The following is a 72089-nucleotide window of genomic DNA, read 5'->3' on the forward strand; positions in this document are numbered from 1 at the left end:
TGAATGCTTATGAGAAGTAAAATCTGAATATTCTGATCGTCCTAGTCATGCATTTGTTTGATGGCTTAATAATGATAAAGTATTATTGTAACTTTTTGAATTCAGGGTCAAGATTAAAATTTTTCTAAGTAGGAAGAATTACCCTTATTCACTGTTTTTGAACACCGAATGGCTTTGGGAATTAGATAAAATTAGATAAATAATGTTTCTTAGTGAATTCAGTTTAAAGTTACAAGTCCAGACAGCACTTATATATGAAAATTATTTTTCAGTAAAGTAATTTTGACCACAACCAAATGAAAAAAAACTTATGTGAAGCTTCTTTACACATTTCCCATGCTGTCACAAGAAGTGATATCTTAATTCCCCACAAATTTGTAGCAAATGTATTTTTTGAGCTCCAAAGATAATTCTTGCAGGACATTTCAGACCTCAATAAAACTGCAACGGAAATTTCCATATTTCAAAGTCTGTCAAATGTACAATTGAAAAGCTTTACCTAACCTTCAATTGGAAGTAATTAATTTTCAATCTAAAAGGAAAATATTAAAGCAAGAATCTAAGTCTATAAATGTCTTCCAAGCAACGAAAATGCTCAATTAAAGTCATATGTTCATGGAGAGATATCGGTATTATGGAATATCATCTGCATAAAAAGACATTTTTAAGGAGGAAATATGTAAAATTTTCTTCTAGATAAGCATTAACCAATAAGAATTTGATAAAATTTGATGAGGAAACTTTCTTTATAAGTAATTATTATTTTATTATGATATATTTATTATTATTATTGTTATTATTTCATCAATAAGAAAATGGAAGAAATTTGCTGTCTCTCCTATTATATAAGTTACTACTTAATATCCTCAATTTTGCCTTTTGGCTGACACAGCCTAAAATATTTATTTTCTGGTCCATGACAGAAAAATTTTGCCAACCCTACTCTATTTTAATGCATCATAAACCACTGCTTAACATATAGCATGACTTTGTTCTGGAACAAGTAGTAAGAGAAATTAAACATTAGGAATAAGATTGTCGAGAAATTGAAGCAAATGATATTCATATTTAACGGTCTTTCAAGAGGTCTAGAATTGTGATCTAAACACTGTCAGGATTACAAGGGTTCATTTTCCATATTTTCTTAATTTTAAGATATAAACAGCCAAATATAAGCAATGAATCCCAGTAAAATATTTTCAGGAAAATAAGTCAAATTATATTAGTATAAAAACCAAACATATTGATCTGCATATTCAATTATACACATTGAATGAAAAAGCATATCCTAGTTTCAAAAACTTTAATATTAAAATATACACATAAACATATACATAAATATATATTAATGTGTATGCATGTATATACACATAAGTAAAAAATTAGGAAATCAGATAATTTTCTGATCATAAATGTGAATAAAAAATTGGGAAATCTAATAATTTTCCACACTTCCCATTAGGTTTGAGTATAATGTTTAAGTCTACATCAACTAACTATGCCCCAGTCATTTAATGACAGGAGACACAGCTCCAGAGATATAAGAGCTTGTCTTGTCTTTTTTCTAAGCCAAGGTTGTATATTTGATGTGATCTGAATCCTTTCTACTTTGCAAAATTTGATGGGAGAGAAAGTGCCTATTAATAAATAATAAATTGTATAGCAGGTTAGAAATGATAATTACCAGGGGGTGGGGGGGAAAGATCAGGGCAGGGGAAAGGAATATAAGGAATGTCAGGAGTCAGAATGGTTTACAATTTTAAATAGTGTGGTTAGGGTAAGTGTCATTGGACTTGAAGGAGAAAAATATAAATGGTCAATGAATATGGGGGAAAAATCTTAAAGATCAATAGTAAAAGAAATCAAAGCTAAGAAGAAAATCTTTATTGATAAATTAGCAAAAGTGATAACTATATAAAAATACCAAATACGTTCTTTCATGGTGTGCTAGCAGAGTGTTAAATCAATTACATTCTTTCTGAGGGTCATTTGAAAACAAAAAATAAAAGCCTTAACAATATGCATATCTCATGAGTCAAGAATTCCAATTTTAGAAAATCATGTGTATCAAGTGTGCATAAATACTTGAAAATCTTGTCTAACTAGGAAAGATTAAACAATTATCAAACATTCAATAGACTACCAAGCAACGAAACAATGATGCAATCTATATGTATTGACCCGAAAGATACCCACTAAAAATCTGTGTGTGTGTGTGTGTGTGTGTGTGTAAAGCAAATGTTAATTAGTGATAGCGTTCAAAAGACCTTGAACTTCCTGCAGGAGAGGAGTGTCCCTACCAGAAGACTCTCCTCCTTGTGTCCATGAACATGAAACCCTGACAATAGGCAGTTTCTGAGGAACTAGCTAATGTCCATGTGGTACGGCCAACTGGGCCTTGTTTCACTGTTTTGGTGACTTTTAAATTCTATGTTAGGTAAATGTCATACTTTCCACACGAACTTTAATTTTAAACACAAGCTGCCATTGGTTTCCCTTGATTATTCTACCAGTTTCAATCACTATGCCATAAATTTGTCTCCCTTATTTTTTTTTTTAATTGGCCAGACATGTTGTGAAGCTGTTCACAGAGAAGTCAGAGGGTGTATCATCAACAGTTTTCAATATAAGTTTTCCATTAGACATAGATCTGAGGAATCCTGGTGACCCAGAAAAAGACCCTGTGCTGTGTAAGGTGTTCTGTTCTCACTCTGCTCAGTGAGCCTCAGATCCATGCCAGGCCATCTATGCATTTAAAAAAATAGATTTTTAGTTATGGATGGATGCAATATTTTATTTATTTTTATGTGGTGCTGAGGATCGAACCCGGTGTCTCACACCTGCGAGGCAAGTGCTCTACCACTGAGCTACAACCTCCAGCCCCCATCTATGCTTTAATTCTGCTGGCCAATGGGGCATGCTTTGGTAGTAAATTTGCCTTTCCCTAAATATAATCCAAGAGACTAAAACATGGTTTAACATAAAATTAATTATGAAAGTAAATATTTTATCAATAAAAACTGAAAAAAAAAAAAAAGGCTGAAACCAACCACTCCCTGAAGAACATCCAGATAACAAGCAGGTCACTCCCACATTTGAAGGGAAAGGCTCATATTTTTTGAGCTTCATCCCCTCTGTTTCAAAAAGAACTTAAAGTGACAAAAGATATGGCTATTAAAATATCTAAATTTTTGGCTCACGAGTTCAAGGCCAGCCTCAGCAACTCAGCAAGGCCCTAAAAGCAACTTAGGGAGACCGGCTCCAAATTAAAAAAAAAAAAATTGTGCAATACTCTAGAGTTGGCATATGAAGTAGGATTGATGGGTATAGTGGACAGACTCCAGACTCCAGGATAGCTGATTGCCACTCCCCTATTAATCCTTTCCCTTCAAATATGGGAGTGACCTGTGATTTGCTTCTGACCAATAGAATGTGGTAAAGGGACCAGAATGTATGCACTTAACATACATGATGATGTGTGATATACACACGTGATTGCATAGATAAGAAAGTCGGGTGTGTTTTGTTTGAGTCTCTTGTCCTGGCTTTGGAAGCAAGGTGCCTGTGTGGGCATGGCAAGAAATTGTGGGTAATCTGCAGGTACTTCCCTGTCCCTTTCCCACCTCACAGCTAGCAAGATACTGGAGCCTTCCATCGTACCACTCCAAAGAACTGAATTCTGCAAACCTGAATGACCATGTGAGAAGGTTCTTCCCATGGAGCCTCTGTGGCTACCTTGGGATACTTTGTGGCCTGACACCTTGGTGGCAGCCTTCTGAGACTCCTTCCTTGTTAATGATTTTATATTGATTGTGGTATGAAATGATTATATTTTGGGTAGATTAAATTATATCAAAACCAACTTCACCTTTTTGATTTTAGCTTTTATAATGTGGTTCATAGAAAACTGAAACTTAAATATGTCAGTACTGTTAAGATTGAGAGCAGGTGATCTAGAAGTCAAGTCTGGACTAAATCACAGCCAGAATCCCTGGGGCATGGTGAACTAGCATTGTCCCTGGCAAGTCCCCCATCTTGCAAGATGAGCCTTATCTAGCCTGGACCTCTCTTTTGAGCTCTAAAACCCTTGTATCCAATTGTCTACTTGACACATTAACTTAGATGACTAGAGTCCCTAAATTCTAAGGGCCCAGAAAAATCTCTGTGCCTGTGTCAGGGGTCTCCAAGATCACCCTTAGATCTGATTATTTATTTGGACTCTCAGGGCTCAGAAAAGCGGCTATGTTCCTGGCTGTGATTCATCATGCCAAAAGGAAACAATCAGCAAAGGGAACAGACATACAGGCAAAGTCTAGGAGAAACCAAGCACAAACTTCCAGCTGTCCTCTCCCAGTGGAGTCACAATAATATGTGACAATACATGCCAAGTGTTGCCAGTTTACCCAGGGCTTGGTGTTTGGAGTTGTTACCAGGAGTACTTTGAGTAGATATGTAGAGCCCATCCATGTGATTGACATTAGCTATTCAGATTCTAGCCCTAACATAGGCATTCACCATTAATCACATTGTTAGGATAATTTTTTTGCTCACGTTGGTACAGCCTGGACCAGGACCAACATCTGAGACATACAAATACTCTCTTAGCAGGCAGAAGATGCCAAGGCTCAGAGGTATTCTCAGGAACCAACAGGGCCAGTCCTACAGACAGACCTGTCTTGATATGTAGCAACCCAGGTCTGCTAACTTCTTCTGCCCTATCCCCTATCCCCCAAGCTGTTCTTCCTCTAATCCCAGCATCTACCATTGCCTAAGCCATGAGCCTGCCTAGATCGTGCCACTTAACCCCAGCACCCAATCTGTGATTCTACCTATAAAATCTCTCCCCTGCCCCAAATCACTTTTCCCTTGAGTTACTACACCCTGGTCTCTTCTCCAGTTTACTTTCCTCCCCACAACTCTTCATGTAATTGACTTACATGGGAAAGATTTAAGCTTTTGCATTAAGCTACACCAGTTGTACCATGACCTATTCTAATATTCTGTGCAAAGACTCAAGTGAGAAAAAGTTGGAAACACAAATCATAAAACAAGATTCCTACTCTCTTGAGAAAGAAGAGTTCTGGGACATGCTTACTGTGTTAAGCATTATACTAGAAACAAATATTTCTGAATTTTAAATATATGAATATTAAGGTATTACTGGCATTACAGTAGTTCCTGAGCCCTCCCCAATCTATTATTTGTAAAGAAGTATTCTTTAAAAACAAACATTAGTCATATGAAAGTTTTTATATCAAATAATTAATCAATCCACTCTAATTTACATCCAGCTTAGGGGAGAGAAAAACACCCAAAACACTATTTAGAAAAAGGACTAGAATAACTGATTTGTTTTCCTTATCTTTGTGGCCCAAATCCTTGCAAATGCTAAATTAGATAACAGGGAGAATACCCTATGCTGCTTTGCATATGAACCATTTGTGAAAAACAATCTATTACATAGTACTTCCTGTGGTTAATAATGCCAAGACAAAATTGAAAGCCTGGTGTGACGATCACAAAATGGATGAGAGGCCCTGGAACAGAACCATCAGTTACATTATTTAAGACTGAAAGTGTGGATAGTTTATTTTACAATTTAGATTTATATGGCCAATCTATCACTTAACTCAGATTCTCCACTGCAGGGAGTGTGTGCTTATCTTTTTATTCCCAAGGACTGGAAAGAAGTGATAAACCCTGACACATAGTAGGTGCTTAATAAATGCTTATCAAAACACTGAAAAAGAGTAAAGACAAACATAAAGAAAAGTGTTTACTAGAGTTCAATAATCCATACTTAAATTCAATCTAGAAATAAGAACATGATTTACATTGGGAAATATATTTCAAAGATTTTACAACAGGACAATCATAGAAGGCCTTGATAATTCATGGCGCTCCAGGCATACACACCGCAAAATCCTCTTCTGGGGTCCCGGGGCTTTCAGATGCTTCCCCAGGGGAAGTCAAGACTGGATTTCAGGGTACTCTTTTCTCAACATGCACCATGGAATGTGTTTTTCCATAGAAATCATGTTATCACAAGCCTATAAATAAATCCTGGCTAGCTAAGGTTAAATACAGCACTCTTTCCAAATAACAAAGAATTTCAATTATACCATGAGACAAACAATTTGCTATGGACTGTCCTGTATCAATTAATATATTCCTCTGTAAGAAAACACCTATTAAATTTAATGATTTTCTGGTATCACTGATTGTTCTATTAAGTTCGTCATCACTGTAAACTGCAAGTGCAAACATTTAAGAGAAACAAATTTTTATCTCCCATTTTCTTTGCCACTTTTACGCTTTGAAAATTCAAAACAGATATGTCATATAGAAAAATGAATGAGGCATAAAATATTTCAGACTTACATATTGATAAAGAAGAAAACAAGATTATCAGGAGGGCTGATAATCCTGAAGTACACTATGGTACCATCATTTAATCATGGCTTAGATGTAAGACTGTAGCACAGCAGTATTAGTATATTGCAAATATCTTTAGAAGAGAAATTCTTGGAAATTTTATGTATGGATTCAGGGGTTTTCCAACATGGAAAATCACACCAACATTCTGGAAACCCTAGGTGATTGGGGATCATTTTAGAACAGGAAAGTACATGCCAGGCCTGGTGTCATACACCTGTAATCCCAGTGACTTGAGAGCCTGAACCAGGAAGACTGCAATTATGCAAGATCCTGTCTCAAAAAAAAAAAAAAAAAAGACAAAAACCCAAAACAAAACAAAAATCTAGAATTGCAAAGTATAGCAAAACAAAAGTGATAGGTAAAAAATACAACTTCTAGCAGATCTATGCAAATACCAAAATCACAATAAATCTGGTTTTCATTTTACTGTTTCTTTCACACCTTACATTTTCAAATAAGTCTCAAGGAAATTTTCTTTCCAATAAGAGAATTCAACACATTTTAAAATGAAAACACAACAAAAAAAGATGCTGCTTTCTAGAAATCCATCCTCATGCAATACAGTATTCTCTAAAGAGGATTAATATAAAAATCAGATTATTTACCTCTGGCAAAGTACAACATGAAAACCCCTGGGGAAAATTTATTTCTAAAATTTCTGATTGCCTTTTTTTCGACCACATTATTGCAAAATAGCAAAAGAATGATTATATCTTAGCTAGGTCCCTTCCCAGAATCTCTCTTGACATTCTGTAAAATTTGTAATATTTTAAAGACTAAAGAAGTGTCCATGCATCAAGCTGAAGGTAGTGAGTGACTAATATTCAAGAGCCATCTCCTTGGAACTATAAATAGGGTTAGTGTTGGTATATTCATTAACGTCTCAAGATACTATCAGCCCTGAAAAAAAATGGCCACTGCTACACAACGCTAAAGAGTCACATATAGTGAATGGATAACATGAAAGCCTTTTTTTGGGGTAGTCTTGGAAATTTAAATGGAATAGTTACAAACAGGGTGAGCATATGTAAGTGGTTAAATTGCTAAAAAACGGGAAGGTAGATGGGACTTAACTACCACACCTAGCAAAGACTGGACCTGTGTAGGCTTTTATATACAGCAAAAAGCAGGGAGGGTTAGGCACTTAAAAGCTTTTTGATGGAAATCCAGGGGAAGAGCTTGGGCCTACAAGTATTATTATTACTATCAATAATAATTTACTGTTCATGAAGAACATGCTATCAGAAACATTACAGAGACAAAAGAGCCTAAGATTGTTCTGAAAATGAAATGACACAAGACTGTCCAGAGTATCATATCTGGATTATAAAATTCAATACTTTTGTACTGCCATATTTACTTATCATTAGTGGTAAATATTTCATTGAAAAATTATTAAAAAATTATTGTCAATGATATAAAGTCCTAGCTGATATAGATTATTACCTTACTGGTACCCATCTAATAAGGAAAATATCACTATCCATCTTAAATATCTTTATCATCCAAATATCTTAAATCAATGCTCTCAAAATTGTTATTCAAAGGTACTTTCGTTGACTTGCCCCATTACTCCCCATTACTCTATAATCAAATCTTTTAAAAATTATAATATCCTATGTATATAAAATAAAAATCTAATGCTGTAAAAAATCTCAAAAATGTAATGTTAGTAATGTTGATTATCTAAAGAACTCAGCTTCATGGAACAGATTTTCGAATATTTATTGCCCATATGGATAAAAAAAAAAAACACAAAACCTTAAATGCAATGTGGCAATGGTCCTAACACACCTGTAAACAGAATACAACTGAAAATTTTACTGTACTCATGGTTGTGTAGAAGTTTTTAAGTCTTAAAGCCTCTTAACATAATCATGTATATCTATGTACAAAACATACATAAATTTCATTTTATTTAAAACATGAAAGAGGTAATTTCAAAATCACACTAAACATAATAAATATAGAACTTGCTTTGTTAAAAATCTACAGTATACATTCAAGTAAAGGTTAAACTTCCAATGCCAACTATATTTGGGACAAAAATTAAACATTTACAATAATCAGTTTCCTAAAAGTGCTATTTTTAATACCTATAAAGAGGAAACTCATTCTAGTGCTTTGTTTCCATCCAAACATCTATACATTCCTTTATTCACAGAACCAGATGTTTCTGTTACTAAAAATACATATCCAAAGCTTTTATATCCTTTTAAAGACATTTAGCATTTCAGCTCTTTGGGGGAAGACAGGGAAATCCAAACAAACAACTCAGACCATCTTGAATTATTAGAGATGACTGACTTTATGGCATACCCTGTTTCAACTTAGATGTGAAATCTGATGAACATGTTAATGAAAAAAAAAAAAAAAATCCCATCCACACATCTAGGGTAAGTCATCTTTTTCCACATGAGAATTTGTATAGGTCAAGGAGCATCCACTGTAGCAACCTTCCTGTGACCCAGGTCTTGATGCTATGCTCCACTTCTGATTTGTACATTCTCTTCCAACCTGATTTGGTGTAGTTTCTTCAGGAGTTATATTCAGTACATTGATTGAACTGTTGGAAAAAGAAAGGTAAATCTTAATAATTATCCCTTCCCTCTTTTATATTATATATGCTTTAGATATCCCTCAATGTCTAAATTCTGGCTGCTCCCACATCCTGTGCTAAGTAAATTTTGAGGACATACTGATCAAGAACATTAAAGAGAAGTGCTTCAAAATGGGTTATCATTTTTACCTATCCATCTCCTTACTATCGGTTTTATCTGTCCCTCTAATCTACTCTGAAGCATGCTGCCCAAGTGAAGCCTAAAGTAGATACAGAACATGTGGATTTTGAAAGCTAATGCTCCATGTCTCCATCTTTCTGCTACTATTTTCTAATCCTATTGTTTTTTTCTTTGCTTGTGTGCTTGTTCATGCTTGCTTTCATGAGTCCATCCACCCGTCCATTCAGATATTTAATGAGGGCCTATAAAAGTAATTAAGAGATCAGACTCCAAAGCCAGATGGTTTAAGTTCAACCAGCCTCAAAACAAAGAAATATGAAACGATTACTTTAAAATCCACAAAGCTGAGTCAATGAATAATATATTTTTATTGCCTGAATATCTTATATAATTTTTTCAGAAAAACTTTTTAAATGTACATTTCCCATAACCTTTATTTACTAACCTGACCTTACAACACGACAATGTTGTTAGTCCTAAAAACTGAAACCAATAACCTAAAAATTTTATTTACACTTTATCTATACTTAAAAAAATTGCTTATACTTAATTCAGTCCTCAAAATCCCTGAACCTCAGAGCTGTCTCAGGTAAGTTCAATGATCAACTTAGTTCTGTAAGTAATACAGCACATGTCACCCTGCACAGATTCAAAGCACAGCCTTTGTATAAAGTTCTACTCTATAGTAAAAGAAGTAAGGAAGGAGCTGTTGTAGAAATTAGTTACAAATACACCTAATTATTTTAATGTAATCTTATTATAAAATAAAAACCAAGTTTCTTCAGGAATAAAACACATGAATTTATAAAATAATATAAAATTCAAGAATTATGTCAAGATGCACAGCTTTATGTAACTCTATTCTGTTCATCTCATTCTCAGAGGTTAGAATAGTTAAACAGAGTTCATTTAAGCACCAAAATTTTGTTTCTTTGCCACTAAAGTTGTTTAGGGTAGCCCTCAAAATACAAAAACAGAAAATCTTTTTAATAATACATTTTTATTTACATATATTTTTGGTGCCACTGAATGTTTACAATGAACCAAACTTAATTTATATTAAAACTTAACTCACATCCTGTCATGTAGGTACTAAATGTTAGACTTTTTAATTAAACCACAAAACAATGCCTTCAAGGAATACTGACCTGTCAAATATTTCATAATAAAAATAATTATGTAAAAAAGTAAAAATTTACAAACTTAAAAATGACTGAGATAACTTAGATATAAAATGATTTCTTTGTATATGATGAGAATTTATATCTATATGTAGATAATTCTGATTGATAAATTTGGGAGTTTCAGTAACATTCCATGTAAGAAAATACTAGGTTTATATTATTGTTAGATTATAAATTAAACTTTCATTTCCCATATTCAACATATCAGTCAATCTACTGGCCTTATCTTTAAATACACCTCAAATCTCTACATTTTTATCTTCACATATGACCTGAGTTCCAATGACCATAATCTCTCATCTCAACTCCAATAATGTACTCCTAACTGGATCCCCTGGCTTAATTACTGACTCTTATACTGTTTTCCACATAACAAAACTGTACACTTTTAAAAACTTGGATTCCCACCCAAATCTTGAATAAAATTCTGAAATGCTTATCCAATGCCCTTAGAACAATATGTGATCTACAAACTATGTACTACATAAAAACTGTGAAAACAATATTGTTATATTAAAATATTAACTATTACAAATAAAATTGTATTTTACATGTGAAGTAAAAAGACACACATTATATAATTTTGAGCTCAAAGAATAGGAACCAGATCTACCTTGCTTGCTGCTGTACTCCTGGCACAATGCCAATATACTGGACACCTAGTAAGTACTTGTAGAATGAATAAACGCATCTACAAAATTTCTATCCCAAACTTCTACTATTGCTAATACTACAGGTATGTCAACTTCTCCTCAGCATTGCAATTTTTGGAAACACGTAAAAAGATCACCCACAAACAAATACCTATATTCAGATACACAGGAAGGTGTTGGGCAAAAGTCTGAAGTAGAAGGTGAAGCAGGAAGAGATTTAGTCAGTTTAGAAATGCAAACTGGAGACCCATTAGACACACTGTGAGGCTTCTTCTGCTGTGTCCTTGAGTGCACTATAAGATTGTCCCGATCAGAACCTGTTAAAAAAAAAGGGGGGGGGGATGCAGTACATGTGGTGAGGTATTAAAAACAGTGAAGACAGCTACTAGGATGATCCATTTGAAAGAGATATGAGAGAACAAATTAAATTAACTTGCCAACTCTGTTGCATATCCTGCAAACAGAACTATCTAGTTATAAAAATGTTACCTCTAGACTGTGATTTTTCAAAAACCTGACATTATTTCATTCACAATGAAAGTTACTTAAGATAGGTATAGTCTTCCTCTCATTCTCATTTTGACTCAGTAAATAAAATCTTAAAGTTGATTTTTAGGTCAAATTAAAAGAACTTTTTCTGGTGATCTACAAAGGTTTATATTAATAATCTGTACATTTCATTTGGATACATATTCAGATTAAAGAGTTTATGAAGTACTCACTTCCTGAGAAGGCACTGAAAAGTTTCACATTTTCTGAGTTCTGGTGGTCAAATGTAGTCATATTTAAAAACTGCTGTTTTAACCAACTGGCTCTTTCTTCTTCAAAAGCCTTTCTCTACCATGACGACAAACCAAAGAAATAATGGTTAATACTTCAATATACACACGGTTGCCATTTCACGACTTCTCCATTGGTGTTTGCTCTCTGGCTTATTTATACATATTCCTTATATCAAATAAATTAACCTAGGAAACTAAGAAAATCATGTTTAAAAAATTCTACCCATTTCACCAAATAAACCAACAATCCCTATTTTCATAGTAATTTTGAATTCAAATGAACAATGCAAAAACATACAGAACACATTATAAACATAAAATCATAAACAGAAAAAGTACTTTATAAATTAATGAGTGGGGGGAAAAACGGACTTCTGGCTTCATCAATCATTTCTTTCATTCTCTAGCCCTTTACCAGCCACCACCACTAAGCCACAAGAGGGCATATACAGGTTATGTCACACCTCACCTTTCTGAACAGCAGTCTCTCGTCCTTCCCTCTCATGTCCCACTGCCACCACTGTCCCCAGTGACCACCAGCAGCTAATATTTTTATGCAAAGAAAGACACCAGGCAAAGTAGCAAGAGCAGTGTCAGACAGGGGCACAGAATGAAGGTGCTCCCACGGGACATGCTGGCACAAACTGCTCTTGCTCCCCGCCCCCAGGAGACAGCTACTGATAAAATAGACTTTCATAGTGGGGGAAATCCATGTCATATCACCTCTTAAAATATAGAGTCCTTTATTCATAAATATTAATACAGAATCATGTATCTTCATCACACATTGCAAGAAAACTAATGACTTGAAAAAAAAGGCCAAGATATTTTATATATATATATATATATATATATATATATATATATATATATATATATATATATATATATATATATATATGATGACCATGGGTAACAGGTAATTCAATAAATGGGAAAAAAACCTTTAAAAAAATTTTAACATATATTATCAGATGAATCATTGACTGTAAAACAAAGCTTTAAAAAGAAAAGCAAAAATTAAGATTTTTTTTAAAAAGCAAAAATTAGAACATTTAAAAGATAAATTCTGAAAACAAACTATGTGGCTAAAGTGAATAATAAAACTAAAATCACCAGTTTGGTGATTCACAAGATAAAGGTAAAAGAATATCTAAAGAAATACTCAGAATGCCAAACATTGTCTGAACATACAGATGTCTAGAATACAGCGAAGTCAAAAAAGAGAAAAATTAAAAAATAGATAAAATTTCCGTAGACACAATCTTCCAGATAAAAAGAACTATTTGGACATATCCTGGTAAATTTTCAGAATAGTAGGAACAGAAAGGTCCAAACACTTCCAGAGAAGGGGATAGAAACTAACGTTATCTACAAAGTAATATAGGTTATAATATAATCTGGCCTTTCTTTAACAAAATCAAACATGAGAAGAAATGGAATAATTCTTCCAACACTATGAGGGGAAAAAAGGTGACAGAACAAATGTGGAATGTATTTTTGGGTACTCCAGGATTCAAAATGTTTATCTCTTATGTACTATTTATGAAAAGTTACTTCAGATGATAACATAGGAAATTCAAAAGAAACCCCTAAGAGAAAAGCATGAGATACATATAAGAAATACAGCAGCTAAATCTGTATTTAGAAAATATAGAAAGTCAGAAAGGAAGCTACAGAGAAATTCAAAGAATTCACTAACTAGTAATACAGCTCTTATGGGTAGCGAAGTTTAATAATACAGAAAATTTTCTATGTGTCTAAACATATTAGTTTATGGAATGAACAATATTTATATAATCATGATGCTATCAGTGTTGTTGCCTGGTTTTAAATTTTCAAGTCTCAACTTTTGACAAAGTACTTATTTCTACCCTGATTATATTACAGGATGGAACACAAATGTGTTAACACCTGACAATGAAAAATAATACCATAAACAAAAATAGCCAAGTAAAGGGGGAAAGAGAGGTGGAAGAGGATAACTATCAGAATTTCTTCATCTTTCTTTGCAGGGATTTGATACTGTCTGAAGATGAACAAATGTGATATGGAAACATCAAATATATTATTTATTTATAGTAAAAAAGGAAACCAAAACAGCAAAAGTTAATATTATGAAGAAATCAGATGTGAATGAGGAAGAGTATAGGTGGAAAATACCATAAGATCACTATATTCTTTTATCTTACACAACAGAGAATTGATAGACTAACATCGAGAAAAAATTATTTAAATACTATATATTTAAGTTAAAAGAATACTTTCAGAAGAATTTACCAACACAAACATTTAATAGTGGTTACCACTAAGGAGTGAAACTAGGAATAAAGGAAGAGGATTTTTTCTCACTTTGTAGTCATATTTTTTTTAAAAAAAACTGTGTTCAGACATTACTTCTATAATTTTTGAATGGAAACATATAGGTAATACATTGCTTTAAAAAGCAAGCTATAGAATTATACATGAATAAACAATCTAAACTATTAATTATTAATGCATACATCCCTGAATGAGAGACTGGAGATAGAAGGAGAATTTTGTTTTTAACTGTATTTTTTTCCCCCCAAACAAAGCACATGTTCTTGCTTGACTGTCTTCTGGCATACCTACTGATAGAGGCTAAGGTGCCTACGACACTGTTGTATGAAACTAAAACTCTTCGCAGAAGAAAGCCAATCTGAAAGGAATAAATAAATGCTTATAGCTTATATTTTAAAAACTGCAATTCCCAATCTGGTAAGGGAAAAAAAGATATCATTCTATAATGTTCATATGCTTAGCCTCCCTTCAGTTTATGAGATGACCAATAAAATCCTTTAGAGAAAAAACTGGATAAGAAAGAAATAAAAGCAAACTAAAAGCACTGTACTGAAGGCTATGCCCCAACCTCCCGAATTTTCAAAAGCACAACTATTTAAAATACCTCCAATCCTAGGCGAATAGCAGCTTCTGTAAAGTTTCGTCTTTCTTTCTCAAAATTCTTTTTTTGCTCTTTAAAAAGGGACCATTCTTCTTTGAGGCGTTCCTTTTCTTCCAACAAATAACAGTCTCGTAATAGTGAAGTGGTATCATCGTCACATGCAGTAGCGAGCTGCTGCTATTAATTTTAAAACATAGTAAGTTCCAGGGGATCCCTGCAACACTCCGAGTTGAAATGAAAGCAAGGGAAGACAGGTTAAACTTTAGCGAAAGGGCAGACATTTATGAAGAATCAGAAAGTCACATGACAATTCTCCTTTCTCAAATACTACTACCTCAACTATATAAGAAAGGGTATAGGACATCACCTGTTAGCAGACAACTTGGTTTAGACTGGGAAAAGTGATAAATATAAAGATCTTAAGAAATACAGGAATAAAATCTAGTAAGATTCTGTAAAATTCTGGCCTTTTATAGGGGAGAACAGCTTTGAAAGGTAATTCACATTTACCTGTAAAAGTTGCTGCTGTGTTTTAATCATTTCTTTACATTGCTGAATTTCTAACTCCAGTTTCTCAGTTTCTTGTTCATGGTCTTGTCGTGATATCACATCTTCATCATTAAAACCTTCTAAATGTACCTTTGAAACTAACAGAAATCCAGTAAGATGACAAAGATTAATACCACCATTAGTTTTGGGATGTTTTGAGCATGTATTTAAAAATCAAGGGTCTCAGAACTTTTTGTAGAATCTCATAGTTTTCAAAAAAGATAGGTTTTTTTTTGGTACCAGGATTGAACTCAGGGGCACTCGACCACTGAGCCACATCCCCAGCTCTTATTTTATTTAGAGACAGGGTCTCACTGAGTTGCTTTAGTGCCTTGACATTCCTTAGGCTGGCTTTGAACTCATGATCCTCCTGTCTCAGCCTCCCAAGCCGCTAGGATTACAGGCGTGAGCCACTGCACCCGGCTAGTGCTTTCCTTTTAATAAACAAAATAAAGTTAAATTTGTTATTTTAACATTATAAAGCTTTTTAAAAGCAAAGCAACTAGAAGTTCATAACAACTCTAAATTTGTATGACTTTTTGCAAAGCTCTGTTGTCAACCTTTAATTTGTAATCCATATATATTCAAGACTATGTCCTGATTAGAAATAGACAAATTAGCTACATTAACAGAATGTTAACAAAAATAATAAATTCATAACTATGTTCTTGCTGATAGTGTTTCAGAGATCAATGCAGTCTTCAAATCTTGTTCTCTCATACGACATTCAACAAATAGGAAGTCCAGACATACTTACTATGTACTAAAAGACAATGACTAACATGAATAACATGTACATTAATACTGAGACTAATAATTTTGCTCATTATTCTTTACTACTTAAAACAATGATGTTGAATAAATTTTTGGTAATTTAAAATAAATTTTCTTTCATGAACTTCTTTTAAACCATGGAGACTTTATTTAACAAATACAAAATATTAGGGATATATTCATCAACATAGATTTAAGTGTAAGCCAGGGAATAATGTCTAAAATAATACTGTTAAATGAAAGAAGCACACTGAATTAAATATATATAATATTGAAATTTTATTTTTATATTTTTAAATAAATAAATATTTTGTAAATCCATACAGAAGTCTACAAAGATATTCACCTGTTAAGTATTATATAAAAGGAACTGAACCAGGATATTCTACTTTATATTCTTCTTAATTGATATTTTGCATTGAACATCTATTATTTTGAAAATAATTTTTAATTATTTAGAACCTAGTGACATGCAAGTATCTTGGAGTGAGCAAAAGATTCATCTTTTTCTGTATTAATGAATGTCTTCATTTTCAAGATATAGAAAAAAACAAACAGTTTGCTCAACTGTATAACTGCATTCAGAGCAGATGGATACATGAAATCCTCTTTTCAAAGATTTACTTTGAGAGCAAAGTTTATTTTTCTTACTGAAGTTAAAATTTCATGGCAAAAAGTAGGCAAAATCTTGCTTTAAAACCACCAAATTGAGCTACCAGCTTCATGGCAGAGCCCATACTGTGGCTTTCCAAGTGACTGGAAATAAATGGCTTATCACAAATCATTTTGCATGCAGGAAATAAGTAGTTACCTTGATTATCAAGTTTTTCTACATGACTTTTCAAAATTCTCCACTGTTTTCTGATGCTGTTTGTAAGCTGCTCTCTCACAGTTTCACAAGATAGGTCCCACATACTCTCTCTGGTTAGTTCTCCAGCATCTTCTTCAACATCAGAGATAACCTACAAATGATGACAGTGAAAAAAGAAAGACCAGTATTTTAAAATGGTTTTACAACCAGGCAGTAATGATCAGATTGATTACAAGAAAGAGACCTACCTAAATAATTTCTGCGTTGTATTTTAGGCATACATGACCCAGTACTTCTATTTTGAGAAAAAACAATGTTGAAGATAATAACTCCCCAACTTAGATCTCCTTAAATCTGAATTTGAATCTAAGCAGTGACAAAAGTCATGGAGCTGTTTGAGGAAGAGATGCTCACTACCTGTCTAAACTCATATAGAGAAGTATTACATTATATATATATATATATATATATATATATGTATATATATATATATATATATATATATATATATCATAAACTAATAAACCTTTGAAATAACCTCTGAAGTAAAAGCAACTATTAATCCTACTTTCCTCATACAATTTTTATACAACTAGAGATCTTTTAATTATGCCAAGACATGAAATTATAGAAGAATGTAGCAAATTTTAGTGATAAATTATTATAAAGAATTACAGTAGGACAAAGGACATGGGAAAATAATATTAAAAGGCAAATGTCATAATGACCTGCCATCTACATAAAATAGTTCTAATTTGTTATTATCATCCAGGAAGGTAGATATACTTTATTAATTTGAACAATAAAAAGAGAAAAAAATAAGATACAAGATGGAAAGAAAGAGTTGATTAGACTGTTCCCACAGCAGATACAACAGCACTGGGCTAAAAGAGGTCAAGGTCCCCAAGGCAGAACATGTACAGGAAAGGCCCAGGATGTGGCTCTTGTGATTCTGATTGTTGACAATTTATCTTCAGGAGTTACTTGTCAGTAACTTCCAAGGAGTCACATCTTTTCTTCTGTCCATTATGTACAAGTCTATCAGAATACAGATTGAATATCCCTTTTCTATAATGCTTGGGACTAGAAGTGTTTCAGATGTTTTTGGATTTTGCAATATTTGCAATATATACGTATACATAATCTCAGGGATGGGACTTAAATCTAAACCCAAAATTCATTTATATTTCATATATACCGTATACACACAGGCTGAAAGTAATTTATATATATTTTAGTAAGCTTTTGTTTTGACTGCAACCTACCACAGGAGGTTATCTGTGGCATTTCCTACTTGTAGTATCATGTTGGTACTCAAAAGTTTCAGATTTCAGACCTATACTACAAATTAGTTGTTTAAAAAAACTAGTAAGATTTCTTACTGGGTGTTTCCCAAACAGTATAACAAGATGAAAATTAAAAATTTACCTAACTTGAATTTTAGGTATCAAACAGCCAATGTAATAGGTATTTCATTTAGCAAGCCAGCTAAATAATAAATGAAATATGGATGTTACTTAGGCATTCCAAGGTTACATCTTGCTAAAATGCTCCAAAATCTTTCCTTTAAAGAAGGGAATGGTTGATTACTTAAATTTTAAGATTAAAGGAAGCTAGAAAAATGGATCTTCTAAAAACAGCAAATATACTTAACAGGTATTTCCCCAAACTTAATACATTGGAATTATGAAGAATTACACACTGGCTAACTCATGGGAGGAAAGGCATCTGAGAAAGATCTCCTTGATTTATTACTCACTTTTTCTGAATAAAGGTGATAATGAAAGATTATTAAAGGATGGGTCAAAAACTGAGAAAGACTAAGTAATGGAAACCATGCTAAGTCTGAAGAGGTATCAGTGAAAGTTAACAAATGACTAGAAATGAAGGCTTTGTGAGAAAAGGTTAACAGTTGATTAGACTGTTCCCACAGCAGATACAACAGCACTGGGCTAAAAGAGGTCAAGGATGGGTCAAAAACTGAGCGTATAAAAGAATACAGTTTGTATTCTCAGTTTCAGTTGTGTTCAGTTATCTTAGTCAACTAAAATCCTAAAATACATATAGAGCAGTAAGGTATTTTCAGGGGAAGGGAGAAATCACATATAACTTTTATAAAGACAAAATATTAACTATTTTATTATTAGCTACTAATTATTAATCTCTTATTGTGCCTAATTTATAAATTAAACCTTCTCAGAGGTATATGTTATGGTTTGGATATGAGGTGTCCCCCAAAAGCTCCTGTGTTATGCAGGAATATTCATAAGTAAAATTAGATTAGGAGAGCTGTAACCTTCCTAGTTTCAATGGACTAACTGGGTGGTAACTGTAGGCCAGTGGGACATAGCTGGAGGAGGTGGGTCATTGGGTACATGCCCTGAAAGGATGCATCTTTCCCACAGTCCCTTCCTCCTTTCTTTCTCTCTCAGCTTCCTGGCTTCCATGAATGAAGCAGCTTGTGTCTATCATGTCCTTATGTCATGATGTGCTGCCTCATCGTGGGCCCAAAGCAATGAACTCAGCTGATCATTGACTAAGCCTGTGGTACTGTGAGCCAAAATAAATTCTCCCTCCTCTTAAATTGTTCTTGTTGGGGATTCAGATCACAGTGATGAAAAGTTGACTGATATAGTATATGTATAGGAAAAAACATGAGAAAGTTTAATAGGAAAACAGGATATACAGGGTTCAGTATGATCTGTGGTTTCAGGCATTCACTGGGGGTCTTGGAATGTATTCCTATGGATAAATGGGGTTGGGGGACTATGCATTCAAGTAACATTTAAAAACAAATTTTAAAGAAAAATAGGAGGCAGGATGAGCTTATTAGACTTATTTGTTAAACCCCCAAATAAATAAGTCTCAAATATGGGTTTAAAATACAAGTTCTGGTGACTTGCTAAGAAATTAGCATTTCTCATCGACAGTGTTATTTTTAGATTTTAATCACTAATGTGAATTAAGATTACTATCAGATTACTTAACATGTACAATGACCACTTCTCCACATGTCTCTCCCAAAAAGAGCTTTTTTAAAAAAAAAAAAAAAATTATTTATTTTTTAGTTATAGTTGGACACAATATCTGTATTTTATTTTTATGTGGTGCTGAGGATCAAACCCAGGCCCTTACACATGCTAGACCGCTAAGCCACAATCCCAGCCCCACCAAAAAGAGCTTCTTGAGGGGAAGAGTCAGTATCTTTTTGCTTTTTCTTTCCAGAAACTACAACATAATGAACAAGCAATAAATACATAGATGAAATGATTATTTGTTTCCCAAAGTTAACAAAAGTACATCACATGACACTTAGAAATAGTTGAAAAGATATTTGGGGGGTTGTGGCTGTGGCTCAGAGGTAGAGCACTCACCTAGCATGCGTGAGGCACTGGGTCCATCCTCAGCACCACATAAATATAAAATAAAGATATTATGTCCACCTATAACTAAAAAATAAATATTAAAAAAAGAAGATATTTGCACAACGGTTACAGCACGAGCTCTAGAAATAGACTTTGATTCAAATCCTAGTTTTGTCATGTATTATACTGGGCTACTACGGTGGCTCAGTTTCTTCACCTCTAAAATGGGGATAATTATAGTACCTAAATAATCAAAGCTTAATATTAATATTCTCACATATATAGTACATATCATAGTGCTTAGCATGGACTAAGTCACCAAAAGATTATCTCCACTATTTCCCAGGGCATGTCTAGAAACATGCAGGGACACTGGTTGTCACAGTGACTGCAAGTAGCACAGCAGTGACTGTCCTGTTCAAAATACCAATAGTGTATTCACTAGGCATACCTACCCAATGTTTGAACTGCCCTACTGTTATGGTTTGGATGTGAGGTATCCCCCAAAAGCTCACGTGTGAGACAATGCAAGAAGGTTCAGAGAAATGATTAGGTTGTCACAGTTTTAACCCAATCAGTGAATTAATCTCAGGGATTAACTGAGTGGTAACTGAAGTGATAGGGTATGGCTAGAGGAGGTGGGAATTGGGGTGTGACTATGGGTTATATTTTTGTATCTGGCAAGTGGAGACTCACTCTCTGCTTCTGATAACCATGTGAGCTGCTTCCCTCTGCCACTCTCTACCACCATTAAGTTCTGCTTTACCTTGAGCCATGAGGAATGGAGGTGGCCTTCTATGGACTAAGAACTCTGAAACCGGGAGCCCTCAAATTTCTTCCCTAACATTGTTCTGGTCAGATCTTTAGTCATAGCAGTGAAAAAAACTGACTAAAACACCTACTTTGCAATCTAAAGAGCATATTAGAGAGAAAAAGGCCACTTACAGTTCCTGTACTATCATCTGCTCTTTCTCTAGGTTTCTTCTTTTGGGGAGAAAGAAGAGAAATCATTTCCTTTTTCATTTGCTGAAGAACCTTCTTAAGTTCAGCATTTTCCATTAGGATTTGTTTCTGACGATATTCATAATCATTCAAGAGAATTTTGTACATTTCATCTTCATTCCTGAGAAAGAAAACATTGTTATGAAAATGCAGTGGAGAAAACAAAGTCTAAGTCTATAGATCTAAACTGGCCTTTACCTGGCTTCTGTTTTACCAGTCCTCCAGGAGCCTCTTTTTCCATCAGCTCTCCCCACATAATTTAAAACGTCCATGGCTACAAACATGAAAACACAAAACAAAACCAATTCTTATCATACGTTATTCGAAACTTTAATGCATCCTATACACACTAGGGATATGAGTCAACTTGATATATGGGTTCAGATTTGGGCTCAACAGCCTAATTTCAAATTTTTAGTTCCTCTGCTGGTGAGCACTGAGATCTTAACTACTAAGCCACTTTCTTCACTGACACAATAGGAATAATGAAATTATTTACCAAAGAGTTTTTAAGATCATAAGAAATAATGCTAAAGGTAGAGCTGAACATAGAGTCTGGCACACAGTTAAGCATTTAATAGTTCTGATTTTTTCATTACTAATTTCATTATCGACAGTTGGCAAACTATGGCCTGAAGGCCAGCCACCTAATTTTATAAATAAAGCTTCCCTGAAACACAGCCACATCCATTTGTTTACATATCTTCTATGGATACTTTTTCTTTACAATGGCAGAGGAGTAGTAGGTACAAAAAACACCTGTAGACCCCACAAAGCCAAAAAATATTTACTATTTGGATTTCTATAGAAAAAGTCTGTCATGCCCAATTATCGTCATCATTATCATCACCACTGTCATCTTCAAAGAAGTCAAGAATCCTGACAATAGCAACAACTCTTCTGCCCTAGATGGAGGACACATTTGCTATAAGAATGAAATAAGATGAGAATAAATTACTGCAATTTTATAGTTAATAAAATCACTATGATTATGTCATTTCCAACTGGGTTTGAAACTGAAAACAACTAGACCCCTAAATATAAGGGCCAGTTTTCCAAAATTAAATCTTTGATATGCCAGTAAAATTGTATTGTACAGCTCTACGTTCGTGTCTGATTGACTTTTTATCTATACTATTGACTTGCAATCAGGCATATACTTTTGCATGAATTGTTGTAGTTTTCAGAAGAATACTTTTAAAAAGGAGACCTTAGACACTAACTTTTACAGTACTTCTTTATGACTAATCACTTCAAAACATAGAACCAAACTTAAAGGAATTCAAACTGATATAAGTGATTTGGTCTGATGAACAATTTTCTGAACTCTAAAATCATTCTTTTGACATTCAGAAATACACCCTGGTTCTTAATATTTTCAGTTCTTTGCTATGGAAAAATTAAGAGTATCTTTGGGCTCAGTTTCTCTCTATGGCCCAATACTACACCTGTTACGTTAAACAGATATATACAATTAATAAATCAAACCAAAATGACTTTTTTCCACTAATCAGTTCTCTAAATTTCCAGTTTATACAGACATACTAAAACTAAAATCAATCTAAAATCTACTGTATAAAGCATGAAAATAACACATCTTGAGCTGTCGTCCTCAATCCTTTTATAATTTTAATTCCCTTGGCCAGATCTTAGCCAGCTGCTTACTTATTTTTTTATCCTTCTTGTTCATAACAAGTTGATGCAGACGTTCCTTTAGCTTATTATATTCACGTTCTTTTCTCTTCATATCATGATTATACTGAGTAGCTCGGCTTGCAATGATATTTTGTAATTTTTGTACCTGAAAAAAGCATTTCCATCAAATGAGAAATGATAAATCCAGTTAAAATTCACAAATTCAAAAGAGAAAAGTATTAGCAGTCATCTTCCCATAGTACTTAAATTGAGATAATTCTCCCTTCTTTTTAATGATTACAAATCACTTAAATGAGTCACGAAGTTTATATTTCTTAATTTTAAAATTTTCAGAATATTAACTTTCTTTTTTTTTTTTTTTTTTGATTTTAATTTTTTATTGTGGGTCAGAATATTAACTTTCTAAATTATATTCTACATCTTTTTACTATACAAATATTCTTAGTAACTTAGAAACCAGAAAATCTTATGGAAGTATTAAAATATTAAGGGCTTTGTCTGAAACAATTAGGATCCAGATAGTCATCTTAAAAAATGACCTCCTTCTCCTATTGACTTGCAATCACTTTACTTCGAACATTAGGTCCGGATAGGCGGAGTACACCAAGTGATCATGAGGTACATTAGCTAGTGGACATGTAGTAGGTAACTAGGCCCACTTCTCTCTGATCAACATTTGATGATCATCTATTATGTGTCAAAATAGGTATCTACCAAAGCTTCTCAGGCAGTACTTGACATAAGTGCTTTATTCTACAAAGACATTCTCAATCCTTGCTAGAGAATAATATGATTAACTTATTCCTTACCAAAGATGAACTGTTTTCAAACCATTTAAATCAACAGATCTGGTCAAACTTTTCACAGAAAAGTTTATTAAATATACCACTAAATATTAAATATACTACTAAAAATGAATGATAAAATTATCCAAATCAAAGGGTTTTAAAGACTTACACTCCCTTAAGAGTCTTTCATAAAACACTGAAAGTGTATTTTTATAGCTATTACATGGAATAAAAATAAATAATAAAGTAAACAATAAAAACAGAGCAATAAAAACATAATAGTATAGGTACCAAGTATAGATACATTACAAAACAAATCCATTAATTTTGTAAGTCCAACTAACCACTGAAGAAATTAGAAATTTGTCAGAAGATGTCATAATTCTAAGAACCCACTGGATTAGAAATTAGAATTCTACTAAGTAAACCTAAAGCAAAAATTAGAATTATTATATCTTTCACCTCAGAAATAAGATTTTTAATGAGAATTGCTCCTGTGCCCACTGAGCCAAGTAATTGCTTAACTGGACCAATAACGTCAATATTTCAGATAGTACAAAAAGGGGCAAGTCAGACATCAACTGCAGATACAGCAGAGCACAAAAAACCTGCATTTAAAGCACCTTGTGCCTGTGAAAAAGTGAGTGAATCTGTGTGCAGGAAGGATGGTACAGGACACTGTTGTTATCTGCTATGAACCTAAGCCAAATCGATCCCCTGGGAGTGGAAGGCAGAGTGTGTAGTAGGGAGAGTTCCAAACCTCTTATTTAAATATGATTTTATACACAAAGGTCCACCACAGCAATTTGACATAAATAATAGGTTTTTTAAAAGTTACATGGCTCTTATGGTTTCACCTCAAATTTCAAAAAATAAAAAAAAAAAAAAACTTCATATGCAATAACTTGATAACTTACCTCATCTTTTTCATTTTTCAGGAGCTGATGCAAATTCCTGTTTTTGCATTGCAATTGTCTGTCTCTCTCCTGAAGCCCAATCATTTCCCTCCTGGAGGTTTCCAGTTGTTCCTAAAATATTTGTATGCCATTTTGACCAAAATTATATAAATTCAAAACAACTGAATTCTTAAGTCAATAACAAAAAAGTCATACAGACTAGTTTTGTAAGCTAAATTATAGTGGCACACAAAATGTTTATTTAGAGCAATTACTATGCAGCATTTATCTAAATTTACATATCAAATTCTATTTCATTTAAGTTCCAAATTTTGTGTGTATGTACAAAAGGAGCTTCAAAATGGTTCTCTTGAAAGACTTTTCACTTATTCCATGATGATGCCACTGAACCCATTTAAAATTTCTTCAGACTTTTTATTTCTAATACTTTTTATTTTTTACTTTTTGGTACCAGCGATTGAACCCAGGGGTACTTAATCACTGAGCCACATCCAGCCGTTTTTATTTTTTATTTTGAGACAGGGTCTCATTAAGTTGCTTGGGGCCTTGCTAAATTACTAGGGCTGGCTTTGAACTCGTGATCCTCCTGCCTCAGCCTCCTGAGTTGCTGGGATTTCAGGCACTTGACACCAAATCTGCCTTGTTTTTAATACTTCTGCTGAACACTTTGGAAGATATCCTCATCTATAATATCATCATCACCTTTCCTTTGAGAACAAATTTTTGGCTTTGAGAAAGAGACAAGTGAACTACAGCTAAGCCAAAAGAAGGGTGGGAATACCATCCCTGGCGTTACTTTAGTTCAAGTCCAAAACCTCTGCAAAGACATGCTAACAGGCACCCCCATCGTGATGTTTTCTGAGCCCCGTACACCTCCATCCTGAATACAAATGTGCACTCTCCCAATCATTTCTCCACCTTTCCACTAGAATGAAATTTACACGATATCTTCCCTCTGTTTACAACTTGTTTACAACTCTTCAGCGCCTCCCAGTTTCTGAACCATGCCTTTCAAACCATTTGGAACCGGGGTTAAAAGCCTCACCTCTCACCATTCTTCATCCATATTTTACACACTCCAGCCCCTGCAGGGCTTTCTGGTTACTTGAAAGTGAAATGCACTCTCAAGCTACCGTGCTTTTCATGCAAGTTACATGCTCTTCCTGGAATGCCTTTTCCAAGAACAAAGAAATCCAATATACAATAGTATATTTAGGAAAAAATTAGACTTGGATCCCAGTACATTATATCCTCAACAACATACATAAGTCCTCACCATATTTTGAACACCTTATTCCTCTCTGCCAATATTTTTAAATATAAGCCAGGTATGGTGGCACATGCCCATAATCCCAGTAGCTTGAGAAGGTGAGGCAGGAGGATCACAAGTTTAGAGCAAGCCTAGGCAAGTTAACAAGGCCCTAAGCAACTTAGCAAGACTCTGTCTCAGAATAAAAAGTTCAAAACAAGTTTTAAAAAAGTGTGGGGCAGTGGAGGGAGCAGCATAAGCTACTGGGATGTAGCTCAGTGATAAGCAGCCTGGGGGTTCAATCCCTGGAAGGCAGGGGTGGGGGGGGTGGACATGAAAGAATATTAAAGCAAACCAGGAACCAGTAACAAATGTTCTAACATTTTAAGGCAGCAGGCCAATGGCCTTGTGAAAATAATTTCATTTTCTCGGAGAAAAATTTAATAAACCATCTTTCTATATGGTCTTTTTCTAAGCCCCAGGACTTTTGTTAGATATTATCTGGTCTATTTTCATTATTGAGCTTTAGAACGTTTGACATAAACACATCAAGAATATTTTTCTTAGAATGAACTAATAAAGCTCTTACAAAGAATTTTAAATTAAACAATCTACTTTGTTAAGGAAGATTACATGGGGTGGTGTAATCCTTTTCCTCAGAATATAAACATTTTCTAAGTTAAATTTCTAAAGATTAATAAGTCATTAGAGTAGTCATAAAATCAATGCCTTCAATATAGATAATAGGAAGCAGTATAACTGATTTGTGCAAATTAAGCTCAAAGTTTCAAAAAAAACTAAAGCTTTTAAAAACAACCTTAACATTTGATAGTCAATGGACATTTATAATTATTATTTATATAATAGTGATACTAAAATACAGAATGATATATGTTTTCTACCTTAAGTTTTGCATAGCAGTTCTGCAGATGGTCCATATCACTTCCCAGTTTCAGATTTTTTGTTTCCACATTTTCCTGAGCTAGAAGGTTTTTCCGCTGAAGTACAAGTAGCTCATTCATACAATTCAAAACAGCAACTATATTTAATTCTCTTTTTGTGTCTTTACTTTTGGATTCTTCATATAATGAAGGAAAACCAAAAGTGGTCAATTCCTGGTAGGAGAAAAATGTTTTTTTAAAAGTTGGTTATCCTTAGGGAGATATTGGTCAAAAAGATACAAAATTTCAGTTAGATATAAAGAATAAGTTCAAGAAATCTACTGTACAACATGTTGACTATCATTAATAACAATGTATTGTATTCTTGAAAATGCTGAGTAGATTTTAAATGTTCTTACCACAAAAAGTATGAAGCATGTTAATTAGCTCATCTGAGCCACTCTACAATGTACATATATGTTAAAACATTGTGTTGTATATAAGAAATATATACAATTTTTACTTGCCAATTAAAAATTTAAAAGTTAATTTTTTAAAAGTTGACTACCAGAGAGCAAAAGAAACAATATTTTCTAAAAAGAAACAGAAATATTTTCTAAGTCAGAGAACTATACTGAGTTCATTGAGAAACTAGTAAATTTCCCAAAGAACAAAAAAATTAAAAGAACTGTTTTTTGTGTTTTTTTTTTTTTTTTTCCTAGACTCTGCTCTATAACCCCTGTGACCTGGAGTAAGGTACTTAGTTTTCTGCACCAACAAAATGAGGTTAAATTCAATGGAGAAGCCCGGGATGATGGTGAGGCCAAACTGCTCCAAATACAATAGCTAATCTTATATGAGACTAGATCATTACCAAGGTTGTCAGTAAATCTAATCTAAGTCTCTGGCCACTGCATAACAATGTACTTGTGCTCGACAAATGTTTTTATAACCTTCTATGTATGTTCTATTGAATAATGATTTATGCTATTTATGAAAACATGTTACCTGATCAAGATATGAAATACTTTGTTCAATATTCTCTTCTGTGCAGAAGGCACTGAAAAAGCTGTGCACACTTTTTGATAAAGGTATTGAAGAACATAGCACTTGCTGTGAATATAGACTTGATGGAGACATCTTTGTTTCTGAGGTATATTGAGAGAGATTTTTACTTTCTGAAAAGAATCAATAAATAGCATTTGCATAACTAATTAAAAAAAATGTTTGTAAAACTAACTTACCAGTAAGATTTTAAACTTTACACATATACACACATATTTAAGAATTTTTAAATTGGGATGAAGCCATTTTTATCTGATACCTATGTTTTTTCTTTTTCCCCAAAAACATAAAATTAAAGTAGTATTCTTGGTAGGCATGTTAAGTGACAATACACCTTAACTTCTACTTCTTTAGACTTATAAAAAATTATAGACAAAACACACTTGTCTATTTCACTCAATGCTTACGTGACAAAGGAACAAACCTGGGAAACACTGAAGTAGCCACTAAATATATTTCAAATGCATAAAAATTTTACTCAAAAATATTATGTATCCAGTAAGCTATCTAAAGCACTGAACCCACTGATTATAGCACCTTCTTAGCTCTCTCTAATAACTTTACTGAAGATGAAAATTGGACACTTGTAACTATTTATCTCTCTCTCTAGTCACATCTTCAATATTTTCGTAACTTTTTAATATTTTTGTTGAAAACATTCACCTTGACAATTATTGCTTTGATTGCTAGTTATTTTAGATTCAGTTAAACTGCTTTGGTTTCCCTTTACTTTAGATTCAGTTACCTGCAGACAGACCTGGATCTGTAATAGTCATCCAATCTCCCATAGCAATTTCCAGAGCCAGGATACCTGAGGAACCAGTTTAGCACTGAAACATGTAGACCAGCTGCTGTCACTCTTCTAAGTAGGCATCTCCTTAAGAAGCAAATGACAGAATAATGGCCTCTAATTTAAAATATGAAAACCAGTATAAAACCATTATGTAACAATTAGTTGCATGTGCTTCAAAACCAGAAGGATTTGCAACATTTATTCCCACCCATGTGGATACAGAACATTAGTAAAGTTTAAAAATTATATAAAAAGATGTTACATATATGTACAAATATATAAGGATCAAGGCTAAAGGTTCTCTAGTTCTCATGGGGGTATTTGTGTTACTTCACATATAAGCTACATGGTACCTGATATGACTCACAATATAAATCTAAGGTAAGGCATTGAACTAAGTAACATTTTTATACAATATCCTTTAAAACAAAGCATAACTCTTATTTACATAGATAAAAAGATGAAAACCTTCTTGGCCAACATTCCCCATTTTGTTTTCCCAAACTTTTCTTTCAAATTCTAATTGCCAGTGTTGGCCAGTGTAGGGCTTGATGCTATTCAAATAACATCAATTTAAACTACTATCAAGCCATCTGGCAATCATGTATCAAAATTAAAAGTAAAAAATGTCTTCATCTAGAAAGTTCACTTCTAAAATTTTATTTTAATAAGGTAATGTATACAAAGATTCATATACAGGTTGTTCATTACAATAGGAAAAAGAAACAATTATGTTCCACAATAGAGGACTGGATAAATGAGACATTTATACAGAGAACACTGAATAGCCTTGAAACAGAACTAGGGTCCCTAACAAATATCTAAAGGCCAGAATACAAATGAACTAAAAAAGTAAACTAAATAAGACATGTAACCTTTTCCATCTACCACTCATGTTTCCTCTTCTTTAGAGATAATGGAAAAGATATTTCTCCATCACAAGAAAAACAATTCAAGTAAAATTATAAATGGCAACTGGCAATTGATTTCAAGGTCAGGGACAGAAGGAGGAGGGGTGGAGTCTGCAGGCAAGCTGAAGAACATGTGCCAACACTTTGGACAGCTGCTTCTCCACTAAAGTAACTTGCCAAAAGAGAAAGCAGGTTCTATGTTGATAGAACTTTGAGTTTTTAGAGATGTTGGAAATCTAAATTTTTATGTGAAGTCTCCTTATTTTTAAATGGTAGAAGCCAATTAAAAGTTCTTAGCTCTATGCAAGTTATATTGTCAGAAGTGGGGGAGTGGGTAGAAGGGTATATGAGAACCTTCTGGGGTACCAAAAATGCTCTGTATCTTGGTCTGAGAATTGGTCACATGGGCATACATATAAGTACATTTCATCAAGTTGTACACTTAAGATCTGTGGCCCTGGACTGTAAATTGAAACTCAAATAACAATGGCCATGTGTAACAAGCCAAATAAAATGTGTTCTCAGGCCAGATCTGGACTGAGGATTAACAGTTTATAACCAGTATCCTCAATATTTCAGGCTGTGGAAAATAATAATGTGATGTTAAGATGAGTTGCGCACAGTAGCACAGGCCTGAATCCCAGCAGTGTGGAAGGCTACTGCAAGTTCAAAGCCAGCCTCAGCAAAAAGCAAGGTGCAAAGTAACTCATGAGACCCTGTCTCTAAATAATATACAAACAGGGCTGGGGATGTGGCTCAGTGATCGAGTACCCCTGAGTTCAATCTCCAGTGCCTCCCCCCCCAAAAAAAAAAAGTTAAATGAAATTTTCACTCATCCAACAAACATTTATTGAGCTCCTATTATGTATCAGACATATTTTTTTAGGCACAAGGGAGGCTTTGCTCTTAAGAAGTCCACATTCTGGTGTAAGGGGGAAAAAGACACTAAAGAAGCAAGCAATAAACTAACAGTGATAAGAACTAAAAACAAAGTAAAACATGATAATATGAGATAATATGAGAGTTTAGGGATGGGGAGTATCTGAGTTTTACACTCAGATAGTGACATGTGAACTGAGACCTAAATAATATCAATGACCAAAGCAGATAGGTAGAAAAACAGCAGGAACAAAGACCTGAGATTGAAACGAACTTGATAAGTATGAAATACAAAGAAATCCAGTGTTTGAAGCACAGTAAGCAAGGCTAGAAAAGTAGAGGGTCAAAGTTCTCTGAATTGCAATAAAACATAGGTAAACAGTTGTAGGCAGGAAAGTAAGAAATTTCATCAATTGCTGTTGAGTAGATCACAGGTAGGCAACAGTAAAGGTTGAAATCAATAAGGAGGCACTGCGACAGCCCAGGTGTAATGACCAGTGATACACCCCAGTGCTTCCAACAGTGGAAGTTCAAACAGATGAATTAGAAATGTCCTGTGTGTGTGTGTGTGTGTGTGTGTGGTGCTGGGGATTGAACCCAGTGCCTTGTGCATGCAAGCCAAGCACTCTAAACTAAGCTATATCCCCAGCCCTAATGAAGAAAAAACCTTTATGACTTGCGGATGGATTGAAATGTGGGTAAATTAGGAATCAAGGATTATTTCCAATTATGGAGAAGCATCCAATATATTTTAATGCAGAGGATGTTATGTGTTATTTTATATGTCATGTCACACATGCATACATACACGTGGAAGGTTATCCAGTCTGGCAATGATCTTTTGCAAGTATGCTACTCATGTGCTTTGGTAAGAAAGGGTACCCTGATCAATTCTGTACATCCCACTATCCTTAAATGAATGCCTTCAATAACAGAATAAAATTTGAGTCTGCACCAAGTAAGAAAAACATTTATTTTACTTCTGGTTTTCAGAGATAGCAGCTATAAGTAAAATAAGACTGCAAAGGGCTATGAACCCATTTGTTCTTATGTAGCCCTGCTTTAGGTAAATAACCTCTCTGAGCCCTACTTTCCCCACTGGTAAACTAACAAAATAATGGCACTTATTTCAAATTTCCCATGAGGATTAAATGAGATAATGTATGAAATCGGTACACTGTTTGGTATATGGAGCACACAGAATAAATATTAGTTATCATCATCATTTAGACACAGAAAATTAACTTTAGTAAAAGTTCACATATCCGTCATCTTCATGTTAAAGAATCCCCACACACACCACCAGGACTGCCCAAGGTCACGCTTATAATTGGCTGTGAATGCAGGACACAAAACTAAGTTTTCAAAATCCTGTGCTCCTTTCATTCTACCATTATTTAACTTTTCAACATTGTAAATGTAAATTTACCTATAGCAACCAAAAATAGAATGAAATAAAAAATCTCCAGATTTTCTTTAAAAGATCACTTTGCAGGGCATGGTGGAACAAGCCTGTAATCCCAGCAGCTCGGAGGGCTAAGGTAGGAGGTATGCAAACTCAAAGCCAGCCTCAGCAAATTAGCCAGGTCCTAAGCAATTTATCCAGACCCTGTCTGAAAATAAAAAATAAAAAGGGCTGGAGATGTGGCTTAGTGGTAAAGTACCTCTGGGTTCAATCCCTGGTACCAAAAAAAAAAAAAAAAGAAAAAAAAATTCAGATCTTGTAATCCACTTTAAACTATTTCATTTTTTATAAAATTTAAAATTCATCCCTGCTTTGCCACAATCAGCTTCTTTCTCATTTATAAACCCTTTCCTACCCTATCCTAAACATTAATGCAACACTGAAACTAATCTTACAGACCTAACAAAAACATTTGGTTCCTGAAAATTACACGTTTTTTTTTTCCCATCAGAAAAGTTCCTTACCTAGTTCGTGTTAAAACTCAGGTTCTTAATACACATCAAAACCCTGTAGAACTTTGGGGTAGGCAGCTTCTCACACAGACCCCAGTTATTCCTGCTTCTTGAGTATGGGCTGCATTTAGTGACTAGGTTCTAACAGAAATACAACAAAAGTGATGGGATTTCACTTTGAAAATTAGATTATAGAAAGGGTGTGGCTTTTATTTTTATTTTACTTACTGTTTCTCAAATCCCTCTTCCTGAGGCAAGCACACTATTGTGTTATGAGTGGCCCTATTTAGAAGCCAATGTGACAAGGAACTTATGTATGTGGCCAACAGGACCTGAAGCCTGCTAAGAGTCATGAATAAGTTTGGAAGTGGATCTTACTTCAAACATTGAGCTGCCTATAGTCTGGCCAACACCTTGATGGAAACCTAGTGAGAGATTCTGAGCCACAGGCACCCAGCTAAGCTGTGCCCAGATTCCCGACTCACAGAAATTATGAAATAGTAAATGCTTGTTAAATTGCTAAATTTTAGAGTAATCTGTTATACAAAAATAAACGAAGCATATGAAAAAAATGTATATATGTATGTCTCTAAGTCCCTTCTAAAATTTACTCCATAATTACATGTCTCCTACTGAAACAACTAAAAATTGTATTATACATTTCAAATGCAAATGATCAGGTTTAAAACAATATCATCCACTATGCAATTAATCATCCCACGTTACAGTTAAATGCCTCCCCCACTATTTTATGAACTTCTAGAGGGTAGGGAATGTACTCATCTCTGTAGCCACATTCCCCATATATAGCAGGTGCTCAATAAATCTCTACAATGAACTGAGTCTCACACATGACACTTCAAATTCTGTGCCTATAGCTATGTTTTCTTTCACCCATCCCCAAACTAATGCTTTTTCACAACATAGCTCAACCACCAAACCCTGCACAGTCTTCTCCAACTACTCCAGCCCATAAAACTTTATGCTATACCCTCCATATATTTACTAGATAGGAGCTATCTGTGAAAGATAAAACAAAGTACCATATGCTTATATTTCTGCATTCCCTCCCACCAAGCTTAACAGAATAGTCAGTGAATACTCAAGAAAATAACTCATCATAAATCCACTCATTCTGGAAAGTAAACAAGATAAAGGAAAAACAGCAATGGAAAAGATGCAGAAGATGAGTCAGTCCTTTGGGGGGGAAAAAAAAATAAAGGCATTAATCTTGATTCCATTTCTCCTATCCTTGTTATCCTCCAAATTTCAGAGTTCAGCTGAAACACAGCATCTTTTTCTTTTTTTTTTTTTTTAGTTGTAGTTGGACCCAATGCCTTTATTTTTCTATGGTGCTGAGGATCGAAACAGTGCCTCACCTGTGCTAGGTGAGCACTCTACCACTGAGCCACAACCCCAGCCCCCCCACCCCCAACACAGTATCTTGATTCCCTTTACAGGTTACACTATTTTAAGTGTTCTTTTCAAGCTCTCTTGCAATTCACTTGAGAAGGTACAATGCCCACCTAATCATAATTCTAAAACCAACTGCAATCAAGTGTCAGGAAATAATAGCTTTCGGTTGTACATAATAACATTAGACCACCTGGGCTTCTAAATATTGCACAGGATTTTTTACAAACAGCTAAAGGTTGTTTTTTGTTTTTTTGGTTTTTTTTTTTTGCTAAAATATTACAAAGTTATAGTTCTCAAACTGTTGGGTTAAGAAAATAAAATTGTTAAAAATAAATCTTTAAACATTAGTCCTATCTTACAAGTTCAGTCATAAAACTTGAGAATTTAGTTATCTGCATATTTTAAATGTTATTATAACTATCAAAATGAAATATGATTATTTAAAATAATACCACCTTCTACTATAATTTTGTCCCAAAAGGGACTATAACTTTCAATTCCATTGCTAATACTTCTGCTAACTTAAATAAAACTACTGAAGTATATATATTGGTATAGAAACACATATAATTCAATCTCTTAGAAAATCTAAATTCAAAATCTATAAATTATTTCATCTGTGTGGTATAATTATATAGATATTTTCCAAAAATGAATTAATCTTAAATAAAATTTTAATACATACCAAAACAACCAAAATTCAAAAATTGCTATTATCCTAATAATTTGCCTTCTTGTTGAGTTTGTAGCTATTAGGTGGCTTCACAGTTGGAAAACACAGGGCAAACAATGCATGGCTCCCTCACAGGCCTGGGTCAACAGACTGGAGTCACATCCTGATTTAGGTCACTTATTGCAAGACCATCTCTCCAGGCTGGTTTCCTCACCTGTAGAATAGGAGTGATAATACCTATTTCTTAAGGTTGTTGTGAGTGTTTAACATAACTGGTGGAAAACTAAGTACAGTCTACTAATTTAATATACACATGTGCCAGGCACTGTTTATATGTATTATGAAGTCAGTCCTCACAACAACCTTGTAGTATATTGTTTCCCTTTTACAGATAAGATTGAAGCAGAGAGGTTAGGCAATTTGCCCAAAGTCATAGAGCTAAGGAGGAGAAAAATCAGGATTCCAACGCCACCCTAGAGTGCAGAGACATTCTCTTAAGGGTCCTGGTCCTGGTGTGTGGTGGGGGAGAAGCTTTGGTCCCAACGCTGCCCCTTAAAAGACAGGACCTCTTACTGGATCTTCCAATTGGGCAAAGAGATTGCATAAAACAGTGCAAAGCACAAATTATGGTAAAACATTTCATGTGTATCCCTTTGGGCTAAGGGATACAATCACAGCCAAGCTCCTAGCCAACACCTGTCATTACAAAGCTACCTTAGATTAAGGAACAAGGAGCTACATGCTGTACTTTATAAACTCCTTACATACCATACCCACCCTTCAATGATTTATTGCTGCAGTATGAGAAACAGTATGGTTATGGTTATGCACTGGATGCAAAGTCAGACCACCTGGTTTCAAACCATAGCTCCACCACTTACAAACTAAGTGATCCTGAACAGAAATCTCCTCTGGGCCTCATTTTTCTCATCTGAAAAAGGGGGATAAAAACAGTCTTTACCTCAAAGGATTATTATTGTGGTCAAACAGTAAATTTAGTTAATAATTTTATTTAATAACTTTTAAAAATAATCTTATACATATAAAGGACTTAAAAAAAAAGTTCTTGGGTACAAGGTAAGTGCTCAATAAATGTTAGTTATTATTAGCTATTTCACTAACTTGGAAAGGTTTCCAAACTATGTTTGGTAACTTAAAAGGCTGCAAAATAATACCTAACTTGATTTTATTTGGTCTTTTAAAAAATCTAAAATTATACATAAAATATATATTTTAAAAATCTGCTCCATAAATTTATAAGTTTGCATGTGAACAGAAAAACAAAATGGAAAGACCAATCTAGAAATAAAAAGGGGAGAAACAGGGCAGTACTTTCCGTTTAAGAAATAGGACTTTTCTTCTCTTCTACTCTCCCTCCTCCTCCCTAATCTCTCCTCCCTAATCTCAGGGGAAACAGGATTATCTTTCTTCCCCATCCTAAGCAGAGTTATCTGTCCTTGAGCACACACCCACCACAGGAATGAAGCCAAAGGCACCAGAGGATCTCAGGAATGACTACCACCCAAATTAATAAATGAATTACAACTCCCAACAGAGAACACTGGGAGTGTAGCCTTAGAGTCACCTCTTTAGAAGCAGCCTGTTCCTGCTGATGGGCAGAGTCACACAGCCTCTGGGACAGGAATCCCCAGTGTTTCTTCTTTGCTAGCAAAGCAATAAAACTTATTTTCCCCTTTTCTCAAAACTGTGCCCTTGCTATTGGATTGTTATCAGGAACAAGAACTAGGCTTTTCAGTTAACACTTTCATTCTATTCTCTATGTACATTCACACACACACACAAACACACACACACATTATGGGTAATTTTTACTCTTTTTGGTTCTTTCCGAATTTTCTATAAGTGAATGTGTTTTCATATAATGAGAAAAAAAAATATGGTGGCAATAGTAAGGGCGATTACGGTGATGTTAGGCAAAGGCAATGGGGATGAACTGCACCTCTCTCAACCTCCAAACCTAACGTTAGAAAGGCATAAGTAACGAAAATATATTTTCAGATGATCTAAACACACAAAGCAAGCAGTTCTTTGGGCAAAAACTGATCAGAAATTATACAAATGTCTGAGAGTTATGGAGATAATTGATAATATAGGGGAAAACAACTTTACCAGAGATCTACAAAAATATAAGCAATTATATTTCTTGACATTTATTACCACATTCAGTCAAAAAAGTAAGCAAGCATAACTGACAAGGATGTTGTAGACTGTATCATTATTGTAATGACAAAAAGTGAAGACTAGGCATCAGAGAAACAGCTAAAATCCAAAATATATGGAATAGTCAAAAGCAGCCCAACTCTGGGATAATTAAAGAACAGAATAGATCTGCACGCACAGAAGATTAATGGAAACAGTATGATCACCACTTTTGAAAAATCAAACTACCTATACATTTAAGAGAAAAGTCTGAAAAAGTTACCAATTTTTACAAATATCACTCTTGGGGATCAGATGATGTTCCTAGCTTCAAGGAGGGGTGGAAGACCAAGACCTTTACTTTATACACTTTTATGCAGCTTGAATGTGTTAGGAGACATGTATAATTTTGTGCAATTTTTAGAAGCAGGGGTTCAAGCAGAGTTAAAAATGAGATCCTGTGTGTGAAAGCACTCAGCTTAATCTCAACTGCAACATTACTACATGGATGTCCGGCTATCAAAACATGTCTATGGGAATGTCTTTAGGAACATAGTCCATCAGGAACACGGAGATCCAAAACACAGAAGCCAAACTTTCCCCAACTGTTATGAAGAATTAAATCAGAATACCAGCAGACCTAGCAAAGGTGGGACTCTGCCCTAGTTCAATTAATAATCCATCTTGGTAGGAGGAAAGGAGGAGGGAGACTGACTTTTATTTATAACCATTACAACTTTCTTCAAAAAGGAATGTTTTTACTCTATTAACTGTCCATGAATCAAGCAACTAAGATGCATTTCTGCTTCAATGGAAAGGTTCATTAAATCATATATGGCACTTAAGAATCTATGCACAACATCTGATATTTTGTTTTTCACTGACTTTCCACTGGTAATGTATTCATCTGTTTTCGTCCTGTTTCTTCAACTAAACTGTTAGTTCAATTTAGTTCAGGGCAACCTCACTTCAGGAAAACTGCACAGAATACTGAAAGAGCAACAGACCCAATGTCAGGGCCTGTGGTTCTCAGCAACATTTCCATCACTTAAGAAGCAAACTTGAACTGATCATAATTTCTTTGTTTCAGTTTCCACATCTGTAAAATTAGGAGGTTAAACTAGATGATCTTTAAAGAATTGTCTGTTCTACTATGATATTTACACTTGTCATGGGATCTAATATGAAATTGAGACTATTACATTTATATTACAATTTTTTCTCCACATTTTTATAATAGAACATGTACATATTATCTTCACAACTCAATGATTAATAGAGATTTCATCTAATTTTAATAATATAATAAAATTTATTAAGCAAATACCACTTACTTGGAACAATTTTAAGCATTTTACATGCATTTACTTATTCAATCCAAATAGATACTTTCCCCCATTTACAGATGAGGAAACTGAAGCCCAGGGAGTTTTCTTGTCCAAGGTTACACAGCTAGAACACAATAAAGTTAAAGATTCCAACCCTGGTAGCCCAGCACATTTAACCATGACACACTACTATATCTACTGCAGGAGAGGAGAGTATGTACACTACACCAGCTGCTATTTCTGGATACAGGTATTCTTTTCTAGCATATCACCCTGATGCTAGATTTCAATCAGACAGAAATGATTCCAAATGAATAACCAGAATGTGAACTATCTAAAAGTAGGAAACAATATTAAATGTAGCTATTAAAAAAAATTTTTTTTTAAATCTAGTGACTACAGAACCCTAATTGCCAGGCTTTTCTAGAATTACCATCCCCCTTCACTTTGTGTTTCCAGAACACCGTGCAGTGACTTTTACAATGTAGATCTAACTAATAAAACTTCTCTTCCATCACTTAAGTGGAGTTCCAAATCAACAGACATCATCATCCTCTTTGTATGGGTTATGCTTACTGATGATTTATATTGTACGTCCTACGTACAGTTATATTCTAACTCTATGAATACAGAGCAGAAAGAATGTTGAAGTTGCTATCTTTCCAATAGGATTGCACAACCAAATTGCAAATAATTAATAAGACTGATAAACTACAGACAAAAACCTTATCTGTCATGGATTATAAGTGGCCACTCTCTAAACTAGATATTTTTAAATCATATTTAGTCATACAAGTCCTTTAGAACAATATTCTGCCAATCTCCTCCAAACAATGTTTCCAAAATTAGCACCATTTTTAGTATCCCTGGTACAAAAACATTTTTTAGCGATCACATATGCCAGGAACTACATAAGTAAGTTGTCTAAAACTTCGCTTTTGCAGGGCATGATGGTGCATGCCTGTACCCAGCAGCTCCAGAGGCTGAGGCAAGAGAATTGTGAGTTCAAATCCAGCCTCAGCAAAAGGCAAAAGCAAGGCGCTAAGCAATCATTGAGACCCTGTCTCTAAATAAAATACAAAATAGGGCTGGGGATGTGGCTCAGTGCCCCTGAGTTCAATGGCTGGTACCAAACAAAACAACAACTTTGCTTTTTATCCCCCACCCTTTTTTTACATAAAGCAAACACTCCTTTTATAAATAATATAAAAATATAGTAAATGGGAAAATTAATGGTGATGGGTCGACTGGCTGACTTAACCAGTGACAATGAGGAGAGTTGAAGATACAAACTATAGAAGTCAGACTGACAACATGCCTAATATACAAAGGGAAGGCATTTATTTTCTCATGTAAAAGCCTACCTTTGGTACTTAACAGAAAATACTGTCATTTAAGTAGAGAGAACATAGGAGTAAGATTACTAAAACTGCATTTGGGTATGTGGATAATAATGAGTGCAGTGAAGAACTTACTGAGTTTAGAAATGCCCTCACCATATGTTCAAATGGGGGATAAACTCTAGGGCTTGGAGACCAAGAGCCATTTGAGCAGATTAAGGAGTCATCAAGTCATCACCCAATCCTGGAATCAGTGCACATTCAAATTATAGCACTTTTATATCAAATAGAAATACTATACATTCAATGAATATAACTTATTTTTCCAGGCATGGTCAGGATATTTATCAAATCATCACAACCCTATGAAGTAGGTAGCTGTATTACCATCCTTCAAAAATAAGACAGCTAAGGAACTGGGTTACATAGCTAGTAGTTTGGTAGGCAACCAAACATTTGATTCAATATGAGAAAGGGAAGGGAAACATGAAGCAAGTTAAAAACTGTAGAATTTTAGTTAGGACTATTCTGATTGTTTATAACTGGTTACAGTTTAATTTATGTTATGAACTTGTTGTTGTTGTTGTTGCTAACCTAAAAAACAATTTATATCTCTTCTCATCTCAGGCTCCTGCACTGCTAGAACGTGAGGTTTTTATGCATTCTGATTTTGTAATACATAATAATTTCTCCTAATGGAGCTGTATCTTATTTATGTTTGAACCCTAATCCCCAAGTCTTAACAGTAGAAGATACTCAAAAGAAGTTTTTTACCAGTGGTCCACTTTATGCTTTGAATATAACCCTTGCTGCTCTGCCACTGCAATTTCTTTTTTTTTTTTATTTTTTATTTTTTAATATTTATTTATTTTAGTTTTCGGCGGACACAACATCTTTGTTTGTATGTGGTGCTGAGGATCGAACCCGGGCCGCACGCATGCCAGGCGAGCACGCTACCGCTTGAGCCACATCCCCAGCCCTGCAATTTATTTTTAAAATGGACATGTTTCTTTCTCTTCCTCTCTCCCTGTTCCTCCCTAATCTCAGGGAAAGCAGGATTATCTTTCTTCCCGAGCCTAAACTGAGTAATCTGTCCCTGTACACATCTACCATAGGAACAAGTAGCACAAACTTTGCGGATGGCGATCTCCCAAAGTAACAAGTGAATTACAACTTCCAACAGAGAACACATGGAATGCAACCTTTAAATCACCTCTTTAAAAGCCCCCGGTTTCTGCTGATGGGCAGAATCACAGCCTCTGGGACAGGAGTCCCCTATCTTTCTCCTTTGCTAGCAAAGCAATAAACCTTCTTTTTCTTTTTTCTCAAAACTGTGTTTTGAGAAAATCACTATTGGATTGGCATCAGGGACAAGAACTGAGCTTTCAGCAACAGTTTGTTGTATGATTAATTATTCCTGCTTTTCGAAAGTATCTGATCCTTTAATAAAATATTTTTTTAAGTCTAACTGCTATGTAAAGTTAACTTCCAATATTATTTGGATTGTCAAAGTTAAGAACACTTTGGGTCATTCAAATTATTGACTGTGGTGGATGGACTCTTCTAAAGTAAAAAGTAAATATAATTCCCATAAACAAAACCTTTTAAAGTTTCCTTATTGCCTACCGGTCAAAGTTCATAGCACCATTCTTGAACTTTACCACAAACACAATCCACCTAGGGCTAACCAAACCACCTGTAATTCTTCAAACATATACTGCTGCAAAATGCACCAGCTGCTTGGTGAAGTTCCCTTTAGTCAAGGCTCAGCTGAAATTTTCTAATGCCTTCTACATCAGCATTTTCTCCCTTTTTTCTCTACTACTCATCTTTCTATTCTCAGGTCTGGCAAGTAGCAGCTTACTAAGTGTTTAATGCTATTGAAAGAATGATTACAGCCTGACTTGGTAAATCTGCTCGTACTACATAAAATATTGGCCCACCATCAAAAGGCATAACTCTAGGCTGTTTTCCATTATTAATAAGAATGGTATTTCTCTGTTCTACCTTATAAATTCATGAAGATAGCTTGTACCTTCATTACCAGCTAAGTACATCATTACATACAAAACAGTTCCACATAGTGTCAAAACTTCTTTTATGTCATAAGCAATTGGTCAGACCAATAATGCATGTTCACATCCATCAGAAAAGTTACAGAAAAATATCACTTAAAAGTTGTCTCTTTTTTAGATCGGTCTCAATGTTACCAGGCTGGTTTCAAACCATCTCCCTGCCTCAGTCTCTCCAGATGTGTGACTATGCACATGTAACACCAGTCAGTACTCTCCAGATGTGTGATTATGCACATGTAACACTCAGTCTCTCCACATGTGTGATTATGCACATGTAACACCACACCCACTTATTGCTCTAATTTATGTGAAATGGATTAAAAGCACAAAAACCTGAGGTAATATCTTTTCAGCTTTTTATCCAAAGGTACTCAAATGTCTACCTTTTAAAAACTGTGTCACAGCCAACTTTGGCCAAAGAGCAGACTTTATCAAGTTTTAGAAAAGCCTAAGTAACTTTGTGTAGAATTTAAGACCTATGGAAAACACTCTGAACAGTTAACATTTTAGTTTTCTTATATATCTGCCTCAGCATGTTTAGAACATAATGTGCTTAACAAGCCTTGTCACAAGGCGCAATGTGTGATGAGATCTTCACATTTCATCCTAGAATAACCGGTCTTTGCAGTTATCTTCAAGCTGCTTCACCCACGTTCTTTAATCCTAGGGTTATTATTTTCACTGTACAGATGGGGAAAGAGAAGGGAAGGAAGGGTATAAAATGACTTTGCTTTAGAAGCCCAGGCAGTCAGGAGAAAAGCCTTCCTTTTAACTGTATTAGTTTCTACTCTTTTTCTCAAAGAACAATTTTGTTTGAGAAACTTTCATTGGTAGCAGGTACAAGGGTGTCAAATTAGGCACCTTTGTTTGAATGAACAAATAAGGTAAGCTTCCTAGGCCTATGATAGCTCTAGAATGAGAAATTTAATGGATTGTTTTGTGTAGTTCATAAATATACCTATAACTTTCAAAATTTCAAAATAGCTTGATCTAAACTTTAAAGGCATTTCTTTTCTCTCCAGAGCACTAACTAAAATTTTCAAATTTTATTGTGTCCTAAATGTGTCAAGTTATCCAGACCTTTCTAGTTCAGGATCAAATTATAAGGCTGCCAGGATTTTCTTCCCCTGTTCCTCCTCAACCAGAGTGCCATAGCACCTCCCCATTCATAATCAACCTGGGACCTAAACTCTGATGTGAATAGCTAAGGAATCCCAGCAGTTTCTAAGTCCAAGAAGCCCTCACCCTTAGGCTTCTGAACCACCCTCTCCAAATCTTCAATCCATTATATGACAGAAAAGGGAAATACGTCTCATCAGTCAACAAAAACTATTGTGTTTCTAATAATGAGTTTGGCATTCACAACTGTGAACCCTGAAATAGAGTATTAATATAAAAATTCCGATAAGTGTGCCGAGAGCAAATTATTTAGCAGATGCTACTTTCTGGGCCCAAGTGACTTGCATAACAAGGCGACTAGCACAGACTCCAAGAGGTGCAGGGAGCTCACAATTTGTTTTACTGTACTTTACTGGAAAATTCTAAGCCAAAATATTTCTCAAACATTCCTGCCTCTTGAATGATGTAAACTCTTCCCCGAGACCTTTAGCTCTCTACCCGGGTGTTTTTCCCCTTGCAGGAGCCACTGGCCACCCAATAACTCATTTTAACGACTGCCTCTTGCGGCTGGCACTGACAAATCGCTGAAGCCCGCAAGCCCTACCGCCTCTAAGAAGCCACTGCAGCCCCAAATTGGCCAACCCCTCCTCCCCCATGTCTCCGCGTCGCTCGTCATCCCCAGCCAGGCGCCACCCTAGTTCCATCCTGGAGAGGGTTTGGGGCGACCCGGCCGGAGCCCTCTCGTGGGCGCAATGCTCAACCGCCAGCAGGAATGATCCCGGAGCTGGCACCTACCTCCTGCTCCAGACGCGGCGAGAGCCAACACTCGCCAGCACCCTCCAACGGCCCAAACGGCCGCCGAGCTTCTTGCCGAGAAGCTGAGCGCCCAGCAAGGTGCCAGTGCACACCTCCAAGCCCGCCCCCACCCCGACCCGCCTGCCCCCAGCCCCGCCAGCCCCAGCGCCCCCTGTCGGGCCGAGCATGTCACAATCCCGCCGAGGGGCGAGCTGCTCACCGTCACAGCCCCCGGGAGCGGCGGGGAGTCACCGCTCGCGGTGTCCAAGAGCGGCTCCCGCAGCCCCGCGGGCCCGCACAGGCGCGGCGGGACGCAGCGCCTCGCGCCGACCGCTCCTCCTCCGCCGCGGGCTCCCGCCTTCCCCGCCCCAGACCGAGCTGCGCTCCGCCCCTTGCAGCCGCCTCCCAGCCCCCGGCAGGTTCGCGAGGTTCCCACCCCGCCCCCGCACGCCGGCGCCGCAGGCTTGGCCGCCGCCCATTGGCTCCGCTAGTTGCTAGGCGATGAACAACCGCGGCCTGCATTGGTCGGGTGGGTGCCACCGAGCCTCCTCCTCACCTCCAAAAAAACCCAGAGAAAAAGAAAACCTTATCCCTGGAGCCCGAGCGCTCTGCTGGTGCAGCTGTGACCGTGGCACCTGTTACGCCCTGCGATTCACCCGGCTGGCCCAGCTCCCCGCCCCCTCCTCGCGCCCGCTGCGCTCGGACCCGGGGCTCTGTGGGGGCCGAGGTCCTGGCTGGTTTAGAGCACGTTTTCTTAGCCCCCACTGAGTCCCACTACGATTCCAGGAGAAAAGTGAAGCTCCCGGAAGAGCCACGTGCGTTTACTAAAGTGGGAGAATAAACCAAACCACCGAGTCGGCATCCAGAATTAGGTCAGGCCCCAGGGAAGGGAGGTTCAAGCCTCGGAATCGTGGATGCAAACAAGCCAACCGGTAGAAAGGTACAAGTAAAATTAGGGCAAAGAAGCGGACCTGGGGAGAAAACAGCAGAAAAAAAGGAAGATCGTAAGAAATGGCACTAGTGTAATAGAAGTTTATCCAAAAATGGCTCACAACCACTCAGCAAAATATGTGCAAAGGAAATGTATGCTGCACGTGGCCAGGGTCATGTCAGCTCCTCCCCAATCCCTTCACAATAAAAAATTCCCCGGGCAAGAAAAGAAAAAAGATGCAGAAATCTCAGGCATGTGAGTTGGGTTGTAAACACAAACCTGCACTTTGGTGTGTATATGTGTAGCCAAGAGAATTTACTCAAGAGGAGAAAAATAGGTTTGGGGGTTTTGAGGAGGCTCCTGAGGGCACTTCGAAACCAAAATAGGGATGAAAGCAGAATAAGAAATACTTACACTAAAAAACAACACACACATTATCGCCAGTCTGGATGAAGGATCAAGGTGAGAAAATGAATGGACCTCAAGAGCCCAAGGAAATTCTCCTTTTTGCCTTGGGCATAAGTGGAAGCCTACTTACTAACTGCTGTTGAGCACTGGTATTGACTGCCAAAAGCCTAGGTAGGGTCCATCTTTGTAGGGTCGCTTTTAGCGCAGAACTGGGGCTAGAGAGAAACCGATTACTGCAAAATATTAATAACTTGTGCCCTAACTCAAAATATTAATAACTTGTTCCCTAACTCCCTCTGCTCCAACAGAGGTTTTGAAATTTCAAATGTCCATTTCTCAAAATACCACACTTCTTCCATCTCAAGGAGCCACTTAATATGACAGTTGTTTTCCAAATAGCCCTTAGGGCTTCATTTTGACCATTTCACCACCTCCCAGTCAAAAAAAAGAAGAGCTCACCTCCTGACTAGAAGATGAATCAGTTCAATAAACAAGGTCTGGCAGACCCTGTTGTGACCTTACCATTGATGGTAATATTTGAAGAAGTTTTGGGGTCAGGCAGAGGTGAGCTCTGAAAAGTTTGACCTTCCCCTTAGCAGCCCAAGGATGAATCAATCAGGCCTATCTGAATAAACCAAAGGTTTTCAATCTTTTGGTTTCTGGACTCCTTTCCATGCATAAAATGCTTTTCTTCATGCGGGTTCTATCTGTCAATATTTGTCATACTAAAAACTCAAACTGAAAATTTAAAATTATTATTTTTAAAAAATAAGGATAAAAATTAAAGTCACATTGTAATGAATAATAAACCAATTTTCAAAAAATTAATAAAAGAAATGCTATTTAAAATTTTTCATATATGTTTTAACTTCTGTCTTAATAGAAGGCATTCAGATCTTCATACTTGCTTCTGCAATCAGTGATTGCACTATTTCTAGGAAGGTCTGCAAAACTCCATTGTGCACCCATAAGAGAATGAAAATAGCAAAAAAAGATCTTATTATATTAAATATAACTCTCTGAAAAGGTCTCCCCAGGATTCCACAGATCATACTTTCAGAGCCACTGATCTGAACCATAGTATTCTGTCCTTCTTTGTCAAGGACTGATTGAGGGGCTGAGAACGAGACTTAATACTGGTCAGTACATAATGAGAAATGAGGGGTAGGGCTTCAGGGGAAAGGTTTTACTCTTCAATCCCATGAAAAGAAATCTTTTCCTTACTTCTTGTCTTCACCATCCTCCATTGAGCAAGACATGTTTGGAGAGTCACAGTGGCACATCTTGTAACCATGAGAGAAAAGCAGGAAAAATACAGAAAAGGTACCAGAGCCCAGATTTCACTGAGCACTAAATTAATCTTTCCTGTCTTTGCATTTGTCTTACTGCTCATCATGTGAAATAGTAATGGCCTGTTGCTTAAGCCTTTTTGGGTCAGGTATTCAGTTACTTTCCACTAAGAAGATCCTGACTTCTACACAGGACAAAATAATTAATATTGTAGCCGGAAAGTAGTCTAGGGACACTTTGAGCCAAAATCTGGAAGAAATTGGGGTTGATAGAAAGAAATTTGCTATGATAAGGAACGATAAAGAGCAAAGATAGGATCCAAAATCTTTTTGAAAAAATCTTTGATTTGGCTCCTTTCTCCTCTTTAACAAAATTAAGGAGATATGTCTAGGAAATGTTACTGTTTTCCAAAACACATGAAAACTTTCATTCTTGCTCCTCTAGATTATTTACATCTCAGTAGTCAGAGGAATCCTTTGAAAACACAGTAAGATCCTGTCATTTCTTTGCTTTGGCTCTCCTCACTCTATGGTTAAGCCAAAATTCTTACCATATTACAAGTTGCTTATAATCTGCTGTCTATCTCCTTACTTTCTGACTTTATGTCCTTCAGTTCTATCAACTAATAACTTAATAACTAGTAGCCACCACATTTTTCCTCAACCTTGCCAGGCACATTCCCTTGCATTGGCTATTCTCTCTATTTGAATGGTCTTTACCTGAGCATCTGTGTATTTCCTCTTTGAGGTCTGCTTAACTGTCACCATCTTTGTGAAGCCCAATCTGACATTATTGAAAATGGGGACTCTCTTCCAGCTCTCCAAATCTCTCTCATTTTGCTCTTATATAATCTTTAACCATAATTTATAGTTTACTTATTTTGATTGCTCGTTTGGCCTGTCTCCCTCCACTAGAATGTAAGCTCAGTAGGAAGAGATTGTGTCTGTTGTGTTCATTAATATATCCCCAGTACCTAAAACAGGTACTGGTACTTTGTGATTTGCAAATAATTATTTGGTGACTAAAATGATTGTTTTTTAACATTTCAAAGTAAGCATCTTAGTAAACTGCATATGCATTCCACTGATGCTACTCAAAAAGTATCACGTCTGTAGGCAATCCATTTGTTGAAAATAATTTTTTCTTTGAAAACAAGTGATTTTCAGGACAATCCAAAAGTCATTCAGAGCCAAATCCAATGACTATATTCTGGGGCCAAATGTTAAAATGCTAAGTTGGTGTTTTTCCTATTAAGATACTGCATTAATATGAGTAGGAAAAAACAAGATGTATTTGATTGGGAGACTGTAAACTAACCCTGAACATAATTTCATAGAGGAATTCTAAAAAAAAAAAAAAAAAAAAATCAACCAGCAACCAGTAGAATAAGTGCTATATGCCATCACTTTTTGCTTTTTTAAAAATAATATATATACTTTTTTTTAATATCAGAAATTGAACCCAGGGGCATTTAACCACAGAGCCTCATCCCCAGCCCATTTTTTGTAGTTTATTAGAGTCAGGGTCTTGCTGAGTTGCTTAGGGGCTCATGAAGTTGCTGAAGGTGACTTTGAACTCATGATCCTCCTGCCTCAGCCTCCTGGGCTGCTGGGATTATAGGTGTGCACCACCATGCCTGGCAATATATACATTTCTATGTTTGTGTTTATGTGTGAATGAAGAATGTGGGCAGACTTCCTTTTTGCCACCACTACATCAGAGTCATCTTTCAAAAATAGAAATCAGTTCCTTTTCATCCTGAATTTAAAAACTTTATTGGCCTATCATTGTATCCAGTAAGAAATTGAACTTCTTAATTCAGTCTTACCCAGAATGACCTGATTCCTGAAAACTCTCATTCACACAGAAATATTAAAGCTGTAAAGTTAAAGGGGGAGCTTTAACTCCCCATTTAATTCCCCTGGCCTTTTGCACTTTCCATTCAGTCTTTGTCTGTGACAGAATACTGAGATAATCAACTTAAAAGGAGGAAAGGTTTATTTTGGCTCCCAGTTTCAGACTTTACATCCATGGTTGGTTGGCCTGTTGCTTTGGGGCCTATGGCATGACAGGGCACCATTGCAGGGAGCACATGGTGGAGCAAATCTGCTCACTTCATGGCAGCTGGGAAACAAAGAGAGAGTGTTCCCAGTGACTATGTCCTTCCTTTAGGCCTCACCTCCTAAAAGTTGTATCACCTCCCTATAGTGTTGTGGGCTGGGGACCAAGTCTTTAACACATAGGCTTTGGGGAAGATATTTCAAATCCAACCTGTAGTAGTCTTCCTGGAAGGCTCTTCCCACAAAAGTTCAAGACTCTGATTGTTCTCACCATTGAGATCCTGCCTCTCTATATAAAGCAACCTCCTCAAGCTCAGTCTTATGTGTTTCTTGGCTTGTGTTCTGGCTCCTCGCACTAAAACATAAGTGAAGGCAGGAACTGTCTTCTGTATCCCCAGATACTCATGCCTACAAAGTGTGCATTATTGTGATTTTAAAATATTTTAATTCTGCTGAAATAAATAGCTTCTGACCCCCAACCTATTCTATTCATATGTCTTCCTTAGAAACAACTATTTCAAATAACCTAGCAAGCATTCTAGATGCACAGCCTTTAGCATGCATATTCAGATCTGGATAATAATGGGCCAACTCATAAAGGCTTTCTGCTGTAATGCATACCATCTGGGTTATTTCAATAGCAGCAATAGTTTCTGGATCTATCAAAGTACATTTCTTATTAGAGCCTGTGTTCTGTAACAGATGAGAATATGAGCTGAATCACTTCTGCTTAATGGTCCTGCTTTCATTACTTTTGTGTTCTGGCCAGGATTACATTTTCAGGGATAACAGGGAGGATAAACTAAGTTTTTCTGGATTCTGAGCTACGCACTTTTGAATCTGTAGGCTTTTCTTACTTGCCCAATCAATTTAAAACTGTTATAAATCACTGTAAAACATTATGGAACAGAACTCAGGGGCCAAGAGACTTCAGAGTCTTACACATGGGCTTTAGAATGATCAGGAAGTACTCCGTGATGGAGGAAAAACTGGAGCAACACCTAGGGACAGTCTTCATTCTGCAAAACAGGCAATAGTTCCATGAGTTTAAGAAGCTAACTAGATCCCCCCTGCACCAGAGCCCACTCACCTCCAGACCAGACCACTAGCTCTGTTTTCTGACTTGTAAAACATGGCCTTAAACTTAATGGGGTTTGGTTGCTTTGCTAAGAAAATTTCTGCATCATGCTGTTTTTCCCAAAATGATTCATTTCAAGCCAATTCCTTTGGATTTGGGCCAACATCAGTAGTAGTTAAAATGACAGTGTGTGCTGCCTACAAAGTGCCAGCTGAGTTTGCAACAAAAACAGACCATTGCTGTTTATAGTTCTTTTTACTTCCATCCAGGTGAAAACCCCAGAAAAGCAAACTGTCCTTTTTTCTTCACCACTCTGCACCACTGTGTCACACTCAACCAGGTCAGCAGACTAATGATTGGGGTTCCACACTTCTGGATATTCTTAGTGTTTTAGATTTTGTGTGTTCTGCTGAGTGAGTGTTTTACCATATGATTTCTTTCAAAAGTATTCATTTAGAGGAAGAACACCTGCAGAATTTTATCAAGCACTAATAATTTGGTTCCCAACTTTTCATTTGTCCAATGATTCATTTATTAATTTTAAAATGTGCTACGAAAAACTTGATTATACATAAATCACTCAATCAGTTAATACTGTACTATCATAGAAAGGTGATCAAGTATCAACTAGAGTAGATCTCAAGTGGTATTTCTAAGAGAGAAGCTTACTACCTTTAGTAAATGCAGTGTGCACACATGCAAAATATGTACATGCATGCACACATATGTGCACGATAGTCATCATCATAAGCATTCAGGACGACTATTCTAAATCATGATGCAACACTTTAACCAGGTTAACTCAAGTTGTTCACAGAGTCTCATTTTTAGTATCTAATGCCTAGCATAATATGACTCAGTTTGCTTGTTTTGAGACAGGGTTATCCTATGTTGCCCAGGCTGGCCTTGAATTCCTGGCCTCAAGTGATCCTCCTACATCACTTCTCTAGTATCTGGGACTACAGTAATGTGCCACTGTGACTTTATAGTTTAACTGAAATCTTATGGGGTTTTATCACACAGCCTATAACTATCACTTTTTAAAATGTCATCACGGAATGTGCATACTCTCAGGTTTCTTCTCCAGTCTTGTTTTTGCCAATTCCCCCTTCCTTTCTAGCACACTCACACACTTTCACACAGATATGCAAACTCAAAGTCACACAGCCATGCACACAAAACTAGCCATGCCAATTCCAGTGGCCTCTATACATTTCTCATACAGAGAAATTTAGCTCATTGTACTCTTAAACTTTACAATTTTGAACTCAGAGCTTTGCTCAGCCAACAAAGGACCTTCCAAGGAAGTGAGGGACTATAAATAATGCAAAATGTTTTCCAGTTATACTGAAATCTGTTTTAAAATCACAGAGTGCAAAGATCCAGCATTAACTTGAAAATTCAAACTGACTTAATTCTGCACCTAAGCATCCTTTTATTTCATATTGCCCTCTTCTCCCTTTTCCTTAAAATGGATCTTGATGATTTAATGAATATTTATTTAATGATTATGGCATGCCAAGCACTGGAAAATGTAAGATAAGAAAAGGTCTTTGTCTACAACAGCAACTAACTAACTCCAAATAAGACAAAATAACGACAGTGTGAGTATTGTAAGTAGAAGCCTGGCACAGTGGCACACACCTGAAATCCCAGCTGAGGCTGAGTGAGGCTGAGGCAGAGGATTGCAAGTTCAAAGCCAGTCTCAGCAATGGTGCAATGCTCAGCAACTCATGAGACCCTGTCTGTTTCTAAATAAAATAAAAATAGGGTTTGGGATATGGCTCAGTGATCAAGTACTCCTGAGTTCAATCCCAGTACCCCCCTCCAAAAAAAAAAAAAGAAGAAGAAGAAGAAGAAGAAGAGCATTCTATAAGGCATTTGAGTAAGAATGCCTGGGCTGAAACCTTGGCTCAGGCAACTAGGTTCATGTTTGTATCAGAAAGCTCCAAACCCAACCTGCAAACACTTTCCTCTGGCCATTTTGTTTAATAAACAACAAATGCTTTGTATTCTAAGCCACTATTGGGTTGGTGTTACTCCTAGCCAAAAGCACCCTATCTGATAATTCACTGAAAAAAACTCTCATGAAGTGACCTGAGTTGGTAATATTTCATTTTATTGGTATGAATATCAAATGTCACAAGTGGGAACAGTCAAAAGAGAAAAAAAAAAGTCAGTGAGAAATGCAATATAGGACTTATTTGTAAAGCACAAATTGAATGGAATAATTAAGAAGCAGGAAAAATATGAGATGTATGTTAGTGAGTTTTCCATCACTATGACAATGTACTTGAGACAATCAATTTAAAGGAAGGAAAGATTTATTTTGGCTCCTGTTTTCAGAGGTTTCAGTCCATGGTTGTTGGTTCTGTTGTTTGGGGGCGTGTGGTAAGGCAGAATGGTATGGTTGGGAGTGTGTGATAGAGCAAAGCTGCTCACTTCATGATGGACAGGAAAGAGGCAGAGAAAGAGAGAAGGAGGGAGGAACCTCCGTCTCAATTTCCCCTTCAAGAGCATGCTATAATGATCCAGCTTCTTCCACCACAACTCCACTTCTTAAGGACTCTACTACTTTCCAATAGCACCATCATCTTCGGACTGAGCTTTCAACATATGAGACTTGGGGGGACATTTAAGATTCAAACATAATTAACTGTTATATTTTATATTAGAAATATGGACCTAAAGTATAAATGTCTTTCTGAATCATACTTTCTTTCCTTAATATTTTAATTAGGTCAGAAAAGTTAAAGCTTATTGAGAAGTACAACTTTTCATTAAATTATCGCTGTTCTGAAAATTTCAGTTCACAGGACTAAGTTTTATTCCTAGTATTTGTTTTATGTAGTAGGTATTTTCGAGGAAAAATAATATGTAAATAATATCTTTATAAATCAAACCATATTCTCAATGTGCCAGTTAGTGAAGTTAGATGTTTAAAAGAAAACTATGGTATGGGCTGGGGATGTGGCTTAAGCTGTAGCGCGCTCGCCTGGCATGCGTGCAGCCCGGGTTCAATCCTCAGCACCACATACAAACAAAGATGTTGTGTCCGCCGAAAACTAAAAAATAAATATTAAAATTCTCTCTCTCTTTAAAAAATAAACCTATGATAAATCTTTCTGTATGATGAGTGACATCTTTGTAGACTAGTCTTTTTATCATTTGTCTATTCTAAAAGAGTCCTAATTTAATATGATAGATTTTCTTATCTATCATCATTTAAAACCAAGATTTTTGTGAGGTGAAGAGTTTTCTGTAGTATGAATCACACTATAGAAGACTAAGATGTTGCATTCAGCCAACCAGTTTGTATCTTTTTATTCTGCAATTGACTATTCAATTTTATCTTACTTATAAATCTCCATTTGATTTTATCACTTATATTTTACTTGGAAAATTTCTTTTTCTACCTTCTCAGTAAAGAAGAAATCCAGAGGCTTGTCCCCTGATGGATTTTTTTTTTTATAAACCTCTATCAGTGATGTCAACAAATTAGTGATCAAACTGAAGTATAATGAAGTAGTATCTGCTTCATACTGAATAAAACACCCACATACATATTCAGGTCTGTAAAACTCTGATAGCAATTAAAATACAGTAATACAGCTTTAGACTTAATACCATATATGAGTCTGCCTGTCCCTTTAAAAAGAAAAGCAATTGCATTTTCGTTGCTGGGCTCTCTTGGAGTTATTTTATCTTAGCAGCTGTTCCTGAAGTCGACATTATTCAGATGAGGCTTTTCAAGCTCATTGTTGTGTTTTTCAACTTTTGTATGCTATCAAACACAAAATCCAAATTTAAAATGATGGGTAGGGGTAAGGACAATTAAAAATACTGGAGAAATAAAATAATACCATGAAAACCCCTCTAACTTTCATTTAACAAAGATAAAACTCATGAACATAATCTGCCTGAAGCCCCAGTTACAGTAGCAAGGCAAAACCCCTGCACCTCTAAGCTAAAAGTTGGAGGATATATTTAGTAATAAGTGTGTGGGGGTGGGAGGAAATATCCTAAATGGAAATCATGGAAATTTCTGAGGCTATAAAAGGTGAAGAAAGAGAACATGAACCCTTTTGGCCCCTCTGGAAATAAGCACATTATGAATTTTGCTAAACACAAATACTTTTGGTATAGGAAGAAGCAGCTTACGACTCACAACTCCCACTTCATATGTATTTTTGTTTCACTTGCTTTCCAGAAGGCAATGCTGCTGCAGCACAATGCTCAAAAGTAAAAACTCTGGACAAGAACAGTGACTGCCATGTGCTTGTGTGGAAATTCACATTTTGTGTTTAGTTTACCAATTAAACCAGTAGGTTAGGTAAGAGAAACTTCACCAAGATGCATTACTTTAACTTATTTGGGGTCTATGGTTTTGATTTTTATGTCATCTATAATATTTTCTATAGTATGATATTACTAATTAATTGAGCCATTACTACAAGCATTGTTCTAAGTGCATATTAACTCATTTAATCCTTACAATAACTCTGTGAAGTAGATATTGTGATTGCCTTTATTTCCTGATGAGGAATTAAACAGGGAGAGGTTAAATAATTTTCCCAGTTAGTCAATTGCAGAACTGGAGTTCAGAGTCTTCTCTTAAACACCCTGTCATTACCAATCTGTTTAGAATACCTTAATCTCTGCTGCTGTCCAGTCATTTTACTTCAAAAGATTGCTAATTAATAAATAAAAATCTTCAGGGCTGGGGTTGTGGCTCAGAGGTAAAGAGCTCACCTGGCATGTGTGAGGCACTGGGTTAGATCCTCAGCACCACGTAAAGTAAAATAAAGATATTGTGTCCACTTATAACCAAAAAATAAATATATTTTTAAAAATGAAAATCTTCCTAAAACCGAGCTGCCTGAAAGCATGGCCACGGTTTCTTTCTCACCCCTTTTCACAATTGCCATTTCCCCACTTGACATTTCCCCACTGTTATTCTCCTCACAGATCCACATTTCACCAAGGTGCATTGTCACAGGAGCACAAAATGCAGAAAATTAGAAGCCTGGGTGGTGTTGAGAAAGGGAATGACTGTGATGACCCAGAACAAAATTGTCACCAGAGCAGTAAAAATCACTGAAGTCATAGATCATTGCATGATGTGTCATGTAACTGAAAGGAATCCCAGGAGTTGAGTAATGCTGCTACAACAAATTCTGTATCCACATCTATTCATTTCTATGAACATAGTACGGCAGGATTTATATCTACGAAAACAGCATCATCAAGCACATGAATAGAATTGGGGCAGAACTCTGTCTTCTTCTAGCTGTAAATAATATCCATCTTCTGGTAAGAAAAAGCCTCTTCCGTGTAATTGACGGATATACTTTCAATAAAATTCTATCTATCTATCTATCTATCTATCTATCTATCTATCATCTATATTTTGGTACTGGAGATTGAATTCAGGAGCAATTTACTACTGAGATACATCCCTGCCCTTTTTTAAATTTTTTATTTTGAAACAGGGTCTCACTAAGTTGCTGAAGATGGTCTCGAATTTGAGATTCTCCAGCTTCAGCTTCCCAAGTCACTGGGATTGTAGGTATGTGCCACCTCAGCAATAAAATTGTATTTTTATGTTTAAAATTATGTATTAATTTGTAATATAGCTACTATTTAACCAACTACTGTCTGTGCACACATCAATTAATATAATTGGGTACTAGCGATTATAATAGCAATAACTATCTGGAGACATTTTAACATCTAGAATATTAGAGTCATGAGTAAGTAAAATTACATAAATATGTAGTTATAATATCTGGATGAAGAATGATATGACGATAAATAAAACTCTTTTAAGTATGAAAATATGCAGTATGAATGAGAACACCCTGTGGGGGATAAGTGAAAATATGAGTTGAAGAAGGAAAGGAAACAATGCAATCTTCTATTGAAGAAAAACTGATTCATATACATTTTAAGTGAATAGTGTTGAGTAATAAATCATTGCGGGATTTAGATTCTTTTGAATAAATTTAGAGTGAGCTAATTGCTTTTGCAATATGCTGGAATTATACCCTTTGCAAACTCATGATGAAAAATTATAGGTGGCGACATAAAACCGTGGGAGGAATACTAGGTTTTTCAACTTATTTTCAGGGGGCCAAGTGGGCCTCACAAATGAGACTCAAACTTATCTTTACCCACCTTTGTCTACAGGTTGTCTTAGTCATTTTTAAGTCAGTTCACTAAGCTAAGAGCTGCTTCCTTTTCATGTGAGTAGGAAAAACTATCAGTTGAGAATTTGTAAAGAGATTTCCCCTTATAATTTGAGTCCCAATTTTCCCTAATTTTGTGGCTTAACTTGTGCAAACTTACTTTTTTTTTCTCCTTGCCTGTTTGTCTGACTAGCTTAGTCACTATAAAAGAGTGTTTTTTTGAAAACAAATTGTAATTGTATATATTTAAGGTGAACAACATGATGTCCTAAGATCATAAATATATAGTTATGTTTATTCTAAAATGACCAGTGTAGGGAAACAATGAAGATATCCATCATCTCACACACTCACTCATTTTTTTTTCTCTGTAGCAAAAGCAGCTACAATCTACTCATTTAGTAAAAATCCTGAATATGATGCACTATTGTTAACCATTCCCCTCATGTTACACATTAAATCATACCTTGAACCATTGGGAAGAGCATCGAGTGGATTTAGAATAAAGGAGAAACCTGATTAAATGATTTACAAAGAACACACTGGCAGAAATATGGAGGATGGATTGGAGAGAGGTGAGACCAGTGAGAGAGACTAGTTAGGAGGTAACTGTAATAATCCAGGGAAGAGCTAATGAGGACCTAAATCAAGATAGAATGTGAATTGCAGGTGGCACTGACTTTGAGTTCTTCAGGAAGAAGGATGGACAGACAGCATTATTAAATCAACCGAATTCTAATGAATTTACTTTGTGCTTTCTCTTTATCTAAGAATTGCCTGACTCAAGTTCCAAGAATAATCAAATCAATTATTCCCTCCTTTTAAGTGGCCACCAGGTTACCATGTCGGAAGTATTTATTTTGATGAGCTCAAGCTTCCCAGGTCAAATTTCACCACTCACCTCCTTATCTCCCTCTGTCATCAGAAAAATCCCCTCTAACTACACTGTTGTGAAAAGTCCTTTCTCTTAGCTGGAGGGGAAACCTGACTTTCTGCTGAGGCCCTGAATTCCCTGAAGTCCTCATGAGTGGTGACCAATTTTCTCTAGTGTATCACTTTCCACTGGGCCAGCAGGTGATGGAGCGTCCTTCTTGCTCCTCCTTATCACTTGCAAACTTTGGTTTCTTCCTTGCTTTCCTCCATCAGTTATTTTGAAGCTCATGGCATCAGACTGTATCTATTAGTGTGTTTTCTGTTACTATAACAAATACCTGAGATAATCAACTCATAAAGATAAAAGGCTTACTTTGGTTCATAGTTTTAAAGATTTCAGGCCTTGATTGAAATACCTGCTTCAAGGACATGCTGCCAATGACCTAAAGACCTCCTACTAGGCTCTTAAAGGAACCATAACCTCCCAATAGTACCACAGAGGGGAGCAAGCCTTAATCTTGGACCTTTGGGGAACCCCCTAAGATCCAAACTATAGCAACTTCCCTCCAGACCTCCTTGCTGTGGTCTTTTGTTCCTGGTCACTTCCACACATTGTTGAAAATTTTAACACTTTTAAAAGACAGGTGTACTGTCTTTCTCTCCTCTATTCTCTTGTCATTATTCCCAGTAATTTTAATACCTACAGAAATAGGTCATCCAATCCCATGGGCTCCCTATTCCTCAATCTCTTTATTCCTAGTGATCTGGTCTTCTACCATTCTACTTCAGCCACTGTCCTCTGTGGTTGTCCTTAGACCTTACCATTTACAATTACTGCATCCCCTCAATTATCTTAGTTTCAAGCATCTTCTACAGTTTTAGTTCACCCCATCACACCCAGCTCAAAAAAATTCACACCCTGGACATGACTTGCTTTTATTGTCATCATCACACACATTAACCTCCTTGAGAGAGTCCATAACTGCCACCAGGGATGATATAGCTTCATGAGTAACAGTGCAACCAGCTCCTCTCTGTGGTACTATTGGGAGATTATGGATCCTTTAAGAGCCTAGTGGGAGGTCTTTAGGTCATTGGCAGCATGCCCTTGAAGCAGGATCTCAGCACCTTCCTCTTTCTCTTTCACTTTGTAGCCCTAAGGTGAGCACCACTTGCTCTTGAGATGATATGCTACTTTCCCACAGACACAAAAGCCACAGGGCCAAGTGTTAGTATGGAATTTATAGGGGCCAGAGAATAAAAATTCTCTTGATACAAAAGGGTTTTTTTGTTTTGTTTTGGTACCAGGGATTTAATCCAGGGGTACTTAACCACTGAACCACATCCCCAGCCCATTTTTTATTATTTTTATTTTGAAATAGGTTCTTGCTAAGCTGCCTAAAGTCCACTAAGTTGCGGAGGATGGCTTTGAACTTGTGATCCTCCTGCCTCAGCCTCGTGAGCCACTGGTATTACAGGCATGCACCATGATGCCCCACTTACAAAATGAGGTTCTAAAGAGCCATGGCAGTGTGCGTAATAAGAGCCTAGCTGCATTTTTCTCATTGTGGAAGATACCCTATTAGTGAAAAACAGTACATTTGATAATAAGGAAGATAAAGAGCTGATTCTTAGACCTGAACAGAAGAGATGATGTGTAGATACTGCAAAGACATTTTGTTAGGACTACAAAGTGAAAAAGAAAGAGGAAGGGGCTGAGATCCTGCTACCTGCTTCAAGGGCATGCTGCTAATTACCTAAAGATCTCCCACTAGGCTCTTAAAGAATTCATAACCTCCCACTAGTACCACAAAGGGGAGCAAGCCTGTGGACAATAAACAAATACAAAAGTGTCTTTTCTCCACCCACTATTCTAAATCCTCAGCAATAAATTACTACACCTTACATGGACCTAAGAATTCTGTGATATATTCCTGAATCAAATTGTTTATATCAATGGGCCTGCAAACATTATTTGCCTGTACTCTCTTTCCATTTCTCACCTCTCTTTTGGTATACTTGGCCTCATTCTGTCATACTATAGACATGATTTCACCAGGAGGTAGAAAACACGGGCACAGGTTACATATGAATACAGCAATTGAGTTACTTTTATTTGCTTGCTACCAAAGAGCCATGAGAATAATATCTATTCCAGAAAATTTCAGGGAGACACTCTGATTATCTCCAGATGGGTGATATGCCCTTTCTTGAACAAATCACTGTATCCTAAGGAATATGATCAACAGATAGCTTAACTTGGAACCCTTACTAAAATCCTCTACCAGAGGCAGGGTTACCATGATTGGTCATACCAGTAGAGCTACATGGAGTAAAGGAAGGCAGTTGAGGGACTGCTGCCATGAAAAAAGAAAAAGGGATGCAGGATAAATGAAAGTGACAGGTACACCTACCAAAGGTTCAAAAGTGGAACAGGAACCTGGAAATGTGGGCAGCCAATAAATCCTAGAAGACATGACTGTAGTACATTTAGATTACAATTTGTTCCATACCCCAAGTGGGATTGGTAAAATGAATTTAAATGTTTTATCCAAACATCTGTAAAGTTCATACTATTAAGCAAAGGACCAGTAAAGGAAAATTTAAGAACAAATTAAAAAGTCTATTGTTCCAAATTGCCATCACATGAGACACAAGTCCAATCAGAACAATTTGACTAATGGTGCCTTTCATTTATCATTTTCTTAAGAAGTAAAGCTTTAAATCCACCTCTGTGCTTTATGCAAACCTAGTATAGGGATTCAAACACACAAATACATTCAGAAACATTGAAACATGGCCTTGAGAACCAAGAATAAGTGTTTGAAGCTTTTTATCTGTATAGAAAGTTTGCTATATCATTTATTTGGTATACTATTGTTGATAATAAATGTCTCCTTTTTCAACTATATAAGAAACAACAAGCAAGCAACAAAATGAAGAAAAACAGGAAACTCCACAAACTCCACTGGAGGTCTTCATTCTCTGTTGTTTGAATTTCTAAAGCCCGAGGAACTATTTATAATCTGAATATTTTCAGAATTCTACACATTTACATGCTGCTACCTGACTCGATAAGTGAAGACACTTAAAACAGAACTGAAAGCAACATGGATAGAATAGTCAAACCCAGACCAAATGGCTCTTCAGTGTGAATGCAGTAGGCTGGTGGTAATGTGGTGACGTGGTATTATCTAAGGATCCAAAAAGAGCAAAAGTGAAAAATTTTCAAAAATATATCTCCCTTAGTTGAAAGTCTTGATGTCTGAAACTCCACCTGGAGTAATTATGGGAGACAGATGACATATGTTGCTCTTGTCTGCCTAGCACCTATTCATTCTACCCATGGCAGCATCTTGATTTTCCTTAAGAAAGCATCTTTCCCCAACTCTCCTTGAAACTCTTCAGTACAGTTGATCTGACTCTCAATCTGGGAGTGGGAATGAGATCCAGTCTTGGCCAATCAGAATACTGCATGCCCCTAGCCTCAGCAATTGGTAAATAGATAGACACAACCCAAAAAGATCTAATGGTGGGATTTTGAATGAGGGAGGTGTAGCCCTCCTTCGCCTGGAAAGCTGGAGTGACAGTGATATAAGCCTGGTTTGCATGGGGCCACTTCCCTTTCTTCTGCCCCTTTGCTCACACCAGCCACTGTCATGCCAGGCGCAGGAATGCCTTTGTAGGCTGCCACCTAGGCCCCCAGAGCCAACCAACGTTACTTCCCATTAACCTTTTCCAGCTTTTTAAATACTCTAGGATGATTCACTAAAGTCTACACAGCCTGACTTTCATGCTTTTCAGACAAACCCTGGAAGATCATTCCAGGAGAACCATGTTACCCTGAGTAAATGTGTGTCATTAATATTCCTGCTAATATGCACACAAAAGGGAGGAAAGACCTACCCATTTGTGAGGAATCACTTCAATTTTCTTCTTATTCTTTTTTAAATCAAGTCCTTGAAAAGGAGCTAAATGGACATTTACATTTTTCCATTATAAAAATATGCTATAAATACGGAATTTACTGTACATAAAGTAAAAGAGTCCTATTGGTTATAAGTTGTAGTCAACAAAGACCTTTGAAAATGAATCCATTTTGTTCTGCTCCTGGAAGTCTTGTGTGGTGACTGACGGGACATGAGGAAAAAGGCAAAGTAGAATTAGTTCTCTGAATGTCCTGCACTTCTCCCTCATTTCCAGATTTGATAAGGTTCCAGAAGAGGGAGGGAGGCTTGGCCATAGGTCCATCTCACAAATGTTTAGAGTTGAGTTTTTATACATGTTTTGCTCCTTCAAATCATACCTTCCTCTGAAATTGCTTACTGTCTGCCTGTGTAGAAATAAAGGAACCCTGTGTTGACAGTGTAGAAATCTGCGATATAGCAAAACAAAAGGACAGATAGAATCCATTTCTCATAGAGCTTATGATTACTGTTGGGTGAGACAAAAAGAAAACAAATCAGTCTTCAGATGTCGATGATAATCCTAAGGAGAAAATAAGATAAGGAGTGTGACAAAGAGTGACAGGTGGGTGAGAATACCTCAGGTGTGGTGGGGTGGTCAGGCTAAAATCCAGGGCAGAGCACTCCAGGCAGAGAGACAGGTGAGTGTGAAGTCTCGGAAGCCAGAACTTAGTGTGTTTGCCCTATGGAAGGTCAGTGAGGGGAGTATTGGTTCCCAAGGCTGCTGTGACAAATTGTCGGAAACTTAGTGGCTTAAAATAACACACAGTTGTTATCTTATGGTTCTGGAGGTCAGAAGCCCCAAATGGCTTTCACCACGCTAAACTCCAGGTGTCAGCAAGGCCACAGATGCTCCAGACACTCTAGGGAGAATCCGTTTCCTTTTTTCTAACTTCTAGAGGCTTCCTGGATTTCTTAGCTTTGGCCCTGTGCTCCAACTTTAAATTCAGCAGTGTGGCATCCTCAAATCTCTGTGCTATCTTCTTTTCCTTCTAAGGACCCCTGTGATTTACACTGGGCCCTCTCCAGATAATCTTCACCTCAACTGTCTTAACTTAATCAGATTTGTAAATAGTCTCTTTTGCTTCATAAAGTAATAATTTCACAGGTTCCAGGAATTAGAAGATAGCCATTTGGGGCAGGCTATAGTCTGTCACAGAGTGTGAAGGAGAAAAGTAGTGGGTGAAAATTAGACAGGCAGATAGGCAAGGGTCGGTTGGTTCAGAGAACAGAGGGATTGAAATGTTAATCCCTTCAGAGTCCTTTCTCCATCCCTATCAAGGTAACTACCTCTGTTCCTACCTGTTGCTAAGGTGCCCCCTTCCTGCCCACAAAACTCCACTTGGGCCCCTCCAGCTCATCTGCTTCTTACCTTTGGCCATCCCACCGAGCATCTCCTGGGTCTAGTCACTTACACAGGAAGGAGAGAGATAAGGAGCAGGAGAATAAAGAAAGCCTAGGACATATAAAAAATGCAGAATAGCTCTTACTTCTTGGGATACCAGGATACCAGCTATGGCCCCCTTCTCCCTCCCGGGAGAAGTCTAGGTTACCCCTTTTTAAATAAACCCAGTTTTATATGCTTGCCTCGGAGTGCTTCTCTAATGTTATACTTCAACATTATGTGAGGAAGCAGGACTCCTCACCAGTAACAGTGATATTGTGAGGAGTCTGAACTTCAGTCAGTCAAATGAAATGGGCAGGCATTTGATCTGATGTAAATTGTGTGTGTGTGTGTGTGTGTGTGTGTGTGTGTGGCTAGAGATTGAACCCAGGGGCTTGTGCATGCTAGGCAAGTGCTCTACCAACTGAATTATATCTCCAGTCCCTGCTGTAAATTTTTAACAAGATTACTCTGAATATTGCATGGAGAATAGAATAGCAATGCCAAAGTGGGAGAAAGGAGATTATTAGGAGGCTTTTGCTATGGCTCAGAAGACAGGATGGGGGCCTGCATTTTGGGAGAGCTACTTAGCTTTTCTATGGCTCAGAAGTCTTATAAAGTAAAGTGAATATTTTAGGCTGTATTGAGCTTGAAATAATGCCTGTGAAAGATTCAGTGTCGTATTTGATTCCAAAGAACACTCAAGAAATGGTAGCTATACTTCTAGTATGCTTTATTAAAGTTTACATTTTATTTTAAAAACTAGGACACTTAAGAAGTAGAAGAAACCTTAAGAGTTAAGAAAATGAAGCTCAGTAAGGAAAAGCAACTTGTTATCAAGCAGTACATCTAAGAGAAGGAGAAAGAGCAACTTCCTGTCTTTAAATAACCAGCAAAGGTATCTCCATGGGAAAGCACAGGAGGCAGATACTGTGAAGTGCTCAGGCCAGAGCCTCCTGGCTGGGTGGTGGGGTTAGGGAGGGCATGCAGGTGGCTTCCAAAGGCCTAGTTTCAAATTCTATTATAGTACTTATTGGCTATGCGATTTGGAGCAAGTGTCTTAATCTCTCTTTACCTCATTTATTTCTCTCAAAATAGTCAAAATATCACATCCCACAAGGTTGTCATGCAGTTAAAATGGGAAAACATACCATACAACATTTGGTAAACTGCCAAGGCGATAAAGTTAAATATTATTTATGCCCCGCTTCCCAAGTAGCCTACTTTCCATTCTCCCCACATCTGTAAGGCATGGGGACATGCTTATTTTCAGTTTTGTAGCAAATCTCATCTTTTCACACAGGTTTCTGCTTGAATGACAGTCTTCTGATGTCCCTGTCTAGATAATAGATCCAGCAATGTTTATTTGTTTCTATTTCTGAGTACATCAATATTTCCTTTCAAAAGTTGACATTCAAACACAAAATGTGCTTTCTCCATTAATATGGTTCTGGGTTTTCATTTCTCCAAGCTTTTTTCTGCTTGCGATTTCATTTGTTATAAACTGGAACTGAGATGAAATAAAAATAACTGTACTCTTCCAAAAGATAGAATAGATTTAAAGCTATATGCAACTGGGAAATATTTATAGCAAAGTCAGTTTAAGGATGTATTTAACTAACTAGTATGTGTATGTGTATATATATATATATATATATATATATATATATATCTTGCATAATAGGGTTTGGAGAGGTTGAAAAGAGCATTGGAGATGGCAGAGTTCTGAAGCCAAGTAAATAGCTCTGAAGTAAATAGTTCTGAAGCCAAAGCTACTATCATACAAAAGGCCAAACCAAAAACAGTAATAGTACCCTTCAGCATTCAGGCACACAAGCTGCAATAAGCCAGCTTGGCAATGGCTTATCTGATTATTAAATGGCAACTATCTGCTCTAATACAAGGTGACATCCCCCTCCCCCACCCTTCTTTGTTTTCAAGAGTTCTCAGCTGTGAGTATATCAAATGCTGTCTCCTGTTAGGCCCACCAACTCCCTGGGGAAGGTCCACTGAATGGAAAAAAGTCAGCCATTCCATGTATCTAGTCAGATGAAAGGCTATTCTCTGAGGGGTAACCTCAATCCCATGGTGAATGGGGAACGGAGCAGCCCATCAGTGAATCCCAGGGCACCAGACATTGTCTGGTAAACAAAAAGAAATTAGAAACAGAGGAGTAGGACACACAAACCCAGACAAATTAATGCTTTCTCTGTGTTAATGTTTATCCTTGCTTAAGGGAAGATATTTGAGACAAGTGGTGAGTCATCTGTAAATGACTGTCTGGTTAGACCAGGGTGAGAAGGAAGGAGAAACATCATTCAATAGAACATGTGAGATTTAGATTTCACAGGTAAAAGCTTTTCAGATATTGAACATAAAGATGACTTCCACTTACCACCAAACCTTTGTTACACGTTGGTTTTGAATTTAGGCTGGGCTCTATCATACTGTAGGTGTATGTATAGCTTAAAAATGAAGAAAGATTTTTAAAAATAAAGGCTAAATATTAGCAGTAACTATAGGAACCATGGCCAGAGAAACATGCTAAAGGGTGTGATGGAGATCAGTAATGCCTAAATGTAAAAACATCTATTGAACAGATGTCTGGATATCCCAATAAATAAAATAGGAGGAAAAAACTTTAAAGAGAAAAGGAAAACCTGCAGAATAAAAGAGGCATAAGAATCCTATCAATTAAATGCCATATGTGGACCTTGTTTGGATCTTGACTTGAATAAAGGAATATTAAAAAAGATCCATGAGACAATTTGAAATGGATTAAAGACTTAATAATGTAAGACCCAAAACTATAAAATTCCTATAAGGAAACATTGGGGGAACTCTCCTTGACATTTATTAGAGCAATGGTTTTATCCAATATGACACCAAAAGCGTAGGCAACAAAACCAAAAATAAACAGTGGGGACTACATCAACTAAAAATCTATACAGCAAAGGAGATCATCAGCTAATAAAAATGAGAAGGCAACCGAGAGAATGGGAAAAAAATATTTGTAAACCCTATTATCTGATAAGAGGTTAATATCTAAAACATATAAGGTACTCTAACAATTCAATAGTAAAAGAAACAAATAACCCAATTAAAATATGGACAAAGGAGCTGGCTCAGTGGTGCATGCCTGTAATCCCAGCTACTGGGAAGGTTGAGGCAGGAGAATCCTGTGTTTGAGGCCAGCCTGGGCAGCTTAGATCCTGTCTTTTTATTTTATTTTATTTTTTAAAATATTTTATTTTTTAGTTTTAGGTAGATACAATATCTTTATTTTATTTTTATGTGGTGCTGAGGATTGAACCCAGTGCCTCACAAGTGCTAGGCGAGCACTCTACCACTTGAGCCACAACCACAGCCCAAGACCCTGTCTTAAAATAAAAATAAAAGGGCTGGGGATGTAGTTCAGTGGTAGAGTGATCTTGGGTTCAATCCCCAGTACTTTAATAAAATGTATAAATAAAGGGGCACAGGATCTGAACAGACAGTAAATTAAGAGAATATAATAGTGGCCAACAAATATATAAAAGTAGATATGTAAAAGTGCTCAAGAACATGAATTATCAGAGAAATGTGAATCATAATTGTTAGACCAGGATGCAAGAAAAGACCACTGACTCCAATTAAAATCAAATTAAAGCAAGCTTATTATTTCGACCGGCCGGGCTGCCTCTCCCTCCCAAAACGTCGGGAAAAAGACAGCAACCCCAGCTTTCCTGCAGCCCAGCTTTATAGCCCAGAAAGTTACACAAAGGGGGGTTACAGATAACAGAACTCTGACAAGCATCACACTAATGGTAGTTTATATTTTTGATGGCCCCAACATCAGAATTTATGAGGACCATTAGAGCCTCAGAGAGGGTTGTTGTCTGGCCAGGGAAGGCCAATATTTATGAGGTGTCACTAAAGTTTCAGAGAGGGCTGCTATCTGGTCAGAGAGCCAGGCATGGGTGAGTTCAAGGCATGGGCAGGCATTCCATGCAGGTTCAGAATTTGCAGTAATTTATAGTAAAGCCGAAATTATCTTTTCATGGCTTTGTGGCGAGATGGCTCCCAATTTTAAGAAAAGATCAGGTTGGGTCTATCAATAATCACACACACAAAAATATCACCTCTAACCTAATGGGAAGGCTATTATCAAAAAGACAAAAAATAACCAGTGTTGTCAAGGAGGAAGTCTGTACATTGTTGGTGAGAATGTGAAGGTATAAGAATTGTGGAAAACAGGACGAAGTTCCTCAGAAAATTAAATATCGAACTGTTAGATGAGCCAGCAATCCCACTACTAGGCATCTATCCAAAGGGTGTGAAATTGATGTGTCAGAGACACCTGCACTCCAAAGCTCACTGCAGCACTATTGACAATGACCAAGAACGGGAACAACCTCAGGGTCCATCTATGGAGGGATGGATAAGGATCTGTGATATACATATACAATAGAATATTATTCAGCCATAAAAAGAAAGAAATCCTGCCATTTGTAACAATGCAGATAGACATTATGTTAAATGAGATAAACCACACATAAAAAGACAACTACTATCCAATCTTCCCTATATGTGGAATCTAAAAAAAATTAAGCACAGCAGCAGAGAGGAGAATGGTGGCTGCCTGGGGCTGGAGGGTAAGGGAAAGGACACAAACTTTTAGTTATAAGATAAATAAGTTCTGGGGATGTGATGTAGATCATGGTGACTATATTTAAAAATATTAATATATTGTGGTACTATGTTCCATGGTACATGCCTTAGATGCCAGCACCTAAGGAGGCTGAGACAAGAGGATTGCAGGTTTGAGGCCAGCCTCAGCAATTTAGTGAGTCCCAAAGCAACTTGGCAAGATCCTGTCTCAAAATAAAAAATAAAAAGGCCTGGGGATGTAGCTTCATGGTAAAATGCCCCTGAGTTCAATCCCCAGTACTCCAAAACAAACAAAACAAACAAACAAACAAAAACTGTATTGTATACTTGGAATTTGCTAAGAGAATAGATCTTAAGCATGTTGCTCTCACTATAAAAAAAGAAAGAAAGAAAGAAAGATAACTACGTAAGGTGATAAATGTGTGAGTCAACCTGATTGTAGCAATCGTTATCACAATAAATACATATGTCAAACCGTCATATTGTATGCCTTAAACATATACAATTATATTTGTTAGTTATGACACAATAAAGCTGAAGAAAAATCAATGGGACAATTGGGAAATTCAAACACTAGATATTCAATACAATTATGGCTTTTTTGGAGATATATACTGAATATAGATAAAGTGATATAATGTCTAGGATTTGGTTAATAAAAATATAAAAGGTCTATGGTTGATAATTACTAAGGATGGGAAATGGGTATATGGTGCTTCTTTTTTTAAAAAAAAATTTAGTTGTCAACAGACCATCATTTTATTTATTTATACACGGTGCCGAGAATCGAACCCAGTACCGCACACATGCTAGGCAACCACTCTACCACTAAGCCACAACCCCAGCCCCTGGAGCTTCTTTAGACAATTCTATTTTAGTAAATTATTAAAAATATGCATAATTATGTTTGTTTCTTCAAAAAAACAAGCAGGCTTTGAAAAATAAAACAAATGGCTATTGTTAGAAATGCATGATCATATTTCTAAATATTTTTGAAAAGGACACTGCAAAAATTAAATCAAAGGTCATAAACAGGAAGCTTTTTCCTAAATGAGTTAATCCACATAAACTAGTGTATCAGGTATACTATATGATGAGTGTTCAAGGAATATTAACCAGGGCTCAGGACTGGGGTGTCCATAGCTTAGTAGTACAACACTCTGTCTGGAATCCAGAGGCCATGGGTTCAATCCCAAACACTGCAAACACTCTGTCTGGAATATAGAGGCCATGGGTTCAATCCCAAGCACTGCAAAAAAGAAAGAAATTTTAACCTTTGTTATTATTTTCTTAAATGAAGTTTTTTGTTTGTTTGTTTGGTGTTTTTTGTTTGTTTGTTTGTTTGTTTTATACTAGGGATTGAACCCAGGGGCACTTTACCACTGAGCCACATCCTCAGCCCTTTTTAATATTTTATTAGAGACAGGGTCTTGCTCAGTTGCTTTAAGGCCTCACTAAGTTACCGAGGCTGGGTTTGAACTCACCATCCTCCTGCCTTAGCCTCCTGAGTCGGGATTACAGTTGTGATCCACTGCACCTGGCTGAAGTGGATTTTAAAATTAGCCTATAAATATTTTATTTTTATATAACTGAACATAATCTCTTTTTTATCCTACTTTCTCCTGGATGGTGAGAAAAAACTTCAGTCTGTTCTAGGATCCTCCTAAGTGTTTACCTGTGACTGTATCTAAGTTGCAGAGGCTTCTGTAGATTCATGTACTGGAGTTGGAAGTGTGGGGAGTCTATCTGATCGTCCAAGTCTTCTGCTCCTGCTTAGCATCTGCTGAGGCGTCCCATCCCCTATGACCTACTCACCTTCATGTTCTCTTTTCCCCATCTTCCGGTTGGGTGGGTCTCTCACACAATCTGAGCCCATCTCAGGCCTTGGGAATCATACTGCTGCACCTACCGCAGTGGCACATCCATGAGACTCTCCCAGGTCATTTCTTCTCTGGGGTTTCCCCTTCTCTGAAGCTCCCTCTGGGAAACAAGACACTGATCTTCTCTTCTGCTGAAACTCAAAAGTATGGTGGGGTTTGGTCCCTTCATTGCCACACACTGCTCCCCAGTCCAGGCTAAGCCCAGGCAGCTGCAGGGGCCTCCTTCAAGACCTACCAGCAACTATTTGTCACTTATCCATTATTTCCCCTCAACACTGCCTTCTCTTCCAACCCAAGAAGCACTTGTTCTCATTCAGCTCTTCCCTGTCACAGGTCTCTGTACCCTTTTGAAACTCAAATACCCTAAAAAAAGTGCCTTTTTCTCTGACTTCTAGTGTTATAGCCCTACCCTGAGGCAATTATTCCAGAAACAGTACCTAGCTGAATGGAGAAAAAATATGATAGGATAATATGTCTGTAAATATTTCAATGGTTTTTCCTTCCATTCCAACAATGCTTGAATGGGAAAAGTTACATAGCAGAGTTACTTAACCTTCTTCAAATTCCTCTAAGGAGTTAAGACAGGTTATCCATGTTTCAGAACTTTCAGAATGAGAATTAGGTGGAAGGTCAGCCTTCAATTCAGCCCCTGAAGGAACAAATGAACTCTCCAAGGTAAGGGCACAGGTACAAAGAAAATTTCCACTCCAGAGGTTTCCAAAGAAGACACAAACTCTATTCTGAACCCAGACCAAGAGAAATGTGGCCAGATGGCATTCACCAATTGCTGCACTTCAAGTTTTCATTGGAGTGCTCAAATTTTCAGGAAAGTCTTTTTTTTTTCAATACAAAATACATGGTAGTAAAATTTTGTGCTTTTAATTTTAGGTTGTTCCATTCCTCTGCACATTTAGAAATCAGGCTGTCCTAGAAGTTTCATTCATTTCTCCATTCATGCGTTCAGTGAATATTTAGTGAGTAACCATGGACCAGGCACTACGCTGAGAATGGACAGTCACACAGCTAAGCATGAGGCAGATTGGTTCTGAAATATGCACTGAGCTTCATTTCCTAATCCAACCTGATGGGTCTATGGATATGAATTTGAAAAAAACATATAACCACTAAATGCTCTGTCTGGAGACATTAGTTATAATGGGCTAAGAAATGGGTAGTTAGGAGATACATAACTAAGAAAAAAACATTAATAGTGGCTTTTGGCTGAACAGACTGAGGATAGAATGAAAAGGCCTTTTATCAGCGTGTAACTGTGTGAGCAAAGTGCTGGTGATGAGAGCATTGTGCCTGAGTGTCAGGTTAAATGCCACTGCGTTATTACTGGTCTAATGAATTTTAAAAGTATCATTCTAACGCAAATCTGGTGAGCAACAAAGACAAAGAGGTTGTGCTGCCACAGCCGAAAACATTGTGCTACCAAGGTACTAACTAAACCCTGCACAGACTGCCTGACACTCTGGGCCCATTAGAAACTCAAAACAAACATCTCTTTGAACTTGTAGTTCTTAAACCAAGTTAAAGACCAAGAGGAAAAGCACTAATTGTAATCTAACAGTTCAGGTACCAAAAAAGACCACGGATTATTTCAATCTCACACATTCTAGGTTTCCCAGTTTGCTGAGAGTAGAGAAATTAATTAATGTTCCATTCTTTCCCCCTGACACATCATGTATTCTTTCCCACCCAAATGTAAAGTTGAAATTTTCTTTGCTAAATTTCTATTAATTAGTGATTATTAATGGGGCCTGCAGCCAGTTGAATCAGGTCATTGGCTAAAAAGAAAGATTCCCTTATAGAAGTTGCTAGTGGTTCTCCTTTCTTTTCTTTTCCTCCCATGGCATAATTTTATTATTTATAGACTAGTTAAGGGGTCAAAGTTATTTCCATATGAAGTCCAAACAAAGCTGGCATTCAGAGGAGATTTCTTCAGGAGATTGGGGGCTTTGAAAATAAAAAGAGAAAAAGAAATGTCCTTTTTCCATATTTGAACTGCAATCACAGTATAAAGATTATCCTTATTTTACACACAATACTTTATTCAAATAACCTTTTTTTAAAAAATCTACTTTTTTAGTTGTAGAACACAATACCTTTATTTTATTTATATATTTTTATGCGGTACTGAGGGTTGAGTCCAATGCCTCACCCATGCTAGGCAAGAGCTCTGTCACTGAGCTACAGCCCCAGCCTCTCAAATCACTTTTTTGTGACACAACTATGTCTATACAAACCTACATAAGAAGAAATGAAGAAGGAAACAGCTTCTGAGAACTAAGAACCATAAAACCTTTCACTACAGTGTTAAGAGTAATTGGGAACCATGACTGAGCTGCACCAGTGAAACCAACCTTCCTAAAGGAGGAGAGAATTTGCTGACTCAGGGTCTTTTGCTCCTCTGCAAATCAGGAAGTCTGCCACCAAGTCCCAGGTCTTCACTTGCAAGTCACACTGGGTAATTATTTCGTAACTCAACTTGGTATGTTAGTAATCGCAGCATATTGGACATCCTCCTATGAACAGTTGTGTTAAGGGTCTTTTCATGTACTCATTTAGCCTTAAACCCAATGACTAAACTGCGACAGATTATTTTGTTTCCCATTTTTCCAATTAGCTCAAAACCAGATCCATGGCTTGCTTCCATTTTTGACAGTTGGCTATTCTTTCCCTGAAAGGGCAGCAAATCTGCTTCAAGCTTTATCCTCTTCACATTTTTGACTAGTACATGTGAGCTTCTAAGGAAAATGATCTTACTAAATTTAAATTAATAACTGGAAATTCCTCTTTTAAGGTTTCCAGGTTTAATTGGAAAGGGATTAGACTTTATGCTTTTCTTCTTTCTCTTAAAAGAAAGGGTCCCAGGAAGGGCCCAGCGTCCTGGGTATTCCCACATGTGCATTGCAGACAGCTTTGTAAACTGACAAAGCACCGGCATCTACCTTTATGTCCTACCTGGTGGTGAGTATGGCTTTGCCTGGGCTTGTCTTGATCACCTGCAGTCCCTATATCTTCTGGATCTAGTTGGTTGGTAGTTTCCTAATACTGCTGTAGGTTTGGTGAAATATAGGAAATCAGACTCAGTGGCTGGAATTTAGAAATTCTGGCCAATCTGAAGGTTAATACTATACTCTTCTCTCATCATGGCTAAGGAAGTAATCAGATCCCCTTCTCTTTCTCAAACTCTGGCATACCAGTATGTCACGTAGGGTCTCTCTCTTTTTATACTGGAGATTGAACCCAGAGCTTCATACAAGGTAGGCAAGTGCTCTACCACTGAGTACATCCCCAGCCCTTTTTATTTTCTTTTGAGGCAGGCTTTTACTAGGTCACTGAGGTTGGACTTCAACTTGAGATCCTCTTGCCTTTAATCCCAAGTAGCGGGGATTAAAGGCATGTGTCACCACACTTGGCATATTGGACATCCTCCTATGAACAGTTGTGTTAAGGTTTGTTTCATGTACTCATTTAAACAGTATATCTATTACATACCTAAGAGTAGATGCACTGGGTCCTAGAATAGGCCATGTCTTACTTATTTATTTATTTGTTTTATTGTTGTTTGTCAGTGCTAGGGATTAAATCCAGAGCCTCACACATGCTAGGAAGGTACTCTGCCACTGAGCTACATCCCCAACCTTATTATTTTGAGAAAGCATCAGGCCCAGACTGGCCTGATACTTGCAATCCTCCTGCTTTACCCTCCCAAGTAACTAGGTTTACAGGCCTGTGCCTCTGCACCCAGCACCTGGTCTCTTTTTTAAGTCAGTTTGAACAGCATGGATTAAGAAATATTAAATCAGTCACCGTGATCCACTGCTGAAAGTGTTACATGGGTCTCCCTTTCCCATAACCGCCATTGTAATAGGTCCTCCCAAAGTTCAAATGAATTAAGAAATAAGATACAGGAAACACAAAATGCCTTCATATTTCTGACAAAAAAGGTTTTCCCCAAACCCACATTTTCCAGAAAATATATCCATCAAGTCACTGGCACAGATAGGTAATCATACTTTTTAATTTAATTTTATTTTTTTTTAAGAATTTCTTTTTTTAGTTGTAGACGGACTCAATACCTTTATTTTGTTTATTTTTTTATGTGATGCTGAGGATTGAACCCAGTGCCTCACACATGCTAGGCGAGCACTCTACCACTGAGCCACACCCCTAGCCCTGTAATCATAAG

The 72089-nt window shown here is 36.5% G+C and overlaps 1 protein-coding gene across 6 annotated transcripts; it reads right to left on the reverse strand.

Annotated features, from left to right (window-relative positions):
* Nucleotides 1-5763: 5763 nt before the first annotated feature.
* Ssx2ip (SSX family member 2 interacting protein) lies at nt 5764-43527 on the reverse strand. Of its 6 annotated transcripts, XM_046443237.2 has the most exons (15): nt 43405-43514; nt 34380-34581; nt 28524-28655; nt 27722-27891; nt 26735-26947; nt 24584-24694; nt 22888-23023; nt 21421-21496; nt 21166-21343; nt 16856-17006; nt 15232-15368; nt 14725-14898; nt 11739-11853; nt 11168-11333; nt 5764-9004 (listed from the first exon to the last, which is right to left on the reverse strand). In XM_046443237.2, exons 3-15 carry the CDS (start codon nt 28564-28566, stop codon nt 8830-8832), a joined length of 1845 nt encoding a protein of 614 aa, XP_046299193.1. In that variant the 5' UTR covers nt 28567-28655; nt 34380-34581; nt 43405-43514; the 3' UTR covers nt 5764-8829. The 6 variants fall into 6 exon arrangements, with proteins under 6 accessions (XP_046299193.1, XP_046299196.1, XP_046299192.1 ...); XM_046443240.2 differs by lacking the exon at nt 34380-34581 and having other exon boundaries at nt 14725-14895; nt 43405-43527; XM_046443236.2 differs by lacking the exon at nt 34380-34581 and having other exon boundaries at nt 43405-43526.
* Between the last annotated feature and the right edge of the window lie 28562 nt (nt 43528-72089).

The sequence above is a fragment of the Marmota monax genome, unplaced genomic scaffold (assembly GCF_021218885.2).
Source record: "Marmota monax isolate L192 unplaced genomic scaffold, Marmota_monax_Labrador192_F-V1.1 WCK01_AAM20220418_F8-fsc00046, whole genome shotgun sequence".
Classification (NCBI taxonomy): Eukaryota; Metazoa; Chordata; class Mammalia; order Rodentia; family Sciuridae; genus Marmota; species Marmota monax.

Bases quoted from the DNA above. Each gene is read 5' to 3' on its own strand.
- Ssx2ip (XM_046443236.2), bottom strand. From the start codon at position 28,566: ATGGGAGATTGGATGACTATTACAGATCCAGGTCTGTCTGCAG. The intron at 24,695-26,734 runs GTAGAAAACATA...CAAATATTTTAG, and splicing joins ACTGCTATGCAAAACTTAAG to GAACAACTGGAAACCTCCAG. The intron at 9,005-11,167 runs GTATTTGTTTGT...TTTTTCCAACAG, and splicing joins TCCTGTGTATCTGAATATAG to TTCAATCAATGTACTGAATA.